Source organism: Pteronotus mesoamericanus, unplaced genomic scaffold (assembly GCF_021234165.1).
Source record: "Pteronotus mesoamericanus isolate MK-2021 breed Mesoamerican mustached bat unplaced genomic scaffold, CSHL_Meso_final contig_53, whole genome shotgun sequence".
In the NCBI taxonomy this organism is placed as follows: domain Eukaryota; kingdom Metazoa; phylum Chordata; class Mammalia; order Chiroptera; family Mormoopidae; genus Pteronotus; species Pteronotus mesoamericanus.
Window position 1 is genome coordinate 7,928,598 of NW_026555195.1, and position 67,075 is coordinate 7,995,672.

The 67,075-nt window shown below is 44.1% G+C and overlaps 1 protein-coding gene across 2 annotated transcripts; it reads left to right on the forward strand.

Moving 5' to 3' along the window:
* The first annotated feature begins 30,231 nt into the window (after window positions 1–30,231).
* LOC129075392 (von Willebrand factor A domain-containing protein 5A-like) lies at window positions 30,232–57,055 on the forward strand. 2 transcript variants are annotated; one of them, XM_054579487.1, is made up of 18 exons: window positions 30,232–30,270; window positions 32,911–32,968; window positions 33,087–33,289; window positions 33,586–33,808; window positions 33,925–34,085; window positions 34,341–34,455; window positions 37,825–37,994; window positions 38,267–38,355; window positions 38,553–38,697; window positions 39,152–39,231; window positions 46,094–46,208; window positions 46,949–47,113; window positions 47,354–47,454; window positions 47,747–48,015; window positions 50,719–50,841; window positions 52,024–52,154; window positions 55,861–55,987; window positions 56,512–57,055. In XM_054579487.1, exons 2-18 carry the CDS (start codon window positions 32,926–32,928, stop codon window positions 56,589–56,591), a joined length of 2,340 nt encoding a protein of 779 aa, XP_054435462.1. In that variant the 5' UTR covers window positions 30,232–30,270; window positions 32,911–32,925; the 3' UTR covers window positions 56,592–57,055. The 2 variants fall into 2 exon arrangements, with proteins under 2 accessions (XP_054435462.1, XP_054435463.1); XM_054579488.1 differs by lacking the exon at window positions 30,232–30,270 and adding an exon at window positions 31,176–31,285.
* Window positions 57,056–67,075: the final 10,020 nt, after the last annotated feature.

Consider the following 67,075-nt stretch of genomic DNA (forward strand, 5'->3'; position numbering starts at 1 on the left):
AATTGAATTATTGGGGTGACATTGGTTCACAGAGCCATACGGGTTTAAAGCACACAACTCAGCAAACGTCCTTTGCACATTGTGTCGTGTGCCCATCTGCCCAAGCAAATCTCTTTCCTTCCCCATTTTCCCCTCTTTGTACACTTCTACCTATCCCCAACCTCCTTTCCCTCAGGCTATCCCTACTAATGTGTGTGTGTGTGTGTGTGTGTGTGTGTACACACACTATATATATGTAATGGTTTTTTTTTTTTTTTTTTTTGCTTAATCCCTTCACCTTCTTTCATCCAGTTCCCTAACCCCTCTTCTCTCTGGCAGCTTGTCAGTCTGTTCCATGTATCCATGTTTCTGTTTCTGTTTTGTTTATCAGTTTATTTTGTTCATTAGATTCTACATGTAAGAGAAACTATATAATGTTTGTCTTTCTCTGTCTGGCTTATTTCTCTTAGCATAATACTCTTCCAAGGTCCATCCATGTTGCCACAAAAGGTAAGATTTTTTTTCTTTTTCTTTTTGTTTTTCTTTTTCTTGACGGCTGAGTAGTATTCTATTGTGTAACTGTACCACTGCTTTTTTATCCACTTATCTACCTATGGGCACTTGGGCTGTTTCCACATCTTGGCTATGTTAATAATGCTGCAGTGAACATAGGGATGCATATATTCTTTCAAATTAATGTTTCAAGATTCTAAGGATATATTTCCAGAAGTGCAATTGTTGGGTCATAAGGCAGTTCCATTTTTAATTTCTTGAGGAAACTCCACACTGTTTTCCATCGTGGCTGCACCAGTCTGCATTCCCACCCACAGTGCATGAAGGTTCCATTTTCTCCAATCCTCGCCAGTACTTGTTTGTTGATTTATTCATTAATACCATTCTGACAAGTGGTGGTGGTATCTCATTGTGGTTTTAATTTGCATTTTTTCTGATAATTAGTGATGTTGAGCATTTTTTCATACATCTATTAGCCATCTGTATGTTCTCCTTGGAGAAGAGTCTATTCAAGTCTTTTTCCCATTTTTAGTTGGATTGTTTGTTTTCTCAATGTTGAGTTGTATGAGTTCTTTATACATTTTGGATATTAACACTTCATCATATGAGTTCATTGGCTAATATTCTCCCATTAGGTGGGCTGTCTTTTTTTTTAAATTGATATTTTTCTTTATTGTGCAAAAACTTCTTAGTCTGATGTAGTCCCACCTCTTTATTTATTTTGAGTGCTTCCTTACCCAAGGAGATACAACAGAAAACACATATTGCTAAGAGAAATGTCAGAGATTTTCTTGTCTACAGTTATTTTTTTCCTAGGGGTTTTATGGTTTTGAATTTTAAATTTAAATCTAATCCATTTTGATTTTATTCTTATGTGTGGTGTAAGAAGGTGTCTTAGTTTTATTTTTTGCATGTATCTGTCCAATTTTCACAATACCATTTATTGAGTAGATTGTCCTTACCCCATTGTATGCTCTTGCCTCCTCTGTCAAATATTAATTGACCGTGTGAGTTTATTTCAGAGCTCTTAATTCTGTTCCTTTGATCTATATGTCTATTATCATGCAAGTACCATGCTGTTTTGAGTACCATAGTTTGTAGTATAGTTTGATATCAGGTAGTTTGATACCTCCAAATTTGTTCTTTTTTTTTTTCCAAAAATATTTCCAAGATTGGTATGGCTATTTGAGGACTTTTGTGTTTCCATGTAAATTTTTGGATTATTTGTTACACTTCTTTGAACAACATCATTGGTATTTTGATAGGAATTGTGTTGAAATATTGATTGCTTTGGGTAGTATGGACATTTTAATGATGTTAATTCTTTCTATACATGATCGTGGTATATACTTTTATTTATTTGTAACCTCTTCAATTTCTTTTTTTCAGGGTATTGTACTTTTTTGAGTACAGGTTCTTTCTCTCTTTGGTTAAATTTATTCCTATTTATTTATTTGAGGCAATTATAAATAAAATTATTTTTCTAGAGTTTTCCTTTCTGTAGTGCATTATTGATGTATAAAAATCCTACTCGTTTCTAAATATTTTGTATCCTGCTAATTTCATGAATTTATTTATTAGTTCTAGCAGTTTTTTGGTGGAATCTTTAGGGTTCTCTATATATATGTAGTATGATGTCATATGCAAATGATGACAGTTTCACTTCTTCCTTTTTAATTTGGTTGCCTTTTTTTCTTCTTGTCCGATTGCTGTGGTTAAGACTTTCAGCTATGCTGAATGAGAATGGTGAAAGTTGACATGTCTGTCTTCTTTCCGCTTTTAAGGGAAAGTTTTTCCCCATTGAATATGATGCTACTTGTGATTGTATCAAAAATGACCTTTATTATGTCTAGTTGCACTTTGCTGGGAGTTTTTAAAAAAATTATAAATGAGTGCTGGATTTTGTCACATGCTTTTCTGCATCTCTTGATATGATCAGATGATTTTTATACTTCATTGTGCTCATGTGGTATATGACATTAATTAATTTGTGAATATTTTACCAAACTTGCATCTCAGGATTAAATCCCACTTGCTGATGGAGTTTTATCTTTTTAATGTATTGCTAAATTTGTTTTGCTAATATTATGTTGAGGATTTTTAATCTACCCTCATCAAGGATATTGGCCTAAAATTTTCTTTATTTGTACTGTCTTTATCTGGTTTTGTAATTAGGATAATGCTGGCCTTGTAAAATGAGCTTAGTGTCATCCCTCCTCTTAAATTTTTTTGGAAATATTTGGAAGGAGAGGTATTAGTTTTTCTTTGATTGTTTAGTAAAATTTAACTGTGTAGCCATCCAGTCTAAGACTTTTGTTGGAAGTTTTTTGATTACTGTTCTGATTTTGTTAGCTGTAACCAGTCTGTTCATATTCTGTGTGTCTTAAGTTTTGAAAGATTGCCTATTTCTAGGAATTCATTAATTTCTTCTAGTTTGTCCAATTTTTTGTCTTATAGCTATTGATGATATTTTTATAATCCTTCATATTTCTGTGGTGTCAGTTATTAATCCTCTTTCACTTCTGATTTTATTTGTGTTCTCACTCTTTTTTCTTGATGAGTCTGGCTCAAGGTTTATTAATGTTGTTTAATTTTTGAAAACATCAGCTCTTGATTTTATTATTATTTTTTAATTTTTATAGATTATTTTATTTTCACTCTAATCTTTATTATTTCCTTCCTCCCACTATCTTTTGACTTTGTTTTTCTTTTTCTAGTTCCTTTATGGGTAAAGTTAGATGTTTATGTGAGATATTTCTTGTTTTTGGAAGTAAGCCTGAATTTCTATGAATTTCTCCCTTAGGACTGCTTTAGCTGTACCCATAACTTTTTGGTTTTTGTGTTTTTATTTTTATTTGTCTCAAAGTATCTTTTACTCTTTTCCTTGATCTCCTTGTTAATCCATGCATTCTTTAGTAACATGTTATTTAGCCTCCATGTCTTTATATGTTTTTCAAGTTTTTTTCTTATAATTGATTTCTAGTTTCACACTATTATGATCAAATAAGATGCTTGAGATGATTTCAGTTTTCCTAAATTTATTGAGATATGTCCTGTGGGCTAACATGTGGTCTGTTCTAGAAAATGTTCCTTGCGAGCTTGAAAAGAATGTATATTCTGCTGCTTTTGGCTGAAGTGCTCTGAGAATATTAATTAAATCCATCTGGTCTACTGTGTCATTTAAAATCTTGTGATTTTCCACCTGCAAGATTTATTTTGATATAAATGGGATGTTAAAGTCACCTGATGTGCCTATAATCTCTTCCTTTATGTCTATCAAGATTTGCTTTATATGTTTAGGTGCTCCTATATTGAGTGCATACAAGTTTACAAAGGTTATATCCTCTTGATGGATTGATCACTTTATCATTATGTAATATCATTCTTTTTTTCTCTTATTATTGCCTTGGTTTTAAAGTTTATTTTGCCTGATATTGCTACTCTAGATTTTTCTTTCATTTCCATTTGTATCAGATATTTTTTCCATCCCTTTAATTTCAGTCTGTGTGTATCTTTTGTTCTGAATTGGGTCTTTGTTCTAAATTGGGTCTTTGTAAACAGCATATAATTGGGTTTTGTGTTCTTATCCATTTAGTTACCCTATGTGTTTTGATTGGATCATTTAATCTATTTACATTAAAAGTGATTATTGATAGGTACATATTTATTATCATTTTATTTTTTATAATGATGTTTCTCTTATCTTTTTTTTCTTTTTAAAGAAGCCCCTTTAACATTTCTTGTAATACAAGTTTGGAGGTAATGAACTTCTTTAACTTTTTTTTTGTTTTTGTTTTTCTGGGGAGCTCTTTATTTCTTCTTCAAATTTAAATGATAATCATGCTGGGTAGAATAGTCTCAGATGTAGGTCCTTGCTTTTTATCACTTTAAATATTTGTGGCAATCTCTTCTTGCCTGACATGTTTGTTTTAAAAAAATCAGCTGACAGTCTTATGAGAGCTCCCTTATAGGAAACTATCTTTTTCTGCTTCTAGGAGTTTTGCCATTTTCCTTAGGATGTGTCTCGCCTTGGCCTTTTTTGGGTTCATCTTGTTTAGGACTTTCTGTGCTACCTGGACTTGTGTGACTTTTTCTTTCACCAGGTTAGGATTTTTCAATTATCATTTCTTCCAACTTGTTCTCAACTTCTTATTCTCTCTCTTCTCCTTGTGGAACACCTATGTTGCAGATCTTTTCATGCTTATACAACTTAACACCAGGAAGACAAACAATCCAATTAAAAAATGGGTAAAGGAACTGAATAGACACTTCTCTAAGGAGGACATACAGATGGCCCACAGACATACAAAAAATGGTCAACATCACTAATCATCAGAGACATAAAAATTAAAACCATGATGAGACATCACCTCACACCTACCGAAATGGCTATCATTAAAAAGTCAACAAACAACAAGTGCTGGTGAGATGTGGAGAACAGGGAACCCTAGTGCACTGTTGATGGGAATGCAGCCTGGTGCAGCCACTGTGGAAAACAGCATAGAATATCCTCAAAAATCCAGAAATGGAACTGCCTCTTAATCCGGGAATTCCACTGCTGGGAATGTACCCCAAGAATCCCGATTCAAAAGAACTTATGTACCCCTACATTCATTGCAGTGTTATTTACTATAGCCAAGTGCTGGGAACAGCCTGAATGCCCATCAGTAAATGAGTGGATCAAAAAACTGTGATACATTTACCCAATGGAATACTGCACAGCAGAAAAAAGGAAGGAATTCCTACCTTTTGCGACAGCATAGATGGAACGTGAGACTATCATGCTAAATGAAATAAGCCAGTTGGTGAAAGGCAAACACCATATGATCTCACTTAGAAGTGGAATCAAATGAACAAAATAAACTAGTGAGCAGAACAGAACCAGAGGTACAGAATCATGGAACAGACTAACAGCTGCAAGAGGCAGGGAGGGTGGTGGGGACTGATTGAGGAAAGGTGAAAGGATTAGTCAAAGAACATATGAAAAAGACCCGTGGATGTAGACAACGGTGTCAAGGTTAACTATGGAAGCAGGGGGCTTGGAGGACCGGGAGGGGAAAATTGGTGCAGCCATAGTAGCATAAACAACAAACAAAAGAAACAGTAAAACTATTTTGGGTGATTTTCAGAGCTAAATCTTCTGTTTAGCAATCTGTTATTCTTAGTCTTTTATTCAGTTATATATCATATTGAATTTTTAAATTCAATATTTTTATGACTTTTATTGGTGTCTTTTTATAACTTTTCTTGCTATTGTTTCAGTATTTCCTATTCTTATTTCATAATAAAATCTCTTTAAATACCATTTTATTTTATTGGGGGAGGGGGTTGACAAGCTTTTTATTAAAGGACCAGATAGTAAATATTTTAAGCTTGAGGGCCCATAGATTTGCTGTTTCAACTACTTAATTCTTCTTCTGTGATAGCTCAGAAAACAGCCATAGACAGAATGTAAACAACTGGGTATGTCTGTGCTTCAATAAAACATATTAACAAAAACAAAACCAGCCGGCCCTTGGGCTTTCATTTGCAAACCCCTGGTATACTGAATAGATGAAGTGCATTTTAAATATAAAGATGCATGTAGATTAAAAGTAAAATGTACCATGCAAACACAGATAATCAGAAAACTGAAGTGGCTGGATTAATATTAAAAAACCTAAATATTTGGACAAGCAGAAAGAAATATTTACCAAAAATAAAGAGGAAACTTCATAATAATAAAAAGACAACTGGTTAAGAGGATATACTGTCCTAACCGTGTATGAACCTAACAAAGATCTTAAAAATATATGAAGGAAGAAGAAATAGAGTTTAAAGGAAAAATAGAAGAATGCATGGTTATAATACATTATTTCAACTTTCCTTTCTGAACAACTGTTAGAAAATGTAGACAGAAATCAGGAAGTAAACGAACCTTGACGACTATAAAATCCAGCCTGCCCTAACTGACAACTGCAGAACATACTCTCAGTAACAGCAGAATGTACATTCCTCACCACTATGAGTGGGACATTCTCCACGAGGGACCCTGTGCTGGGCCATAACACAAGCCTCAGTGAAGTGTAAAAGGCTGGACTCATTCTGAGGACGTTCTCCGGGAAAAACAGAATTGTTTCAAACTAATAACAAAAATGTATGAAAAATTCCCAAAGACTTGGTAATTAAGCACCACATTCCTAACTCACTTGAGTCAAGAAGGAATCTTAAGAGACATTAGAAAATATTGTGAACTGAGTGGTGAAACACAACGTATCATCATCTGTGGAATGTGCCCTAAGCAGTGCTTAGAGGGAAATGTATCATTTAAAGAGAAGGAAAGGCAAATGAAATCCATTCGTAAGTAAAAACAAGGAAATAATATGAAAGCAGAAATCAGCGTTTAGGAAATGCACAAAATAGAGAAAGTCAGTGAAAGCAAAAGGTGGTTGTTTGAAAATATCAATAAAATGGATCAATCTCTTTCCAGACCGATCAAGGGGAGAAAGGTGAGCTGGGCGGTGGGGAGGGTTGGCGACCACAGCCTTCGCCTCCTCGAGTCACGTGAGTGCGGTATGGCCCGCGGCTGTCCTCGTCCCGGTGGAACGGATATCATTCTGGGGTCTCTCTTCCTCTGGCATGGGATTCCCTCTTTCTGTTTCCTGCGTTGAAGCTGCTGCTGCTTAAACCTTTTCTAAGCTTTGCTCTCTCATTTCTGCGGAGCCAGTCCATTTTCACACTTACATTTTAAATGCATTTAGGTGCCCTAGCATTTTTATTTCCTAAGCTACAAGTTCTTCTGATTTTTCAGTTTCGTGTATGCCTTTTAAAGATGTTGGATTCCTTCCCGGTCTAGAACAGTTCTCAGCTGCGAGCCCCTCCGTGTGGGGAGGATGTGCAACTTCAAGCTGGCCCTTCGAGAGGGCGCCCCCGCCTGGAGCGCGCGCGATTGTGCAGCTCGGCCTGCCCCCTTGGCCCAGGGCTGCCCCGCTGAGCAGCCTCGGGTGAAGGCGACGCACGCCGCCGGGACTCAGCGTTTCCTGTTTCTTGCTCCCAGAGAAATCCTTAGAAACCTTGCCGGCAAGAAGGGGCTGGAAAGAAGTAGTCAAAGTCATGAAAGGCAAGGACCTACATCCAAGAGTACTCTCTCCAGCAAAGTTATGCTTTAAAACGGAAGGCAGATAAAGTGCTTCCCAGATAAAATGAAGTTAAAGGAGTTCATCATCACCAACACCTTATTATATGAAATGTTAAAGGGACTTATCTGGGAAAAAGAAGATAAAGACTCTGAACTTTAAAAAGACAACAAACTCGCCACTGTCAACAACTGAAACTAAAAACCAAAAGCATAAACAAAATAAGCAAACAACTAGAACAGGAACAGAATCACAGAAATGGAGATCCCATGGAAGATTATCAGCAGGGAGGGGGAGGAGGGAGAATGGGGGAAAAGGTACAGGGAGTAAGAAGCATAAATGGTAAGTACAAAATAGACAGGGGGAGGTTAAGAATAGTATAGAAAATGGAGAAACCAAGGAAATTGTGTGTACGACCCATGAACATGAACTAAGGCGGGGGCAGGGAATGCTGGTGGGAGGGAGATGCAGGGCAAAGGAGGCATAAAGGAGAGGAAAAAATGGAGCAACAGTAATAGCACAATAAATAAAATATACTTAAAAAATTTTAAAAAAGAAATCTTTTTTCTTTGTTTTCATCTGTAGTTCTATATTTCATACAGTTTTTTTCCTGTAATTTCTCTGTGTTTAAGTAAGGAGATCAAAGTTTCAAGATGCATTTTCTCTTTCCTCTAGAATTAGAAACTCAAGGTTTTATTTATTTTATAGTTTGCATTATAGCTTCATGAGGTTTCACACTCTTGCTTTCCCATCGCCCTGCAATGGCCAGAGGTCAAACCTTTGGGCTTAAAAGGAAGTAGAGGAAATGTCTGACGGCCGCATGAAGACACTGAGGCATTTGTTCCTGTTCACACTCTGCCCAGAGAGAACCTGTCCTACATGGGAAAAGCAAACAGCGAGAGTTGGAATAAAAGGACACCACAGGCTAATTCCATTGGGCTTTTTCTTTTCTTTTTCTTTTTGATTTTCTATATGTTTATTTTTCTATTTCATTGATGTCTGATCTGAAAATTGGAGAAGTGACTACTTCTCTTTTTATTAGGACAACATTACTTTTCTACCACAAGACAAAGACATTACAAGAAAATTACAAGGAAATTCATTAACAAAACAATATAATTTTAGCAAATCAGATCTAAGAACGTGTAAGAAGGGTTAAACAATCTTTCAAATAAAGTTTACCTCAGGAAGGCAAGGTTGTTTTAACATTCACGGATACATCAATGTAATTCACCATATTAACAGGCTAAAAAGAAAAACTATGTGATCATCTCAATAGATGAAGAAAGAGCAGTTTTCAAAAACAACATCCAGTTTTTGTTAAAAAAATTTTTTTGTACAATAGAAAGAGAAGGGACAGCCTCATGTGGCAGAAAGAGGAAAAAAAAAAAAAAAAACAGAGAGTGAAGCCATACTGATTGGAAAGAAAAAAGTAAAACTCTCAGGTGACCTAATCATATATGTAGAAAATCCTATGGGATTTACATGAAGCTTTAAAACTAGTAAGTACTATATAAGATTAGTATACTAAAATAATTGTATTTTTACATACTAACAGTGAATAATTAGAAACCGAAATAAAATATCATTTAAATATAACCAAAATATCAATGTATAAGCTACTTAGGGAAACTATGATAACACATGTACAAAACTTGGTCACTGAAAACTATAAAACTAAAAAATTAATGAGAACTTTGGGTAAATTGAGAAATATTCCATGTTTATTAATTGAAAGACTCAGTATTATTAAGATACTCTTTCCTTTCAAACTTAATCTATAGATTAATTCAATCCCATTCAAAATCTCAGTAGGCTTTTTTTTTGGTAGAAATCAACAAGTTTATTCTAAAATTCATATGGGATTGCAAAGGACCTAAAATAGCTAAAGCAACTTTGGAAATATACAAAATTACAGGACTTAATATTACCTGACTTCAAGACTTATACAAAGTTATAGTAAATAGAACAAAATATCAGGATAAACAAATAGGTTAATGAACAAAAGAAGAACTAAGAGATAAATGCAAACAAATATGGCCAGCTGATTTTTAACAAAAATGTAAAAGCAATTAATTCAGTAGGGAAAAGATAATCTGGAACAATTGACTATCCATATAGTTCTCTTTGTGCTCCACTCCTGCAAAAAAAACTTTGAAAATTTCATTGCACAAAAATTAACTTATAGAAGAAAACAGGACAAAATCTTTGTCTTCTAGGGGTAGGCAAAGATTTCTTAGATATGAAACCAAAATCAAGATCCATAAAATTACAAAACAATTGATTACAGATATCTACTGCTTTTAGAAAGTGGCATAACCCAAACTTTTAGAAAGTGGGGGATACTCTTCGCTTTACGCCATTTTGGCTTTTATAGTAATGTTCAATTACCAGGTAGTAGTGGGAAATTGCAATTAGATTTTTTTATCTTATTCAATTGTTTTTAAATTTATAAATCCTGTTTATTCTATTACAGTTGTCTCAATTTTTACCCCTTGACCCCCCTCACCCATCCCACACCAACCCCCCACTCCCACAGTCAATTCCCACTCTGTTGTCCGTGTCCATGGGTCATTCACACATGTTCTTAGTCTAGTCCTTTCCCCTTCTTTCCACCATTGGAAAATGGTGGAAAGTCCTCTTTCCCCATCCCCTCTGGTCACTATCAGTCTGCTCCATGTTTCCATGTCTGTGGTTTATTTTGTTTGTTAGTTTATTTTGTTGAATAGAGTCCACTTACAGGTGAGATCAAATGGTATTTGTCTTTCATCAACTGGCTTATTTCACTTAGCATAATCGCAAAGGTAGGAGATCCATCTCTCTTTCTTTCTTTCTTTCTTTTTTCTTTCTTTCCTTCTTTCTTTCTTTAATGCAGATTGATTTTATTTATTTTTTAAAATGTCAAAGTTAATTATAAAATATTAAAAACTTTAAAACCATTATAAAGTCTCAGCAATTAAACCAACATGACATCAGCACAGAAATAACCAAGTAGATCAGTGAAAAATAATGAGCATTCTAGAGACAAACGCATATATCTGTCTAACAATGTAATATATTTCAAATCAATGGGTAAAATAAGGTTTATTCAACAAATAAGGTGCATGGACCACTATTTAAAATAAAACAAATATAAGAGCCCTATTTCACACATTATACAAAAATTTTCAGGTGAGTTAAAAAATCAATACTTAGAATCTAAGGAATTTTAGGAGAAAATACAAACTAATATTTTTCTTACCCTAAAGTAAAATATTCAAGCCCAGGAGCTATAAAGAAAAATATTGACAATATAACTCTATTAAATATTTAAGACTGCACAGTAATATACATATAAAAAAGTTAAAGGACAAGTAATAGAATAGGAAAGTATTTGCAACACATCTAAAAAAGGGTTAATGATTTGTTTTGTTTTATATTTTATTGGGGGGGAATTCTATAAACATTTAATCAAAAATGGAAAAGGATTACCAGTCATTTAAAGTTTTTTAAAAATAATAGAAATAGGCAAGAAATATAGAAAAACAGGTTTAGTTTCAACAAATAATAAAGGAACAAATGAAAGAAAACATCATTGTCACAATCAGATTAATACATATTAAAAAATATTGGTAATATCAAGTATTTGCAACTGTGAAAGGAACTGGGTATTCATAGACTCTTTTTCTTCATCTTCAAGCAGTCCCTTTAGCATATTTTGCAGTGCTGGTTTGAAGGAAGTGTATACTTTTAGCCTTCTTTTGTCTGGGAAACTCTTTACTTCATCTTCCATTTAAATTGAGAACCTTGCTGGGTAGAGCAGTCTTGGTTGCAGGCCTTTGCTTTTCATGGCTTGGAATATTTCTTGCCACTCCCTTCTGGTTTGCAGTGTTTCTGTTGAGAAGTCAGCAGCTAGCCGTATCGGGGCTCCCTTATACGTTACTACCTTTTCTCCCTTGCTGCCTTTAGGATTCTCTGTTTGTCTTTGCTATTTGCCATTTTAAATATGATGTGTCTTGAAGTGGGTTTCATTGGGATCCTCTTGAATGGGATACTCTGTGCTTCCTGGACTTGTGTGACTTTTTCTCTCCTCCAGTGAGGGTAGTTTTCCATCATTACTTTTATAAACAGGTTCTCTATCCCTTCCTCATCTTCTTCTCCTTCTGGTATCCCAATTGTTATGTTTCAGGTTGTCCTGCATTTCCCTAAATGCCCCTTCATTCTTTTGGAGTCTTTTTTCATTTGCTTGCTCTTTCCAGGAGCTTTTTTCTACTTTGTCCTCCAGCTCACTGATTTGATCTTTGATGTCATCGAGCCTGCTTTTGATTCCTTCTACTGTGTTCTTCAATTCAGAAATTGTATTCTTCATTTCCTCTTGTCTTGTATTGATAGTTTCTATGTCCTTTTTCATGCTGATATAGTTCGCAGTACGTTCCTTGTAGTTTCCCTGTAATTTTTTGTAATTCTCTCTGAGCTCACTGAGCTCATTGAGCTTCCTTAGAACAGTTGTTTGGAACTCAGTATCTCATAGTGTCCTTGCCTCTACTTCGTTTAGTTCTCTTTCTGGGGATTCCTCCTTTCCCTTTGAGTCAGGGGTATTTCTTTGTCTTCCCATTATTTCTGAGACTCTTCTTTCTTTACTTCTGCTTTTTAAGTGGATCTGTCTTGATTTCCTGACTTTGTGGTATGAACTTCTATGATAGGAGATCGCTGTTTTTACTTTCTGGATCTGCCTCTGATGATGTCAGATGTCATCCCTGTCTGACCTTAGGCAGTCTGTTTGAGACTTCCAGGAATCTACTGTTTGTGGCTGTCTCCTTCAGCTGTTAATCTAGTCACTCTGCACTCAGCAGGCTGCCTTAGACAGGTCAGGGTGGGGCAGAGTCCCTCCTGGGGGTGGGGTTATTGGGTCTCATGCTGCTGCTGTATGGGGGAGGAGTCTGCAGTGGGATCCCGCTGGCTACTCTCTCCGTTCTCTCCCCTAGCCTCTGTCCCCAGTCTCTCCTCAAGTGTCTCCAGACCCCTCTGTGCCCCCTTTAGTCAGGGACCTACTGTCTGTGGCTGCCACTCTGCACTCAGCAGGTGGCTTAGACAGCACAGGGTGGGGTGGAATCCTACCTGGGGGCTGGGCTATTGGGTCCTCTCATGCTGCTGCTCAGGGGAGTGGTCTCTGCCTGAGCAAGATGGTGCTGCTGCATGGAGCATGAGTCAGCATTGAGATCTGGCTGGCTATTCTCTCAGTTCTCTCACCAAAGCCTCCTTCCCCAGTCTGTCGTCAAGCATCTCTAGCCCACTCTGTCCCCACCTTTGCTGGAGACCAGGGTAAGTGGCTGCAAATAAAAATGTATGTATTGGCCCTTTAAACAGTTCTGTGTGTCTCTAGCTGCCTGTGTCTAGCATAGAGCAATCCTGCCGCTTTTCACAGCTGGCTGTTTTCTGTGTACTTTTTGGGCTCTGGTGCTGTAGGTTAGAGATCCCTGCTTTTGGTTTAGACCCCGCTCTTCTCAGGGGGATCCAACGGGCCATTTCAATTTCCTTCTGGTTTTGCTGCCCGTGGGCACCCAGCCCACCTTCTGGAGTCTCTACCACACTCCTGACCAGTTAGATTGAGCTAAAGTCGATTCTTCTGTCTCCAAGGTTACAAGGCTCCTCTCTCGCTATTGTTCAGTTATTTGTCCCAGGTGATTTCTCCACAATATAGTTGTAATTCCAGGTTGGTTGTGAGTGGACGTCAGTGTGACTTCCACTCCCTCCTCTGCCATCTTGATCCTCTCCCATTGGACTTTTAAACAATTTTATTTGAAAGGGTGTGGAGCCAGCGAGGTCAGGATCAAGGAGTGGCCACAGGCAGTGCCCATGAACTGGAGGCCAATGTGTGTCCCTAAGAGTAGATCATTGGGAACGCAGCATTATCAGGCAACTGTAAGAAAATCGCGGGTCCATCTTACTGAGAGGAGAGGAGCTGACCCACATTTCAATTCAACTTTTGCTATTTGACCAGGTATCTCACTCCCCATGTTATTACCAATTATCTCTGAGGACCTTGAGTTCCCTTAATGACAGTTATGATTAGGGAATTTTATTTCTGACCCTGTCTCTGGCCTTTTTGTTACTATTTAGCTGCCTCTGCTACAATATTTAAGAGTTCCTGGGCGAATTCCTACTGCTGATCCCATAACTGTCATGAAGAGGACCTGACTTTGGCTCACGTTACAAAAAGTAAGTTTTCCTTTGAGGGCAAATGACAGGCATGTATAATTCTCCTGTCTCATATTATCCTCTTCTGATGAAAGAATGCGGCTCTACATGAGCTCATACATTGAAGGCTGCACTGTTCAGGTGCCTTGTTTTTCCTGAGTCAGTTTTGATGTTATGATTTATCCAGAAAATTGGACATTCATTCAATTACGTGGCTCATTGGGACACACTTCCTGATAGTACTGTCTTATTACTTTCTGTCTAGGCTGCATCTGCAAATATGACCCCACTTTTTGTTTTCTTACTTCCACCTTTGTTTTTAATTTCTTTTTCACCCTTCCTTCAGCGCAGACAGCCTAGTTTCCACTGAGAAACTCTGCTAAGACCCTCCTGGGAAGTCGAAGCTTGAAGCTCCTCTGCTGGAGGCAGCTCCGCGCTCCTGGGCCACAGCGTCCCCGCAGCCTCTGCTCTGACTCCTTGGGCCCCACTCCCCAGGGCGCCCTGGCAAAGGACAGCCGTCCCCAGCACCGTGCGTCCTCCCGGCGGCTCTGAGCTCTGCTGTGGCCTCCGATCATCTCCACAGCTGGAGCTCCAGGGCCGGGGTCCCTCCAGGGCCTTTCTCCTCCAACCTGGCGTCGGTGGAGGGGAAGGCGCGAAGGGCCGACTGCCGCCAGCCGAGCTGCCGGGACATCTCGGTTTTAAGGACGCGCAGGACACTGTTGCTGGGAAGCCTCTCTCTTCCAGCCTCACGGGCGACGCCCAGGGGACGGCACAGCCCGCAGGGCGTGCACTTTTCACCTGAAAACACGTGAAAACGAGGAGCCCCGCCCGGCTTCCAGGCCCCGCCCCTGCTGTGGGGGTGGGGCCAATGCCCTGGGACCCCTGGGCACAGGGAGGCCGGCCCCCTGGTCACTCACGCCATCCTTCACGGGTGCGACCCGCCCTCTCTCTTCCTGCAGGGGGTCCCATGAACTGTATTAAACCACAGAGGATCTGGCTGCCCTGAGAAGGTCACCGAGACTCCGGCAACAGGGAAACCTGCCTCTCTAGGCTCAGGGCCGCCTGTGAGCATGGCGACCACCTTCACCCCTGGGCCTGGAGCGAGCCGGGCGCTGCGGCTCCTCCTGCCAGGGGGACTGTCCACACTTCCCTGAACGGCCGTTACTGCTGTTTTGTTCATAATATTCCCCACGGCGTGGTAACGCTATCCCAGATCTCTTGATGGCTGGGCTGGAGGGATTTAGGACACCAAATATGCACTTGAATATGAGTGTTTTCACGGCACAAGGAAAATTCATCCAAGAAGTTAAGTCCTTGGCCCGTCAGTCGCTGCCCTTCGGACGCCCCAGTCCTTCCCCTCGCCCCATCCCCTGAGGCGCGCGCCTTTCTGGGCAGCGCAGCCCTGGAACTGGTAACCACGGTGCCGCAGCCTCAGCCCTGCCCTTCGGGAGGCGCCCTTCTCCCGGTTCGTCCCCCTGCGCCCGCAGCACTGTCTCCCGCCAGTTTGCTTCGCCGCGTCTTCTCTCTTTATCTTCACGTCTGTCAGCTCGTGGTTGGACTGGAGCCTGACAGGTCTCCCCAAACATGAATTTTCAGGATCAGCATAGTCTGCATTGAGAAGGAGCAAGATTGTCTCTCACACATCGAAGCCAGTATTTTGCATTATTAGGACATTTGAATTGTATACCCTACGCTCTCCCTGTTAATTCTGTCTTTATTGTGCATGAAAGGAAGCCGCAGACGTGGCAGCGAGCTGGACACCCTCCCGTGATCTCAAACTGCCCGCTCTGAACGCGTGGACCGAATCCTCAGCCGCCGGCGGCCAACGCACTTCAGCAACGGAGTCGGCACACATACAGAGACCATTTTCTTTAAAGAATATTCTTTGAGTTTTGCTCTTTTTAACACATAAGGTCCAAATAGAAGATAATTTAACGTAATTTTCACACATACAAGCACAAAGAGATGCTGTCCCATTTTGTCAGTTGATGTGAAAACCGTAAGAGAACCGGTGCTCTAAGGGGCGGGATGCGTGCTGCTCGGGGAATGTGGGGAATGTTTCGCGATGCCGTGGGCTTCCTCCCTGTGCTTTGTCCACAGAAATACGAACAGATGTTTAGTATGGGGGTAATCAAATGATAAATAGCAATTGAATATCTGCTGTTCACCGAAGAAACTCTACCGGCTTGTAAAGCATGAGTGCTAGCAAATATTCACAGTGGGGTATAGAATTTAAGAAAGAAGGGAAAGGTATAGTGCTAATTAAAGCACAATTCCTTGAAAGCTGGTAAGAAAAGAATAATGAGGATTTCTCTCTGGTGTACTTTATATCCTCATGACTCCTTTCATAGCTTGCACTTTATACTTCTTAATCCCTTTTCTTGTTTTCACCCATCCCCTTCAACCTCCTACAGTCAATAATATTGTAATATTATTGATGGGTACCAGGCTGATCAGGATGATCACTTCATACGTTATAGAAATGTGTAATCACTATGTTCTACACCTGAAACTGATATAATATTGCTGACTGTAATTGAATAATAAAGAGGATTCCTCTAGAAATTCTAAGTTTTGACATTTATTGTATAAGGAGAATGAGGAAAGAAGAGACAGAGAAAAGGCCGGCCCGGGCAGGACCCACCCTCTGCGTTTGCGCAGGTCGCGGGCCGACGTCGGGAACGGTACCGCGGTCAGGGCTCCGCGCGGGGGCAGTGGATTAGGGCGACTGCGAGGGGCAGAGCCGGGACGCGGCCACGTGACCCGCCTTCTGCCCAGGCCCCGGCGACGAGCCCGGGGGAGGGGCCGCGCCCCCCACCGCAGGCCGCGGGCGAAGAGCGTCGGTGCGGCCGGGAGGCCGGCGGGGCCGGGGCCGCGGCTGCCGTTTCAGTCGGGAGGCCGGCGGGTGCGCAGGCCGTCGGAAGGGCTGGTGGCAGCTCCGAATGGCGGAGGGCGATGACGAGGAAAGCACAGCGGAGAAATAAGGCTCAGAACGTGGGGATGGTCCGCTGAGGGTCCGTGCGAGAAAGTGAAGTGCTCTCAGCGTCCGCCTGGGGCACTTAGGCGTGTCCTAGTGTCCCGGCTGCAAGGACCGAAGGGAGGAGGGGAAGGGCGTGCTCGTCTGGGGCAGAGGAGCAGCCCCTGAAAAAGGCTCCGATGTGTGATATAAAAGTAATCTTCTGTGCTCAGTAGAAATAATAGCTTGGCATACACTGGGAGAATATTTGTAATGCTTCCTTATCCAGGTTAGGCTGAGGTGATGAAGAACTGTAACCCGTTATCGCGTTACGCTGCGGACGTCCGTACCTTTGTCTATAAGCAGCCTGGGCTGGCTAAGGGGGCACAGCACCCCGAGGACAGACGATGGAGCCATGGGTACTGAGGGGGCCTAGTCCTTCTGCCCACTTCCTCTTCTCTAGGGACAAAGTTAGTGAATAAATTTCAAAATACGATTGGGGGCTAAAAGAACGTGTTGGTTCCATTACTACTAAAGCTGGACGAAGAACACGAGAGAAGAATCTGTCTTCCTCCTTCCAAGGCCTTAGAACCAGCCTTGTCTTGATTTGCCCTGGCCCTTCCATGGGTGGGAAGCAAGACATTGAGCTCAGCCCACTGGTTGCCAGGCAACCCAGGGAGCTCGGCCTGGATCAGCCGGCAGATGCCTGCTGCTCTCTCTTCAGAACAGAACATAAATTGATTTAGTACCATGACACACTGCACCCCCAGCCAAAAATTCATTTTTTCTTCCTATAAATTCCATCTAGCCACTTTTTTCAATATAGCTCAACAGAAGAAGACATAAAAAGGAGCACCCTCAACAGTGTGAAAATTGCTAAACAATATACCAGCACAACAAAACTGCATATGAACAGCAATACTGAAAACAAAATTTGTGACTGTTGAAGATTTAGAAAAAATTAATGTGTACATATGAAGTATGATTTTGTTATATATTTAAGTCCAAGAATTAAAAGTTCAAATCCACAATTTCATACTGATCTAATTCAGAGGGTCCTTATCTGGGGTCATGGTTCCTTGTGTGTGTGTGTGTGTGTGTGTGTGTGTGTGTGTGTGTCAAATTTCTGGCCTCTTATCGGATGAAATGACTTGAGGCTCCTTTAATAGTTCACACTTTGAATTGCTCTCATACAAGGGTTTTAAAATAATTTCCACTTTCCCAAATAGAAAATGTCATTTTCACAAAACCAGCCTGATCCCTAAAATATTAAAAACAAAAGGAAGTTCTTTGGCATGCGGTAACATTCCAAACAGAATAATACAAAGTGGGATTCCCCAAAACACCAAAAATTATGTTCTGGATGGAAGGTCCCTTGTAGCTCAGACTTCTCTCGCTGGGCGGGTGTTCTGGGAACCCATGTGTATCAGGGAACCAGCTGGCGTTGTTGTGAGAGGCTGCGTTCTGCTTCAGTGATTATTTTTGAAGACTCTTTCAACGCATTTGCCCATTTCATGATGGGTGACTTACGGAGAACACCTGCCCACACCGTGCTGAGTGTTCAGCAGCTTTTGACTAAAACCAGCAGGACCCCCATGCCCCACCCTCCCTATTCACCTGATCTCACCGGGAGCAACTTCTTTTGTTTTCCTGGATGCAAAAAGTCCTCAAAGAAAGGAGGTGAAAACAAAGGTGGAAGAGGTGAAACAAGCAAACAAACAAACAAACAAAAGCAGAAGCACTAAAAGTGATCAAAATTGGTGAGTTCAAAAACTGTTTTGAGCAGTGGAAAAAAATTCTCAGCAGGTGTATTGCGTCAAATGGAGAGTACTTTGAAGGTGACTAAAGTTTCAACATGTAAGAATAAACACAATTAAAAAAAAATTCTGTTTTTATTGGGGTTCCCCATCGTATTCTCAGTACATGACATCATTGTGGCCTAAGTGCTATTCCAACCCAGAACTACGGGGACGGCCTGGTCACTCTGGGCCGAGGGGCACAGGCAGAGAGAAGTGAGAGAGAGGAGACCCCCCTGACGGCCAGGAGGCTGCTGAGAACCCACCCGCCGTGGACTGAGATTTAAAGTTCGATTGTGAGAACACGCCTATGGAGGGGTTGATTACGGCATTAGGCGGCCACATCCTGGGGAAGAATTCGCTTATTCCCTTTAAGAGAGCAATTCGAGATATTCCAGATTTTGGCAATACTCAGAACTGTACACTGGTGACACTAATTTCCCTTTCATGTGATATTTTGTTTTTCCCCACGTTATTGAATTTATTGGGAGTGACAGTGGTTAACAAAACGATACAGGTTTCAGGTGCACAATTCCACGACACATCACCTGTATATTGTGCGGTGTGTTCGCCACCCCGAGTCGAGTTTCCATCCATCACCATTGATCCCCCCAGGCCCTCCCCCACCTCCACACCTCCCCCCCACCCTCACATCTCCCACCGTCCCACCTCCTCCACCTCCCCCACCTCCCTCAGCCTCCCACGGCCCCTCTGTCTGGCAGTCACCTCACTACTGTCTGTTTCCATGATTGAAACTAAATGCCGAAGGGAGATGAACGAAGGAATTCTTGACGAAATTTTGGGACACAATTCCTTTTCCGATCCTGCTGCACCTCGCTCAGGAACGTGCTCCCAGGAGACTCCATGGGTGTCAGGGTCTGAGCACAGTAGCTGAAGACCCTGTAATGACTTCAGTTTACTGTGACTTCTGTCCTGTAATTGTATCGTGTACACATTCAGTACTGAGACTGAGAAGGTGGATCTGTCCCCGGCTGAGGTACTTGGCAGGACGTATATGCAGGAGCGGCCTAGCCTTAGGCTCTAGTCCCCACTCGTTTGGGTCTGAAGGTGATCAGAGGTTTTTCTAGAGGTAAACTTACTTAGTCCCCTATCATGGCAAACATCCCTGTGTTCAATGGTGGATTTAGGTCCAAGAAACTTGTATCTTTTGTCTTGAAAATATCACTGTTGTCTCTACAATGTATCTTGACTGTTCCCATTGCCTTTTATATCCTTATGATAAATAAATCCTGTTATTTGGTTGACTGGTGTCTTTGCCTAGTTTTTCATATCTAGTATTTGCAGCTAGCTGTCCCCAAGCAAGTGAAAGAGGAATAGTTTTTATTTGGTGGGTAATGTAACAAGAATTGCATGCCAAGAAAAGAATGTTTCTCCTACTTGCCTGCCTTGCTCGACCCCTAAGGCCGTCTCCTCAGCCAGGTGTGCTGGCCCACGGCTATGGGACAGCCCACGGAGCGCACGGCTGGTTTTCCGAGTTGGAATGGAACTAAGAAATCACCTAGTCCAGGGGATGAATCTTCTTTTGAGATCTTTTCCACTTTCTGTCCTAAAAAGGGCCGTTCCTCCCCACAGTGACGTAAGGTCCTAGTGTGACCATCTTTCCCCATGATTCCAGCAGACAGCTTTTGCCATATTCTTTTCTAGATACGTATCATGGGCTTTACTCAGGTTTTTAAAATGCCATTTGAGATAAATAAATAGAAGCAAAAGTAAAACTTTTCCTTAGAGTAGAAAGCCAATTCGTAGCTTTCGTAGGAATGATTAACTTGCAAAATAATCACTTGACAACTTTACAATAATGGATTCAGGCAACCATCATCCATGAGATAAAACTAGCAGGTAAAGATATGTGAGGAGTAACAGGTATTTACACAATCACCAAGTACCCCTGCTCCTAAAAATGTCACGATTAATTGGGAAGGTGAAAACTAACTTTGTACTGGTGTAATTCAGCAGAGCACCAAGTGGTCAACATGAACCTCACTAGTAATGGGATAAATCCATAAATATATATATATTTATATATAAAATAAATATAATTTATTTATATTTTACTTAGCAAACCCATGCATTCTGTCTTCTATTTTCTTCAGTGGATGAGCACATTAAAAAAGTAATGGTGATGTCTGACCCGTGTGGCTCCGTTGGTCGGCATCATACTGCAAAGTGAAAGGTCACCCATTCAATTCCAAGGGTCTCCTGATATGATTCACGGGGAAGAGGAAAACATTTTTTGTGAGTGAGCCCTTCCCCAAATCGTAGCCTGAATCTAATGTGGAGGAAACATCACCCAAACTGAAACCGATGGATGTTCTAAAAAACCAGGCCTAAAACCTTCAAAAACATTAATGTTCTGGAAAACAGAGCATGACTCAGGAACTGTTCTACATAAAAAGAAACCAAGGAGAGACAACTTGATGGAATATATAATCCTGGGTTTTGGGGTTTTTGTTTGTTCTTTGTTTGATTGATTGTTTTTGGCTAAGCAGGCATTGCTGCAGGAACGGGAAAGCCGTCTGTGGCGAACGACGCGGAACCCCCGGCGCGGCGCCCAGTCAGCAGCGCCTAATCGCTCCCTCCACGCTCAGCGTCCTGCTTGCAGTTGTCACCTGTGGGACTTCTTTTCAGTCACTTGTGTTGATAGACAGGGAGGCAAGAAGAGGAAGATAGTCATTCTACTATTTAAAAAATGCAGTTTTACCTCTATAATAGAGCTTTTGGGGGTTTTGTTTATCATGCATTATTTACTCTGTTTCTTTCTAAAATGGACTTAAGGACTAAGGTGGTTTACCAAAAAAAGGCATATACAACTGGTACATAAGATATACACAGAAAAAAATGCCCCCGAATCTGGGGGGAAAGCTAAGAATGAGATAAATTGATGACAACATAGCTTGTGGGAGGGTGGGTCTCAGCAGACCCAGGGGCCTGGGCAGTGTGACCCTGGGCAGCCACCGGGCGTGGCTCAAGACGAGGCCACAGCAGGAGTCAGCCTCTGCCGCCTTTGCTCCCGTGGGCCTCAGCTCCAGATGCTTCTGTGATCTCGTCGGCTGGGTCGCACGGCAACCTCTGTGGCCAGGACACAGGGCACAGTGGAAGGGAGATGGGCAGCTCTCCAAGGAGTAGGGCAAGGGCCTATTGCCAGGAGAAAGGAGGAGGCAGAAACACATTGAGAAGCCAAAAGTAGTCTTAAGCTATCACTTCGAGTATCTGCCTTGTGCTACTTGGCATCTTAAAACTCTTCACTTAAATGCCTTGCCTACTCAGTAAATACTTTGGGGGGAACAGCCACATTTCTCATGGAATACATTTATTTGTGTTTGCTATTTACGCATAGATGGATGTATTTATTCCGGTGAATGCTGAGGACCAGTCGCGTGGGCAGGGCAGTGATTACTTACCAGGGGAGCCAGCGAGGTTGGGTTGGGGGTTAGATGCAGTCCCTCTGCTAAAAACACTCCGTGTCTGTGAAAGGGGAGGAGTTGTATCTAAACCTCATAAATCTCATAAACTGTTCTTCAGCAGAGGAGGAAAGTTAGCATCAAAGAACCTAAACGATTTGTCCCAAATCATGGAGTCTGGACGGAGAAGAACCGGAATTGGGTCCTGCCTTAGGACTTTTGGCCACACGGTTGTCAAGGTTCAGGGCTTCAGGAGTGTTTAGGTGGCGGTATTATTCCAGCGCCTCTGGAATTTTGCCTTTAAAAGCAAACTTAATGTTCTCATTGCATGTTGAACTAGTGATAAAAGGATATAAAAGTTAGTAATTTAAAAGAATTTTCATTTATTTATTGTTAGACAGAAGAGAAGGGAGGGAAAAAGGGAGGGAGAGAAACATCAGTGCCTCTTGCTCAACCCCCACTGGTGACTTGACCTACAACCCAGGCATGTGCCCTTACGGGAATCGAACCAGTGACCCTTTGGTTCCCAGGTTGGCACTCAGTCCACTGAGCCACACCAGACAGGGCTTGAATATATTAGTATTTATATTTACAAAAATATAAATGTTTTAATTAATACGTTACTTATAGTTTACTTAGCAAAGCCATGCATTCTGTCTTCTATTTTCTTCAGTGGATGAGCACATTAAAAAAGTAATGGTGATGTCTGACCTGTGTGGCTCCGTTGGTTGGCGTCATCCTGCAAAGTGAAAGGTTACCCGTTCAATTCGAGGCAGGGCACAGCCGTGGGTTGCAGGTCAAGTCCCCAGTGGGGGTTGGGGAAGGGGTTTTATCCTGGGTTGGGGTGCGTATGACTGGCAACCAATTGATATGGCTCTTCCACATTAGTGTGTTTCTCTTTCTCTGTCCCTTGTCCTCTCTCTATAAATAAATAAATGAATAAATAAATAAATAAATGTTTTTAAAAAGTCATGGTATATTGTACACACAGTACAATATACAGATGATGTACTACATAATTATATAGCTATATAATTTTATTAACCAATGTCACCCCAATAACTTCAATAAAAAATAACATAACATAATATAATCATACAAAAAAGGCATTTCATCTTTTAGGAAATTTAACTTATTAAAGAATAACATTTATTGAAAAAGGCTTTGAAAGGATGTACAAACACTATGCTTTGTAGTAAAGGTCATCAGGCAACTCAGTGATAGAAGAGTGTGCTTGATCATGGTTCTTCTCAGCGTGGGCCAGAGAAAGGGCGAGCGGTCAGGGCACGGGAGGGAGAAGAGGCCCACCTCCCCTTCTCCCCTGGTTTCAGCTCTTCCCCCTGTGACTGGAGGGTGGCCAAGCAGCTCCTGCCCTGCAGGCCCTGCTGCCTCCATCTCAGCTGGGAAGGAGGAAGAGTCTTTGCTGGGGCTCAGGTTAAGCCACATTTTCCACCCCATTTACCAGAGAACCCCTGGTGATGACCTCTGAGACCTTGCTCATCTTTAGTTCTCGGTTTGCTGTTGAATCCCATTTTTGTTCTCATAAGTTAGAAACCAGGAGTTGAGTAGAAGTCTTAGGTCTCAATCCCTCATTAGCAGTCAATCCAATGGGGGCGTGAAAGCAATCGCAATGAAAAAAACTAATAGGATTGCCTTCGAGGTAGGTATTCAAGAATTTATAGCTTTGCTAAGCTGCCTGGCTCCTGCTTTTCTCTGAGGCAGCCTAACAGGATGGATGGAGGAATGGAGGAGGCCGGTGGGTTCACTGAAGAGTGGGCAGGGAGATAGGATGAAAGGTAAGATTTGAAAAATTTGGAATTAGCTATAACAACAATGAAAATATCAACACAAGGCAAGAGCTACAAAGAGTTTCCAAGAGAAGAGGAAGTGATGTGAACAAATAAGTGTTAATGAAGTCAATTAATTCATTCTTCCAACACCTACAGAATCGAGATGGTGGAGCCATAAACTCGGACAGAGCAGAAGAATCAGCTTTTGCTCAACCTAACTGGTAAGGAGTGTGGTAGAGACTCCAGAAGGTGGCCTGGGTGCCCACTGGCGGCAGCACCAGAAGGCTACGGAAACGGCCAGTTGGATCCCCCTGAAAAGAACGGGGTCGAAACCGTAGCGGGAATCTCCAGCCTAACACTAGAGCCCCAAAAGTACACAGAAAAGAGCCAGCTGCGAAAAGCAGCAGGGTTGCTCTTTGCCAGGGACGGGCGGCTGGAGACACAAAGAGCCATTCCAAGGGCCAATGCATAAGTGTTTATTTGTAGCTATTTACCCTGGTCTGTGGCAAAGGCGGGGGCAGAGTGGGCTAGAGACGCCTCAGGAGAGACTGGGGAAGGAGGCTTTGGGGAGGGAACTGAGAGACTGGCCAGTGGGATCCCAGTGCTGACTCATCCTCCATACGGCAGCAGCTATTGTGCTCGGGCAGATCACTCTCCTGAGTGGCAGCAGCGTGAGAGGACATGATAGCTCTACCCCCAGGAGCGACTTGGCCCTGGCCTGGTGGTGCTAAAGCATGGCTGCTAAGTGCAGAGTGAATAGATTAAGAACTGAAGGAGACAACCACAGAGAGTAGATTCCTGGAAGTCTTGAACAGACTGCCTAAGATCAGACAGGGTCAGTATCTGGCATCATCAGAGGCAGATCCAGAAAGAAAAAACAGTGGTCTCCTACCATAGAAGTTCACACCACAATGTCAGGAAATCAAGACAGATCAATTTAAGAAGCAGAAGCAGAAAAGAAGAGTCTTGCAGATAATGGGAAAAGAAAGAAACACCCTCCAATCAAAGGGAAAGAAGGAATTCCTGGAAAGAGAACCAAATGAAATACAGGCAAGTAAAATATCAGATACTGAGTTCAATACAATGGTTCTCAGGGAGCTCAGGGAGCTCAAAGAGAATTACTAAAAACTACAGGGAAACTATGAGGAACTTACTGCAAACTCTATCAGCATGAAAAAGGACATAGAAACTATCAATAAGAGACAGGAGGAAATGAAGAATACAATTTCTGAATTTAAGAACACAATAGAAGGAATCAAAAGCAGGTTAGATGAAGCCGAGCATCAAATCTGTGAGCTGGAGGACAAGGTAGAAAAAATTTCCCAGAAAGAGCAAGAAAATGAAAAAAGATTCCCAAAGAATAAAGAACATTTAGGAACATGCAGGGCAACTGAAACGCAATAATATCTGTATAATAGAGATACCAGAAGGGGAAGAAGAGGAACAAGGTAGAGAGAACCTGTTTTAAAAAGTAATGATGGGAAACTGTCCTAATTGGAGGAGAGAAAATGTCACACAAGTCCAGGAAGCACAGAGTATCCCATTCAAGAGGTTCTCAATGAAACCCACTTCAAGACACATTATATTTAAAATGGCAAATAGCAAAGACAAACAGAGAATCCTAAAGGCAGCAAGGGAGAAAGAGGTAGTAACATGTAAGGGAACCCTTGTACGTCTAGCAGCTGACTTCTCAACAGAAACACCACAAGCCAGAAGGGACTGGCAAGACATATTCCAGGTCATGGAAAGCAATGGCCTGCAACCAAGACTGCTCTACCCAGCAAGGCTCTCAAGTAAAATGGAAGGTGAAGTAAGGGTTTTCCCAGACAAACGAAGGCTAAAAGAATACACCTCTACCAAACCAGCATTGCAAGATATGCTAAAGGGACTGCTTGAAGAAGATGAAGAAAAAGAGTCTATGAATACCCAGTTCCTTTCACAGTCGCCAGTACTTGATATTACCAATATTATTAATACTTATTAAGCTGTGACAATGATGTGTTATTTTGTTACTTTATTAGTTGTTGAAACTAACCTTTTTTAAATATTTTAAAATATTTTATCAACCTTTTTTTGTATATTTCTTGCCTATTTCTTATATTTTTAAAAAGCTTTAAATGACTTTTTGGTACTCTTTAACCATATTGTGATTAAATGTAGAATTTTTTCCCTAAAAAACAAGATGAAACAAACCATTAACACTTTTTTAGATGTGTTGCAAATAGTTTCCTATTCTATTACTTGTCCTTTAACTTTTTTATATGTATATTACTGTACAGTCTGAAATGTTTAATAGAGTCATATTGTCAATACTTTGTTATACATTCTGGGTTTGAATATTTTACTTCAGGGTAAGACAAATATTAGCTTGCATTTTCTCCTAAAACTCCTTAAATTCTACATACTGATTTTTAACTCACCTGAATATTTCTTGTGTAATGTGTGAAATCAGTCTCCATATTTGTTTTATTTCAAGTAATACTGGTCCATGCACCTTATTTGTTGAATAAGCCTTATTTTACCCATTCATATGCAATATTAACTTAATCATATATTACATTGTTAGACAGAAATATACGTTTGTCTCTAGAATGCTCATTTTGTTTCATTGATCTACTCTATTATTTCTGTGCTGGTGTCATGTTGGTTTAATTGCTGAGACTTTATAATGGTTTTAAATGTTTTAATATTTTATAATTAACTTTGACATGTAAAAAGGAAATAAAAGCAATCTGCATTTAAGAAAAGAAGGAAGAAGAAAGAAAGAAAGAAAAAAGAAAGAAAGAAAGGAAATGGAACTCCTACTTTTTGCAACAACACGGATGGAACTGGAGAATATTAAGCTGAGTGAAATAAGCCAGTTGATGAAAGACAACTACCATATGATCTCACCTATCAGGGGACTCTATTCAACAAAATAAACTAACAAACAAAATTAACCACAGACATGGAATCATGGAGCAGATTGAAAGTGACCAGAGGGGATGGGGAAAGAGGACGATGGTGGAAAGAAGGGACTAAACAAAGAGCATGTGTGAATGACCCCTGGACATGGACCACAGTGTGGGAATTGACTGTGGGAGCGGGGTGTTGGTGTGGAGTGAGTAGAGGGGGGTAAAAAGGGAAAAATTGAGACAACTGTAATAGAATAAACAGGATTTATAAATTTCAATTAAAAAAAAAAAGAATGCTGTCTTCCCCATGCCTCAGTTCGTTCCATGTTACTGCTGATTTCAGCAGCTTGGGTCCAGCGACCCCATTTCTCCTCCTCCCTGTCTTCACTCTTTCCTCCGTGATGGCCGGCAGTATTTCTGTCTGAAATAAAGCTGTTTGTCTTTCCATGTAAACTAGATGGCACTGGTTTCTAAAAGTACTTAAATGTAGGGTAGATTTTTTTCAGTCCATCTTACCTATTATTCATCCATCTATGATAAGATTCTGCTGGGCTCTGTTTTCATATCTCTTTAAACAAAATTTGCAACTTACCAGTGAGCATATGAAAATGATAACTATTAATGGTAATTGCTATCTCCAGTAGGATAGGCAAAAAAATTGCTTATAAGACTTGGGTACATTTATAACATTTGTTCGTTTTGATATCTGTCTTAAAATATCTCTAGCAAATAGCAATCATAAGGCCTATGAGTATGTATAACTATCAAGACTTATATGCATTTATTATTAATCAAATAATTTTAGATACTTGAGCATATTTTACTTAAAGGTTTATAAGTGTTAGGAGTACATGAAGGGCTCAAGTATGAAAACAATACTTGGAAATCTTAGATGAATTGCTATGGAAACATCAGAGGAGAGACAAAGAGCAGAGCAGAAGAATTAAGCGAAACTCCATGTTGATAGAGAAGGGCAGTAAATGAGAAGACGAGGAAACAACTCATTAAAAGCCTGTTCCAAACCAGAGCCACATATTCTGTGTGGTACCACGACTAGCGTTTATTTCAGGAAGGGACGTCTCGCAGAAGACCTGGGCGAAAAGAGACAGCCTTCTGTGCTCGGTGTCCGCTGGCGTAGCCTAGGGCACATGAGCTACATGGCTGGGGGCCGAAGCAAGTTGGGGACTGTTCCCGTAATGCACAGATCTTTCTCCCTGTTATGCAAATATGCTTCTCATATTCAACGGGAGGTAGTTTCCTTAAACTTTCATACTTTTTATTGAGTATAATCAGGTAGGATAAGGATTGTGTGGCACTGAGCCCAGTAACAGTCACAAATCATAGAAAATACTTCTTCTTCTTTGTAAAGGTCTATGCTAATACAGCAGTTCTACTCCAGCTAAGTCTCAGGGACTGAGGGCCCTTTTATCTTGTTTCTTCTCCATTCCTGGGGTATCATCATAGTGCTCATGGCCCGAAAAGGCTCAGAAGACGTTGGCAGTCTCTCCAGTGAGTGGGAAGAGGGCACGTGGAGCGGAGGCCGCGCTCTTTTCTCTGGAAGTGTGATGACCTGCTGCGCACACGGCTTCTTGGGCCCTGTGGGCCGGGAGGTAGGAGAAGGTCACACCCAACTGTAAGGAAGATGAGGACATGTCTTTATTCCGAATGACCATAAGCTTGTTTCAACTTCGCTGAACTTGAGAATCAGTTTTGGAGAATACTTAGCAACATTAAGTTGCACGGGCAGGTTTTTGGGTGGCGATACCTAATCTAAAGTAGCCTCTATTCTCTATTATACCACATGTTGTATTCTCTTTAAGCACTTGGACTACTGCACATTTTCTTGTTTCTTTATTTCCTTATTTGTTTATTGAATATTTCCATCTCCTGCAATGTAAGCTCCAGGTCAATGAAAATTTTTGTCTTGTTAGTACCATAGTACCAATGTCTAGAACAATGCCTTGCATATAGTAGAAGCCTGGTAAGTACATGTTGACTAGGAAAAGGAATTATTATATGTGCTTCTCTTTTAAAAGTTTGATCATTGGGTTCATTAAATAGTTTATACAAAAAGGGTAAAATTATTTATCATGTTTAAACAAAATATGTATAAATAGTTAAAATGCATTCATATTTTAATAGCTATAAATGTTTAGTTGTATGTGTGTATATATGTGTGTGTGTGTATATATATATATATATATGCTTCAGAGACTTTACATATAAATGCCCTTCCAAAAACCAGCATCGCATACATGTTTCCTGATCCATACATACGTGTTCTTTCCAACCAAGCTGCCATGTCTGATCGGTGGCAGGCTTCTAGTTGTCACCTCAGCAGTCGAGCTGGATCAGATGACAAACTCTGCCTACTTTTCCAGCTTCTCTCTGTTGTGGCCCAGAATCTTCAGCCAACAGAAAGCAGTTGCAAGCAGAAGAAACAATGCTGGATATGGTCTCTATCAAGAGAAAAGGATTGTTCCCTTTCACAATGAGCTTGATACATGTAAAGAACATGGTTCCAGGGCCTAGTACTAATAAAACAGAACTTGGGCTTGTAGTGTGCTTTAGTGTGTGTGTGCGCGGAGTGGGTTACTTTCACATCTGTTGAGATCCGCTGGATTTTAAAAAACAGCTCAGGGAGGTGTAGGTGTGTCCTTATCCCCATTTCACAGAAAGAGAACAAACTCAAAGACAGCAAATGTGTCACAATGAGTGAATTGCAGAGACCGAAATCAACCTGAGTCATCAATACATACATTCTTTCCCCTTCACAGATTCTCAGCAGTGCTGTGACTTTCTTTAAGCCTCCGATTTAATCAGTCATCTTCAAATTGAAAAGACATAGGGAACTTCATCTCTAGAGTCCCTGAGCCAGGAAAATAAGCACAGAAATTCTCTCAATTACCTACATTATTTGCCCCCTGTCCCCTTCCCCCACCACAAGGTTTAAGATTCTGATGAAAACCCGTGATGAAAAACCCCTAAGTGGGGGAAAAGTTGTGACAACTGTAACTGAATAACAATAAAAAAAAAAAAACAAAAACAAAAACGTAAGAGACTCATGACTCAAGACTTGATCCCTGTGCACAATGTCCTGGCTCCTCACCTGCCCCTCCCCTCCCGCCACCCATGCCCTAGAGAGGATACGATCTTGGGAAAAGTGACTCAGATCAGAGATAAAACAATGATACAGAGCCCATAAAGTTCAGGACCCACACACAGTATTTCTAGGAGCGCCTAGAACACAGCCCCTTGGTAATGAGGTCTATTACAGAAACGTAGTGTGTGATGTCATTGTTGATGATACTATTACAGCATTATCACTTGGAAAATAATCCATTCCGTTTGCTTGTCCTCTGATTGTCCCTTGGCCTAGACCAGGCAAAGGAAAAAGAAAACCTTCCCAGTCTTGAAAAATTTTCCTTTGACCCAGAGGAAAGCGAAAGCTAGAATATTTGCTTAGGAACTTCCCCTCGATCCCTTAGTCATGCCGTCGCACTTTATCACCGGTCCCTAAAAGTGGGCAGGCTGTCCCGGAGCTTTGGACTGCAGTTTTTTTCTCTTCACTGCGACTCAGCTGGAAGCTCAGACTCTCACAAGCTCCGGACCAGGACGGACACGGAAGGTAGGTGCCCAGCGGCAGCGCCGGGGCTGGATCCCGTCTCGTCCCTGACGCCCCGGACCCGCCCCTCCTAACCCCCCTCTCCAGCTGCAGATCTGCGAGGCAGGGTTGTGCCGGCCGGCCCTCGGGGCACAGAATTGAGTCCCTCGTGCGAGCCCGCCCCGCCGGGGGCTTCGGCGGGTGTGGCAGGTTGGGGGAAGCTGGTGGGGGGCTGGAGGTGGGATTTAGGCATCGCCTATAATGCCAAGGCCCCTTTTCCCACTCCTCTTTTCGTTCTGTCTCACTCGTCTTCTCTTTTTGTCCCTCTTTCCTGTGGACAATCGGTGTTTCCTCAGTTTTATTTAATTTTGTTCTGTGGAAATGGAGCTCCACGCCGCCCCCCCCACCCCCATCTAATCGGAGTGCAGCCCCCACACCCTTATGTATAGAAATTCAGGGGAACAGCTCAGACCCCTTCTGTCGATACCTGGATGCTGAAACTCTAGGACGGAAAGGGTGAAAGTTAAGTCACTCCCGGGTCTTACGGAAGCGGCACTCGGCGCCCAGCTGGCCTCCGGCGTCGCATCCCGGGTTCTGCTTCGGTCGGGCCCGCGGGCTGCAGGGTGTGGCCGCTGTGCCTCCGGCGCCCCCGCGGGAGGACCCCGGGGCCGGGCCCCGGAACCGGAGGGTCCCGCCTGGCGCAGGCCTTGGGTTCGCGGATCCGCCCCTGTTCTCCCAGCGGCCTGGGGTTCAAGACTCCGCTGCTGTGGCCGGTCTGCCTACGCGAGGCCACGTTCGTTTCCGAAATGCTACCCTGACCCGGGAGGACTAACTCAGAGCCAGCAGAGGGTGCACTGGGAAGAGTGGGGGAGCCGGCGCAGGAAGGCACGATTCCCCCTTGAGGGATGTGTTCGGTTGGAATCGGAAAGGAAGCCTATTTCTTTGCAGGACACACACCCCTTGCTCAGTCTGTTCACCTGAAGCCACCCGTGGCCAGTGCTGCCCAGAGACAGATCTGGTGGCTCGGCAGTTTCTTCAGGTCCGCACCCCTCTCTCCTTGTCTTCCCCTGCTTGGAGCTCCCCGCTGGGGTTCCTAGGGTTTCTTCCCTCCCCCAGGCACAGCAGGTGTTACCAGGGGACATACCTGGTCAAGTGTGTGCAGGGAAACCCTGTGCCTGAGCCCGCCTTCCTCTCCCCACAGCCAGGGCGGCCCTCCCTGTGTCGATTCCGTAGGAGCCCTGCTGCCCAGTCCATCTTTACCCAGTTCCTCAGAATAGAAACAGACACAACACAAAAAGCCTGATTTACTGGCGCTGACCTGTAGATATGGGGCGTGGTGTACAAGACACACCATTGCTGCCAGATGGGTGAGCGCGGGGCCTTTGCTCCGGGCTGATTGAGTAGGGCCCACATTTTATGGTGGTTGGGGTGTGCACAGAGGGCCTGAGATAGTCCTGCCACAAGCTTAGGAGCCCCTTAGGGGGCTGGGGGGTGCGGGGTGGTTGCTCAGGGAAGGAAAGTTACCTTTCTCAAGAGCCGGCCTGCTTTTCTGGCCTGTGGGCTCCTGAATGATAATTTGGGTCCCCAGTGGGACCCTGGGGCTCCAGGTAAGTGCATTAGATTCACTTCCGCATTCTCTCTGTTCCTGGCAATTACATGTTGGTTCCCTAATGTTTATTTTCAGTAAAAATCCCCCCCTGATGGGTGCTGGAGGTTGCAGCTGAGGTCAGCCTGCGACAGGCAGGGAGAGGCAGCTCCCTGATGACTCAGTTCAGAATGGTTTGGAGGGCGGCTTCCTGTGACTTCAGGGCCAGAGACTAGGACCAGAGCCACCTGTTGATTGTTTGGATTCAAAGGTTATAAAGTCAGTTGTAACCCATGTGCATACATTTTGTGGTGCTATATCACATGAAATGGTTGTCTAAGAGAATAATAAAATTTGGAAGGTATGTGTAGGATGGCCTGACATAAAATAGAGGACATGTTGAATATATGCTATATTAATATCTTGGACAGAAAACAAACAGTGCTTTCAATTATAAACCACAAAGGAAAAGGTATGAGGTAAGTTATCTAAGTTGCATGGGGCCCTTTGGTATCAGGCAACTTCTTAAGCGCAGGTCTCTGAATAGCATGATGCAAAGGAACAGCCAAGTTCTATTCGCAATAGTAAGAAGAACGATATTAATGTGCATTGTCATTGATTAAAATGCTTCCTATAGGCCAGGCCCCATTCTAAAACTTCATACGTATTAGTTCACAGATGCATATATGATGTGCAGGTTATTAGGATTTTCATTTTCGAAAGAATACTGAGGTTCAGAGGGGATTAAGTTAATCACCTACTGAATACACCTACGGACTGGTATCGTCAGTGCACTTCCGAAAGGCGGACCTGGTGTCTGAACCAGCCTTAGGGTGTTTCAGAGATTTCCTGTTTAGCAGGCACTTGGCGACTTTGACAGCTTTCAACCTGGGCCGGGCATTGAAAACGAGCCTTACTAGTGGCACTTTGTCCCCTTCTTTTCAGCTACTTTCTCCTTCCTAGTTCCATCATTAGCCCTCTGAATAGAGTTTTTCGCCCGAGAGAAGCACACAAGGTACTGGTGTTTGAATAGATAACCCCCACCATGGCCCTCTGTTCACGATGTGTCTCTTCCACAGCAACGCTGTGCCACCATGGTGTGCGCCTGTGGTCTAATAACGCGCCAAAATGAGCCAGGTGAGTCTGATTTGTGAGTCGTCCTTGCCATTGTAGCTATGGCACCCAACACGATGCTGGCCCGCAGGAGACGTTGTATTAAATGCTGTTGAACTCTTGAACTCCGGTCTGTCTCCAGTGCCCCTGAAGAGCATCTCTGTGACCGTGTCCATTCGTGAGTTTGTGGCTGGTGTGTCTGCTACCTTAAACTATGAGAACGAGGAGAACGTTCCTTTGGAGGCCTTCTTTGTTTTCCCCATGGACGAAGACTCGGCCGTCTTCGGCTTTGAGGCCCTGGTGGACGGGAAGAAAATAGTGGCGGAATTACAGGAGAGGATGAAGGTACCAGGGATGAGTACATTATCGCTTCCCTTTTTTCCCTGTGTTGCGTACCCTTCAGGATCCGTATCGGACGGGCTTTACGAAAGCGCTGATACCGAGTGCTTTGTCCGGCACTGCCCTCCGACTGACGCTCCCCTAAAACCATCGGAGGGAAGAGTCACTCAGAGGCCCTCGAAGTGCAGCTGTGAACTTGGCCAGACCGGACGTCTCACCCACCAGGCTTCATTTCTGTGCCCCTCATCTCCTCATCAAACACGTCACCTGTGATACCGCCTTTCTCCCCTTGGTCTCCTTAGGCCCACGCCAATTATGCGGAGGCCCTCAGCCAGGGCCACCAAGCCTTCCTCTTGGAGGAGGACAGGGACTCCAGGGACATCTTCTCTTGTAACGTGGGGAACCTGCCCCCTGGGTCGAAGGCGGCGGTCACCCTGAAGTACGTGCAGGAGCTGCCCCTGGACGCAGACGGGGCTCTGCGCTACGTGCTCCCGGCCATCCTGAATCCCCGGTACCAGCTCTCCAGTGAGTGCCCTCCTCCTCAGAGGGTCGCGGGGGTGGCGCCCTGGGAAAGCCCCTGAAGGGCGTAGGGGTGCCAGAAAGGGTGGGAAGGGAAACCACAGTACGGTAACTTCCTGTAGGACGGCCGCAGGAGAGGGGGATTCCTGTAGTCCCTCTGGGGGACCTGCCCTACACGCTCAGCCTGGTCGCCACCGTCAGTTCCCAGCACGGCATCGAGAGGATCCAGTGCAACTGCCCCTTGAGTCCCATGGAGTACCTCGGAGATAAGACTTCTGCTCAGGTGATTAGTAAGAGAAAAGTGTTGTTGCCAGCACCCTGTTCTTGGGTCCTGATCTTCTTCCTCGCTCAGGCTTTCCTCACTGTTCCGCGCTTTCCCCCAGGAACCCAAGGGGATCACCCTGTGTTCCTTGTCCTCCACCGCCCTCTGACTGACCCTCCCCTAATTTTCCTATCTGCATTAATCTCCAGAGCCTCCTCTCCATCCTTGCAGGCATCCATAGTGCTAACGTGGCTTCTTTGCCTGTCCCCATCCCAGGTTTCCTTGGCTGATGGGCACAAATTTGATCGAGATGTGGAACTTCTGATTTACTACAGCGAGGTGCACGCCCCCAGTGTAGCTGTGGAGATGGGGAGCCCCACAGCAAAGCCAGGTGTTTTCTTCCGTCCTTGGTAGTTACCTCCTATGGGGGAACCCTTGTCTTTAAGTTACCCTCAGATTAACCTCACTTTCTTTTTCTTCCTTCTATCCAGTAGTGGGTAAAAAACTGAAATAGCTTACACTGAGGGATGCAAAAATGGTTCAGGTCAATGAATATCATGTCCATGTGACTATGTCGTACAGGCAAATTGAAGTGAGTTAGTAGATAATTGGACAAAGGACATGAAATAGAATGCACAGGGAAACACGGCTAAGTTATGAGCATGTGACAATAATCAATCTCTACAAGTATAAATGAAAATACAATAAAAATAATGATGTAACCTTTTTACTTTTCCAATGATCAAAGATTTCCAAATCTGGTAAAGGCTCGCGCTCTAAAAGATGAGGTGAATTTGGTGCCCTCATAGATTGCTTTAAGCAAAATACTTTGGTATCAAGCTTTTGCGAAGGAATTTGGCCACATGTGTCAAAATAAATGTTCATTTTGGTAATTCCAATTTTAAGAATGTCACCTAAGGAAACAAATTTAAATGTAAGTAAAGGTATTCACTAAATGTCCTCAAAATATCTTAGAGGAGCTAAATTCAGCATGCTAGGATTACTTGATGAGTTATTTCGCAGCAACCAAAATAATGTATTTTCACAGGTTGAAATAATATGGAATAAAAGGCTTCCAGAGTTTGTTAAATAAAAGTAAACAGACAGATTACTAAAAGAATCCAACCTATGGATTAAGAAAAACATTTAAAACCACATGAGATATGCAAGTATTAATTGTGATTAGATTAAGACCCAGCTTATTTTCTTAATTTGTTTTATCTAATAAATAACTTATGTATTGATTTATCAAACCAACAAGTATTGTTACCCAGAATTCTCTTTTTGTGGTAAAATTTATGACATAAATTTTAAGTATATGAAAACTAGTAATTTGGCCTAAATGTGTAAAATTTAAAATTAATAAAATTTATATAACCGGTGTTTTACCATTATAATAATTTTACACATCTAGTTCTGTTGCCTGACACACGTTCACCTTGTGGTGTATTTGTCACCACCATCTGTCTTGAGAGCTTTCTAATCTTATCCTGGGGTCTTACTTTCTAAGTCTCAATTTAGTTTCCTAATAGGCTCAGTGTTCACATTTCTTTAATTTTTCTGGTGGTCTAGATTTTCCTTAGTGTGTATGCACTTTTGATTATAACTGGTAGAGCACATGTCAGTCAGTTGCGCCCTTGGGGCTTCCTGGGCTTCCTCTTCCTGCTTGCAGAGACCCTGAGGCGTAACCGGGGCGGGGGACACTGCCCCTTCTGAAGCGTGGTCCACGTTGGTGGCACGGACGCGTGCTTGGGCAACATCACGGCCAAATACTACGTCTTGGGCTAGGCTCGTATTTCTGTAACTACTGCTGCTCTGAAGACAATTAGCTATAGTTGGTCTTCCATAGGCTGTTCTTCTATGTCCTTGGGACCCTTCGGCCGAGCTAGCCTCAGCCCCGAGCTGAGAGGTTGGAACTCCTTAGCCTGCCCTCACTCGTTGCCCCGTCGTTTCCCGGGCAAGCTGTCCCCGCTAAACCTGTTGGAGGCGGTCCCGGCCTCAGCCGGTGTGCTTCGCTCCCGTCCCATGGAGCTCCCCGCTCTGTCTTCTTCGCACATCAGTTGCCTGGCTTTCCCCTCCTCTAGCGAGCTCCCCTTGTGTGCCCCTGAAAGGCTCCCAGAACAGTGACCCAGGTTTTCGTCAGGATTATTTGAATCCGCCAGAGAGAGTTTTAAAATGTTGCATCTTACAAGGTAAGGATTGAGGTCTCAGTGCCTGTCCCTCCAAGAAGGTCTGTCGGCCGCTTTGCAGATTGCGCCTTTGGTCCCCAGTGAGCAGCTGTGTAGACCAGGGGACGTCGGGGGCAGCCTTGAGGAGCCTCGTGAGTCCCCTGCAGCTGGGCCACTCAAGGCTTGCTTTCCAGATCGTGTGTGTGTGGCCAAGACGGCTTGCTGCTCCCACCTCTACTCAGAAGTGCAGAGTAGCTGGCAGCGCCTCAGCCATTTAGCGCTTTGCCAATGGGGACGTTCGTCTCCGTGATGAAAATGCAAAGTAGACTTCTTAAACTTAGAATGTACTCACCATACTAAGAACATGATTTTTTTTAAAAAAATTATGTTTACAATCTAAAACCAATAATTGTATCAAAAACTTTAATTTTATGAAATTATAAGCTTACTCTGAATCGAGCCCTAGATTGAGTTCCTTAAGTGAATTATGCCACTTAATTCTAAATGTACACTTGACGTAGGTAATTACTACCTTGACGAAGCAAGGATACTCAGCTACCTTATATCCAGAGACCTGGGTTATGTAAAAGTCATTCTTGAACCGATGTGCTGTCAAATATTTGCTGAGCCTCGCCCTTGTAGTCGGAAGCAGTTGGGCTAATGCAGTACTTTGTGTGTAAGCGAGTGGACTCGGTCAGCCCTGTAGTCACGGTGAGTCCCGGGCCCCTGAGAAGCTAAGCCTGCCGTCCGGGGAAGGCTGCGGCACAGACAGGATGCTGGCGTTCGATTCTTGTCTGCTCCCGTTCTCTGAACTGCGAGGCTAGAGTTTATGTAAATCAGCCATCCCCGTTACACCTGTGTCTTAAAACTAGCATTTCCATTCCTCAGTTTTCACGTGCTCCTCAAAATAAAATCGTAACCATGGCTTTGACAACGTGGTGACACGGGCCCGCTCCCACGGTCTCCTCCATCCTCTGCTCGGGTGATACTATCATGGTTCCAGCACACATCCCGGTGCTTCTCTCGTTCTGGAGGGTATCGGGAAGTGCGCCGTACCCCAAGCAGACGGGCTGTCCTTGGTGTGTGCGACACTCATTTTGCGGTCAGCTCTCATGCATTGTCAACCAAAGAATTGTCCACATGGCCCTCATTTCTTTAAAGCTGTAACTGGAGAGCTAAACAAGAACCCATGTGATAAATTTCCTGTTGATTTGATTTGAGGAGAATGTGTCTCTGCAAATCAGTGAGGTTGATTCTTCTGGCAAATGCTGGAACATTTTAACTTAATGTATTTCACTAATTTGCGTAGCTGCTGGGAAACTTGCACCCAATTATAGTATTTTAATGTTTTCTTGTTCCCGGTAACCTCTAACCTCTTCATTCTCTTTAACATCTGTGCTGCTTCTACCACTTACATGTTTCTAACTCACCTCAGAACCTTTGCTGGAAGTTAGAGTACAAAGGTGAAAGCGTGGTTTATATTCGGGTTTTCTCAGCTTGCTCTGTAAGTCACTACAATCGATTCTTGGTGTCGTTAGTGTGTATGTTTGAGTTCCTTTTCTTCTTACAGTGTCCTTTTCCTTCCCGAGTAGGTTGTCTGATGGGAGATCCATCTGCGATGGTGAGTTTCTACCCAGATATCCCAGAAGCTCAGCCGCCGATGATGTGTGGAGAATTTGTCTTCCTCATGGACCGCTCAGGAAGTATGCAGTGTCCCATGAATAACCAGGACAAGTCTCAGCAGCGCATACAGGCAGCCAAGGTGAAGCTAGTTCTTTCTCTTTCCGGTCATGTGGCCACGTGCTTACGTGCGCCAGTGAGGATGAGACTCAAGGGCTCAGCTAGAGTCCATGTGGAACTTTGGGCCTGTTTCCAGCTGAACTACAGCTAAGGAGACACTGTGAGGCTGGCGTTGGAACACAGGGCCTGGAGGAGGGATGGGGGTGCACGGCCACACCCTCAGGGTTGGGTTGGCATCTGTGCGTCTGAGAGGACCCTCTCTCACGGGCTCCTCCTCCTACTCTCTTCCTTCAGGAAACACTGATTGTGCTGCTAAAGAGTTTGCCTCTAGGCTGTTATTTCAACATTTATGGATTTGGATCTACCTTTGAGGCATTCTTTCCGTAAGTTTCTAGGAAACTCATAGAGTTCAAAAAGGTACTCTAAAGAAAGGGCTCGATTGTTAAAGGGGTTACAGCAGAGTGGACTTTGGCACTGGGGTTTTCAGGTGAGGTTGTTTACCGTGGGGCTCAACTGGACGGAGGAACCGAGTGCTGGACAGTGTGGAGTAGCTTCGTCCCTGAGCGCGCGCTCTTTTCAGGAATAGTGTGCAGTACACGCAGCAGACCATGGCGGAGGCGCTGGAGAGAGTCATGCTCCTGAAGGCTGACCTAGGCGGCACGGAAATCTTGGCGCCACTCAAGAGCATTTACAGCGGCCCTTCCATCCCGGGCCATCCTCTGCAGGTACGAGTCGGAGCGGAGCCGACAGAGGGCGCCAGAGAGAGTGCATTTCTGTTCAAGGACGCTTAGCCCCGAGATTCTCTGTAGGGTTGTCTAACTGTGGCATGCCATTCAGAGTTGTCTGCTGTGTAGTAAGGAGGGGAAGACGAGGGGCATTTAGTGGGATTCCTCTTCCTCAGCAGCGTGCTGCGACGTGTGGGCGATGGACATTCCTCGGTGGCTGCCAGAGCAGCTGTAGGTGAACCTAGCAGTGGAGGGGGCGGGGGGTGATCGAAATGCCCAGGGGCTCAGTACAAACCACATGACACAGTGCAAGTGACAGTGTCCCATTAGAGATTTCACACCTGTCTGAAGAGGCATCAGTGTCTGTGGCGTGGAATAGTTGGGTTTTTGGGGGCAAATTTTGGTATTTTAAAAACAAAGTCCACAGAGATTGATGAATGGCTCTTGTGTTCAGCTTTTTGTTTTCACAGATGGAGAGGTTAACGACACATTTAGTGTCATTAAAGAGGTTAAAAGCAATCGTCTGAAGCACAGGTATGTAGATAAAGTGATTTCTGACTGACCCAAGTAGTGCCACATGTAATCTAGGGCCTCATGAGAGCAGCGTTCCCATTCCTTTTAGAGGACGGAATGCTTCAAGAATTTTAGTGTTGCCAGCTGACAGAATGTTTTCTACATCACCGTTTCCTCTCTACTAAATAATAAAAACAGTTTTCTAAATAACATCAATAACACAGTGCTGTCTTTGTCCCATATTCTATCTAAACTGCAGTGTAAAAAGCATTGAATAGTAAGACTCTTAAGAATAGAAACATTTTTATCAAAGTAGACAGAAGGCCTCACCAATGGGAAGTGTGCAGCTGAGTGAACTACCAGCGTGACCACGCGTGTCGTCATCACGCAGGTCAGGAGCCGGCCTGCCACTGGTGCCTCTCCTTCTCTGTTCTTTTCGGTCGTGTCCCCAGTTTACTGCCTTTTTTACCTCTCCAGAGAAATAGCTTTCCTGAGTGATATCACCATGGATTATTTGTACTTGTTTTTGAATAAGAATAAATATTATACACTATGTTTTTATTCTGTGTATTTAGGTTCTTTCCCTCAGCAGTGTGTTGAGGTTCCCGTATATTTTGCATGAAAATACAGTTAATTTTTGTCGTTTTGTAGTATTCCACAGGATGGTTATACCATAATATGTTTATCGATTCTATGGCTGATGGACATCAGTTTCACTGTTAAAAATAATGCTTTTGTAAATATCTTTGTATTCTTGTACATGTAGTTTTTGCGCGCACACGTGTATGCACATATATAAGCATGTATACATATTATTTTCACATATGTTCACACATTTTTTTGAGTTGGCATAGTTGTGGAATTTATTGTGAATGCCAGTTTTCCAAGTTATGTTAATTTCATTCATGCCAGCATTGTATGAGGGTTACAATCACCCCATTTTCTACATAAAATTTGGCATAGTTTGTTTCTTTAGATTTTAGCGAATTTTGTGGGTTTGTAGTAGAATCTCCGTATGACTGTAATTTGGATTTTTCTGATGACTAATGAAGTTGAGCACCCTTTTATTTTTTTATTGACCACTTGGATGTCCTCTTTTGTGATGTCCATTAAAGTTTTTTTTATATTTTCCTCTTTGCTTTTAGTTCTTTCTGTGGTCTAAATATAAGCACTTTGTTCATGTCACTTGACATGAGTTTTTCTATTCTATAGCTTTCCTTTTCCCTGTCAAAGTATTATCTTTTGATTAATAGTTTTTCTTGGATTTAATATAGTTTAATTTTTTCGTCTTTTTCTTTGCACTTTATGTTTTTTGTGTGCCCTGTTAAAAAGTCTTTATGTACCGAAGATCAAGAAGCTATTTTCCTTTGTTATTTTCTAGAAGTTTTGTTATTTTTTGCTTTACAGTTAGGGCTACAGTTCAGCCGAGATTTATGTTTGTGCCGTGTGTGGAGTGGGGTCAGGCTGTCTTTCCTTTTTTCCACGTGCACATGAAATTGATACTGTGCCGTTTATTGGAAAGCGTTCCCTTCCTTACTGATAGGCAATGCTGCTGTTGTCACAGACCAGCACGGAAGCCTGTGGGTTGTTTCTGGAGCCCCTGTTCCATTTCCGTGATTTATGTGTTAGACGTGTGCTAGAGCCACACCTCGTAAATTAATGTCACGTTCTGAAAAATAAGTAATTTCCATTAAAGTCCTCAACCTCGGTCTTTTTCAAGATTGTCTTAGCTACTCTTGACATTTTGTGTACGTATTTTAGAATTAGCTGGTCAATTTTTACCACAAAAGAAAGTCTTGGGATATTGATTAGAATTGCATTGCCTTTTTGTATCAGTTTTGGGAGAACTTAGTATTAATTCTATTGAGTGTTCCAATTTATTTAAATGGTCTATCTTTCCATTTATTTAGGTCTTCTTGACTCTTCTAAATGTGTGTTTCCAATATTTTCTTTCAAAAACTAAACTTACACAGAAATTGTAAAAATAGAACAATAGACACTCATACCTTTCACTCAAGTCTGCAGTTAGCAACATTAGCACATTTTCTTCACCTGTTATTGTTTTGTTCTGTTTTTTCTTTTTTTGCCACAGGTATCATAATCCTTCACATGCAAATAATTATGCACTGATTGAAAACATTTCAATAAATAACCGGAATAAAACTACTCAATTCATGATATTTAATGTTGAGATAATACCATTTTATTAATACAGGCCATATGGGCCCATTTATCTAGTAATGCTCTTTATAGATTTCTGTTTGTTTACATTTTGTTCCAGGAGCAAATCTCGGCACGTGTTTTATTTTATTGTTAGGCCTCCTTAGTCTTCTCTGGGATAATGTCTCAGCTTTTCATTATCTTTCATGACATTGACATTTTGAGAATTCTGGCTAGTGTTTGTTGTAGAATTTGAATTCATGTTCAGCTGCTTAAAATCATGTTTAAACTAATATGAAATATTTTGGAAGAAATATTCCAAACGTAACTGGGTCTGGTGACCAGTTTGACCACTCAGTTGAAGACGGTATCTGACAGGTCACTCTGCCATTTTGCAAACATCCTGCTCTCAGCAGTTTTTGCATTCACTGATGATTATTGCCCAAGTGTTATTCCTGTCAGTGGATATGAAATGGTGACGTTTAATCTGTCAACTTTTCCATATTTATTGTCATCGTACTATAAAGAAGGACTTTGTCCTCCTCCTCCTCTCCCTTTACTTGTATCAACATACACTTTGAGTTTTCACCAGTTTTCAGTGTTTTCAGATTCATTAGTCTCATTATGCATTTAGATCCTCAAAATTTCCAGATTTGGCCAGTGGGAGCTCCTTTTAACTTGCTCCTATGTGGTTTCACATGTCTCTTTGGTTTATGAATATTTCCTTTTTTTCTTAAAAGAATGATTCAGGCTCACCTGTACATTCCCATTCCCGTAGGCAGTCATTTCTAGAATGACCCCTGTTCCTTTTAGTGCAAACAATAAATAGAAGTCAGTGTTGGAATGTTAGGTGTCACTCTTTGCCACTAGCCTGTTATTTAATGTAGGCATTTTCAGCAGACAGAACTAGCAAAAGGTTAAGAAAAACATATTTTTTACTGATACTCCTATTTCCAAAGTATCAATATAACATCTTTATTTCTCCTATTTTACATTTGTGTCTTCTTTTCTCCATGATGAGAAACTTGATTCCCCCAAAATATACTTATTTCCTTGATCTAACAATACACAAAATGTCTCCGTAATATTTTATAATTCTCTGTATAGAGGTCTTCATGAACTTTTCCTTAGATTTTTTTCCTAGGTGTTTGATGCTAATTTAAAAAATTGAAATATATATGTGTATATATTATCCTTACCTGAGGACATGCTTACTGATTTTAGAGTGAGGAAGGGAGGGAGAGAGAGAGGGAGAGAAGCATTGACGTAAAAGAGAAACATCGATCAGTTGCCTCTCGCATGCACCCCAACCGGGATGGAACCCACCACGTAGGCAGGGATCCTCACCAAAAATTGAACCCGCAACTTTGGTTTACAGGATGACGCTGCAACCAACTGAGCCACACTGGCCAGGGCTAAATCGTATTTTTAAAAGCATTTTATATACTGGATGATTATTTCTACATAGAAATTATTTATGATGGTTTTTTAAATTTATGTTGACCTTGCCTAAGGGAGGTATTAATTCTAATAGTATATTTGTAGATTCTTTTAGATTTTCTGCGGATAATTATGTTTGCAAATGATGTCAGTTTTTCCTTCCTAATCCTTGTATTTTAAATTTTCTTCCCTCCTGTATTGCCCTGGAAAGAAGCTCTAATAGCAACCTGAGTAAGAGTGGTCATAGCTCACAGCCTTGCCTTATGTTGCATTTCAGGAGGAGCATGATTAACGTTGCTTTAATAGTGTGCGTGTTTGTTCTAGGTCCTTCTGTAGATGTCCTGTGTCAGGTTAAGGAAATTTCCTTCTATTTGTGTTATGAGAATTCGTTTTCTCTTTCCTGACATTTAAAACGATAATTAATGGTTGCTGAAGTACATCAAAAGTGTTTTATGTATCTGGTGAGATGAGTGCATGATTTTATCCTTTATTCTTTAGCATGTGAATTACAATGACTATTGGTATCTGTTAGACCAACCTTGCATTCCTGAAATAAACCCAAGTTAGTTGTGATCTATTAACATTTTTCATATATTTTAACTCAGTTGGCTCATAATCACTCAGGATTTTCAAATCTGTTTTCATGAGAAATACTGACTTTCTTTGTCATTCCTGTTGTGTTTTACTGTCAGTGTTACAGTGGCTTCCCGCAGTGGACTGAGAATAATCGCCTGTTTTTTGATTGTCTGAGAGGTTTTCTTTCGTGTTTCCTAGATGTTGCCGGGAGAATTTTTCTGTGGAAAGGTTTTCAAATCTCTTTTTTTGAAATAAAACTGTTTTTATTTTTATCAATGTTGTTGATTCTTATGGGTGTTGGTATACTTTATGTAAATTTTCAAATCTCTTTGCACGAAATTGCCTCTGATGTTGCCAGACGCTGTGACTGACGGAAACATTGGCAGACACAGAGGTGGTATTTCCTTTTCATTTGTCAAGTTGGTTGTGTGCGTCTTCTCTGTTTGTTTTTCTTGCCCTCGTGTTTGTCAATTTTAATAATCTTTTTAAAAAACCAGCGTTTTTGAGTGTATGGATCCCCTCTGTTCTATGATTGGTTCTGTATTAATGTTTGCTTCTATCTTTGTTATTCTCTTTCCTTTGACTTTTGTGGGTATACTGGGTGTTCTTTTCCTAAGATCTGGAGATGGATGCTCAGGTGGTTGAATTTCAAACTTTTTTTCTAATATATGTATTTAGAATGAGAAATTTAAACATATATGTAGCTGAATCCTAAATTTGGATATGTCATTTTCTGTTTGTGGTCACTTGAGAACATTTTCCAACTATCATTATGATTTCTTTTAAAACCTATGTTATTTAGAAGTATAGTATATAATTTCCTAATCATTTGTTTTTTTAAATTTTATTGTTAGCAGTCAGATATGGTATATATAAAATTCTGGAAATATTTTGGGCCTCTAGATGCTGCTGTCTGTCCACTAGGAAGATTCGCTCTTTGCTTCTGGCAGGTTGCTAGACAAGAAGCAGGTAATCCTGCTTCTTAGTCCAGTTAGAGTCTAAGGAGTATCAGTCATTCAATGGCTGGTTTCTTTTAGAGTCACCTCTCTAGAGTATAGTTCTCCGGGCTTCTGTTAAAACACCTGAGTGTCTCCCAGGGCACTCTCTCTTTGGGAAGCCTCAAACTGAAGCTGCTTCGCTTTCTAACCCCTTCGTTATCAGTGTGGACTGGGCACCTGCTTCAAGGTGTGAAGGGATAGCAGATACCAGGCTCATCGCTCTTCGCTTCCCGCCTCTCCCTCTTCTCAGCCCACAGTCTTGGCAGCCGTCTGAGGTTTTCAAGGAGATGATTAAAAGTATTGTTTAGCTTCCTGGTTTTCCACTGTCTTGGAACAACTTGGTGTGGCATGGCTGTGAGCAGAACTCTCCCGGGCTGTTCTACTTTTAGTCGGAAGCCATATATTTAGGTTCCAGGTCTCCTGCTTGTCAGCTGTTTGGACAGATCAGTTGAGCTCTGTAAGCCTCAGGTGCCTCCCTTGAGAATGGAGGTAAAACTGTACTCATCAGTTGACCATGAGGGTTAGAAAGGAGCGCGCCCAGGGAGAGCGTCAGGAGCCCGGCTTGACCCAAAGGGCGCGCTCCGCAGAGCTGTGCCGTTAATGCAGTTACTGCTCTTAGCATCGTCTCATGGAGCAGTTAGGCTGTAGACATCTCGTGAGCCATCAAGAAATATTGTTATTGTTGATAAAACTAAAGCCAGTTTTCATTTTATACATAACAACACTTAAACATCCACTTTATAAGCCTTAATAAAGAACCCAGCCTTCAGGTCAAAAGCTTGTTGGAAATTTAAAGATAATGAGATCAAGACGCTGGCGGGCTGTGATCTGTAGGGAAAATTGTCGCAGTTAAGTGTCAGTAATTAGCGGTCTGGCTTGGCCTTCCAGGTTCAGAGCATTAGTCCTGGTGCCGGTGTCCCTAGACACGGGGGTGACGATTCGCACGACCCAGGTTCAAAAGGGGCCGATACATGTGCCAGAAGAGCGCGGTATTTGTTTGCAGGAGAACTACCCTCGTCCTGCCGTCTAGAATTGCTGGGATTACTGGTACTGCCCGCACCTTCTCTGTGTACAGACAGGTGTATTTGGGGCGCCACACTGAGATTAACGAGCTACTTGGTGCCCGTGGCGAGGGCAGGGAGGGGCTGTCCAGTGAGAGGAGCGGCAGGCGCTGTTCCCGTCCTGCGAGGAGCCTCCCGCCGCCCCGGGCGGATGTGGTCCCAGATCAGTGTCAGTCCTGCGCTGAGGGGGAGCATCTCTGACTTCCTAACTCTCCCGCTTTCTTGGGACTGGTTATTAAAAGAATTGATGAGGATATAATCCTATCGCATGGTTTTCTGTGCTGCTAGAATCGGTATAATAGGTAAGGGTTTGCAGAGGGCCAAGGAGTCAAGCAGATCAGCACTCCAATGCCTTCTGTGCCAGCGGGTCTGTGGTCTCGGACAGAGTTCTAAAATCCTTTGGGCCTCAGGTGAGCTGCAAAATGAAACAGTAGCCTGCCTCTTCGGAGTCCCGGGGTGATGAAACTGCATCATTAATTTAAGGCATGTGGCCTTCTGCAAGGTAGAGTATGCTCAATGAGCGGTAGCTCTTACGCTTTTGGTCAAGGAAGTAGACTATTCCTGTCTGTATTTTTGACCGCTATGTATGATTTCATGATTTTGCCCTCGAGTGTCCGTCTGTGACATCCACCTGTTTTACACGTGCAGGTGTTTCTCCTTTGGTATTGGAGAAGGAGCCTCGACCAGCCTAATAAAAGGCATCGCCCGGGCAGCGGCGGGCACGGCGGAATTCATCACGGGCAAGGAGCGGATGCAGCCGAAGGTGCGGCCGTGGGCGGGGCCCCAGAGCGGGCGCGGCAGGGCCACCCGCCGGGAGAGCGGAGGCAGCGCAGCGCCTCTGGGGTGCGCGGCCTCTGTCCCCAAGCCTTGGGCTGTGTGCCTGCTGGGCTCCTTTTGGCTTCGTGTTGAAGGGCCCACTGTAGTTTCTGGGGGAATGGCATTTAGTCCCAGGCCTTGGCAGCCCAGAAACAAAATGGTTGACGAGGTCAGGGCTGTGTGTTTAAGACAAGAAACAGAAACTAAGAATTTGACTGTCACGACTGGCGTTCCAGGTGTGCACCGTAGGATCTGGGTGGGTCCTGTGCTCTATCCTCCATGCAAATGATGTGCGGAAAATAAGGGCAATTGTAGTATGCCTGGCAGGGGGAAGAGGTGGGTAATCGATAGTCTGTTTGATTCCTATGCACAGGGGAGGGCACCTTCCCCCGCTGGTGGTACTTCTAAGTTCTGCTTTCCCAGCTGGTGCTGTTTCTTATGTAATGCCTAGTTCTCTAGGGTCTCTTTCCCCAGACATTGCCTTCCTTCACATTTATTCAATTCCTCTGCTTTACCTTCCTCATGTGTAAAGCAAAAGTAATAACGCCCATCTCCTGATGCAGTTTAAGGAATAGGTATAACATATATCATGCTGCATAGCACCTGTGCGTAATGAACATTCCGTCAGTTGGAGTATTTGTTGCCATTATTAGTATTGGTTATTATTCTGTTCTCTTTCTCCCTCAGGTTCTTAGGGCCCTGAAACGTTGTCTACAGCCTGTAGCAGAGGACGTTTCTCTGAGCTGGGAGTTGCCGCCTGGTCTGTCTGCTAAAATGCTTTCCTCAGAACAGACTGTCATCTTCAGGGGTCAGAGGTCGATCGCCTATGCCCAGTTGACTGGGAGGATGCCGGTGAGAGTCCATTCTTGTTTGTTTCTCCATTGAGAGTAGCTGCTGCCCTGCACTCTGCTCTGGGCACTCGCCGGACAGACTCGGGCTGCCCCCTCCTCCGGCAGGTCGAGCCTCCGGTTTCCTGCGCGGCCTGGTCTCCGGTCAGAAGTGTCAGCGTGTGGGGTTGGGGAGCTGCCCCAGCTCTGACGTTTCCCGAGGTGCATCTCCCTTCCGTCATTTCTACTCTTCTGTAATTTCTAGGCAGCAGAGGCAACAGGAGAAGTTTGCCTCAAGTACACCCTCCAGGGCAAGAGCTTTGAGAATAAAGTGACATTCTCCCTACAACCCAAGTCTGATGCCAAGTGAGAATTCAGTTTTCCTTCTGCATTTTCTTTTTCCACTTCCTACCTCCATTGCTCCCTCCCTTCCTTCTTTCCCTCCTTCCTGCCCCTCCCTCTCCTCTCTCCTCCCCTCCCCTTCCCTCTTGTCTTTCCTATTTTGGTCTCGATTATTTCCCTAAAGTAACGTTTCCTTTTTAAGCCCCTCGGTTTCCTCTCTCCCCACGTGGTTTCCTCCGGCCGACCCTGCCCGGCGAGGCTCCTGGGAGCCGGCGCGCAGGCTTTCCCCTGCGTCACAGGGGTGGTTCTCTTTCAGCCTCACCGTCCACCGCCTGGCCGCCAAGTCCTTCCTCCAGACCAAGGACATGGGCTACGGGGAGACTCCAGCAAATGATAAGAAAGACGTGCTGGCAGTGAGCCTCGAGTGCGGAGTGATCAGCTCCCAGACAGCTTTCATTGCCATCAACAAGGATCTCAACAAGCCGGTTCAGGGACCCGTGGTCCAGCGTGACGTTCCAAGGCCAATGCTGTTTGGTTCTCCTGCGATGTGTTGCTCTCCTGCAATGGTGCCCTTCTCTGGAGCTCGTGAGTTTTTTTCTATTTCAACTCACATAAAACAAGGGGCCCTGGATGTCTGGATACATGAATTAAAGTAAATGCCTGTGACTGGTCCTCTTGTCCCCCTTGTCTCTGCACATCTAGGATTTCGGACTGGTATCAAACTTTTCTGTCCTAGAAACCTAGAAAATATCCCTTTAGCAAGAAAATTTAGAGCAATCCAAGGGGATAAACATGAGGAAAAGTAAACAAAAGCATACATAAACACTGAGTATTTATCCTGTCTAAGTGGTCAGTTGTGCCGATAGATGACTCAGGACCACACAGACGGCCGAGGGGCAGCCTGGCCACGTCGGGACAGGCCGGTGACATGGGCCTGCCTCCGCCGCCCGCCGTCTCGGTGAGAGCTCCCGACAAAGGCTGGCGCGGCTGTTCAGAGGGCAGGCACAGGGCGAGGTGAGAGCGGACGGGAGTGGAACGCGGAAGGGTATCTAGGGATGGACGCGCCGAACCACGGGAGAAAGGAATAAAGTAGCAAGAAAAGAAGTGGGTGCAGAGGAGTGAAAGTAAAACTGAAAAGGCTGGGGAGGAGGGATCGAGACACAAAAGAGGGAGGAAGAACTCACAGACACAGACAACAGTGTGGGGATTGTCGCGGGGGGTGGGGTGGGCGGAGGTGGCAGAGGTCATAGGAGACATACATGGTAATGGGGAAATAAAATTTAAAAAAAAAGGGCATATTGTGTTAATATGAAAGGAATGCTTGCAACTCAAACCAAGGACAGTTCCGTGGGCATAGAGGAAGAAAGCATCTACATTCCAATGTTAAAGAGCAAATGAGAGGTGGGAAATGAGACGCGGCCTGTGCCTGAGCTTTTTATAATTGTTGCAAAGGGGAAGGAGCAGAGAGCGGTATCTCTGAGAGAACCGTCAGGGCTGCTGTGCTGTGGTGTGTGTGTGAGTCTCTGTGTGATTGCAGGACAGAGGGACCTGAGGGCGGGGTGCTGCTGACGGGGCAGTGCCCCTGCAGAGGGTCAGCGTGGGCAGGGCAGCCGGGGGAGGGGGCGCGAGCGAGGAAGCGGGGCAGGATGCGACCCCGGACAGCAGGGGAGGCTTAGCCTTTCACAGGACAGGACAGGCGCTGGGACATTCTTCCCTTACTGCCAGCGTGTGGAAGGAAAGGGGTGGAAGTAGACTTCAGTTCAGAGGCGGTGAGGCAAGCTTTGGACTTTCTGTCTGATCATTTTCTGTTGTTTTAGTGAGAGACAGCAAGATTCGCGAATGGGCGTGAGAGCAGAGGTGCAGAGCAAGCGTTTGAGCTGAGGGTTGGAAAAGGCCCTGCGGCCATGTGCAGAGCGCACTGCTCAGGGAGACATGGAGCATTGGTCAAGGAATGTGGACGGTCCAGTTTCATTGTGATATGTTGACTTTGAAATGTTTCATTTCGATATGTTTTCGTAGCGGCACAAACTACGAAAGGGAATCGGTTCATGTGACTGAGTTCAGCAGTGCGGAACAGCTTCGGTCTAAGAAAGATCGAAGAGAGGAGAGCGTTGGCTTAATTCTGAGGTTGGGTTTTGTCAACAGAGGTGGTGAAAAGGAAGCGAGGGACGCGGAACTGCAGATGGCAGTAAAGGAGTTGTGGAGTGTTGAACCTGAGATTTCGGCTGAATGGAAAAGAGACTAAAGATGCCAGGAAGGTTTTCTGTAGGAAAAAACAAAGGAGACAAAGACTTAAAGGTCCAGATGAAGTGGAAGTCCAGGTACAAGGAGAATCTGAGTTAGAAAGCTGGGAAAATTGGGTATTGTATTTTAAAAGTAGATTTCTTTTAATTAATTTTTTTTCAGTGGGAGCAATTCTGCGTGGTAGCCAGAGCCTGGCTGGGGAGGGAGCGGCTGGGGTAGAACGGAGCGGAAGCCCTTGGACTTGAGCCTGACAAGCAGCTTTGAATCCGGGCGTCAGATGGGTCACCTCCGTGGGCCCTTCTCCTCTCGGGGCGATGGCAGGCTTTGGCCTGAAGGGAAAGTCTTTGATCTGGTTTTCAGATACCTCCGTGAACGGTGGACAGGGACAGAGAGGGCGGAGGTGGACAGCAGTGAGGGCCTGAGGAAGGTAGCCCGGTGAGGATGAAGGGGAGCGATGTGGGTGTGGCAGTGGGGACAGAAGAGGTCGCCAGCCGCACCGACCCCACCTCGCAAACCTGGGTGCCTGGAGCAGCCGCCATGCGAGGAGCAGAGAGGGAGCGAAGATTGTTAGAAGGAGAGCGGAGATTGAAGTGACGTCGTTGGGGGAAGCCTGCTGTACTGACACTAAAGATGCACAAGAGGCCGCTGTGGTGTGTCAGAGTGGGCGGGTGTGTGCGGGATCTGGGCTCGTGGGAGAGGAAAAAGTGCCCAGGGAAGAAGGTGACTGAGGCCGACAGGGATGGGCCACCCCGCGCGTGTCTCCAATTCCCAGGGCCCTTCGCCCCCAGAGGGCAGCACGGGGAGGGGCGGGGCAGGTGTCAGTGTCTGTGCTGGACTTTCTCTGCTCTTACAACGGCCCCGACCTCCCGCTGTCCACCGGCGCCTCCGCCCTCAGGAGCCCTTTTTCCTGCGTGAGCGCCTCGTACCGGAAGAACGGTTACGACCCCCATAGGCCCACGACTAACACAAGCCGGGACCCCCTAGGTGCGCATCTTTCTAGGGACTTTTCTCACCAGTGCTTGTCTGTCACACATATATGTCTAGGCCTGTGTCGATCTCCTGGTGCTGCAGTAAGGAAGAAAGGCATGCTTCTCGTAGCGGCCGACGCCGAGCCGCCAAGGGCTGATTCTTACTCCGAGAGCACCAGCGTGGGAAGCCACTGCACAGGTGAGGTGGGCCTCGGGTCTCCCTGCTGATCCATGGGGACTGCAGCACTCATCTTTGTTGCTCTGCTACCTTGTGGCTCCCTCTCCCCGGGAGGTAAGCTCTTTGAAAGATGTCAAGGAGAGGGTAAAATGTCCCCGTGTGTGCCAGGGTCTGCCCAGCTTCAGTGGTCTGCGACGAAGGTCACGGACCCCTCCCCCGGAGCCCCTCGAGCTGAGCCTGCCTTAGACTCACCTCCTCTGCCATCGCAGCTCGCACCTCGCCTGCAGGTGCGCCCCCCTTGGGCCCCAGCTATATCATCACCCTTTAAGAAGCTGGGTTTGGAGACAGACCTCTGATGCTGCCCAATGCCTTTCTCTCACCAGAAAACGTTCCTCGGTCCTTCCCTTTCCTTGTGTTCCGAGCAGCTGGGCTTTTGTGACTTAGTTGGCAACTGCTGTGGACAGGGAGCCATGTGTGGGCCCTCCAGGCACTTTCCCTTTTTTCTCATGGGTCAGGCTTCATTGGCTCCAGTGCAGAGAGAAGGCTGAGACTCCTGCCGATTAACTGACTGTTAGATTGTGCATGTTCGCCAAGCTGTGATTCAGACTCGGACTTTTGAAACTCAGAGCCGTAGATTTGTTTCCCATTGGAGCAGATCTGTTTTTCTGGCGGACTACCTTTTAAGTTGCTCTATGTATATCATCCCATGTGATAAACAGCGAGATGTGAGATACTTTCTATGAATATTCTGTGATCTTTAAGCAAGTTCCATACCACTAGCCTCAGACACTAGACTGCTCTTAGGGGTGAACTGCTAACGGCTTCCTTTGTATCTGCTTTTTTTGATAATTAAACTTGAAGCTGTACTTGCTTAGACTTTTCTTCATATCCCTAATGTGTAAAGGGTCATTTAGCAGGACTGGAGAAGACTTTAAGCAGCACCTCCGTGTGGGTCCTGGGGTTCCCCCTACCTCTCTCTTGTTCCTGAGTTTCCAAGTGCAGCGCAGCCCTGGGGCGACCCTGCCCTGTCAGAGAGAGGACGCGTGTCCCCCAGGGATGGACCAAGTGGGACCTTGGTGGGATCTGCTGAGCTCTGCACCCTTTCTGCAGCCTGTCTCTGTATTCAGACCTCTCTCGCTCAAGTATGCCGAGGGCCAGAAGCTTCTCAACTCCTCATCCTCTTTTTTTTCTTTCTCCCCAAAGACTCTGAAGATAATAAACTTGTGCAGCTGATTTCCCTCCAAAGGGCAGATGGTTCCTGGGATCTGAATGAAGGTCTGGCCAAGGTCCTCGGGATGAGTGTGGAGGATGCGGCGGCCGCACTCCCTGGCGAGGTGAGAGTCAGAGAGGAGGAGTGTGTATGCGTTTGCGTGGCTGGAGTCCATAAGGAGAAGTGCGGGGAATCGTGCGTCGCCTGAGGAAGGAGAGTGTAGGGGGACACGGACTAAGTAAGTTTCCAGTGAGTAGAGGTCGAAGGTTTTTTTCCGGGTAGGTTAGAACAGAAAGTACAAGGGACTAACTTACTGCCTGGCTCGCGGGAGTGATGGATGACAAAGGGGAAGCAAAGATGCTCTCCTGCTTTACCTGATCCCCTGCCAAGCATCTTCGTTATGATCACAGCCGTTCACTGAGCGACCACTCTGTGCCCAGCGCTGCGCTAAGCACTTACCATTCCCAATCTTAGTTATTCATCACAATGAAGTAAAATAAATCCTGTTCATGTTGCTGTTTGTCGATGAAGACACTGAAGCCCGGAGGAGTATAATAATGTGTCTGAGTTGTCTCACCAGTTAGTGGCAGAGTTGGATTCAATGCTAGGACTGTCTTCAGAACCCCCATTATTGCTCCTCTTCTTCCTAAAGGAAGTGGTCCAGAAATTAGCAAAATTTTACGGAAGCTTGGGAGGGCGAAGTATTAGTGGGGGTGGCCAAAATATTTCAAGTGTGTTCAGGTCTGCTGATGAAAACAAATTACGTTCCAGAATTTCAAGGTAACTTACTAAATGTTCTAACTGAGACATTGTTAAATATAAGACAAATGCCAAAATCCTGAAAAGGAGAAATGTCATTTTGAATTTACAAAATGTGGAAGGCGATTAGAAAACTTCAGATATCCAATACTACAACACCAATGCAGCATCTACTGGTCAGATGTGGCTATTAAGTTGTTAGAATATGGCACATGCAAATGAGGAATACATTTTTAATTGGATTGAGATGTGGTATACTTGTGAAATACATGATCATTTTAGAGACTTAACGTGAGAAAGAATGTAAGATATTTCACAATTATTTTTATATTTATTATATGTTAAAATGATATTGTAAGCCCTGTCTGGGTAGCTCAGTTGGGTAGAGCGCCGTCCCTGTATGCCGCGGAAGCAGGTCTGATTCCTGGTCAGGGCACATACAAGAATGAAACAAAAATGCACGAATAACGGAAACAGCAGGTTGATGTCTCCCTCTTTCCCTCCCTCTCCTCTCTGGAAAAAAATTCAATCAATCCAAATATTTTAAGTATATTGTTAACTCAAATAATATTAATAAAGGAATTGTGCCTTCCTTTATACTTTTACATATGGCTACCAGCATACTTCAAATTATATGTGCATCTAGCACTCTATTTCTATTAAAAATACTCTTCTAAAAGAGATAATTAAAAAGAGTCATTTTAAACCATTATACATTGGTTAATAAGATTAATGTATAAAACGTTAATTGAAGATATTGAGCATCATGAAGTTCTAACTTGGTTTCACTGAGAACAAAACATGGTAGACTAACGTTTCCTTTGGGCCGGCGACTCGGCCAAGAAATCAGAGGAATCGGGAGCCCTGGCCCCGACCGGTGGCACTCTGTTTTGGGCATCGTCCCACATAGTGGAAGGTTGCAGGTTCGATTCCCTGGGAGGACACATGCCTGTGTTGGGGCTTTGATCTCCAGTCGGGGTGCATTTGAGAGGCAACCAAAGGATGTTTCTCTCTCACATCAGTGTTTTTCTTGCTCTTCTTTCTCCCTCCCTTCCCCCATCTCTAAAAATAAATAAGGAAAATCTTTAAAACCCTAAAAGAGCCCTGGTGTATCTGAATTTCAGTAAGGAATGTGAATTTTTCTTTTTTAGAAAAATTTTAACTGATTATATTTATCTTTTATTATTTTTTACTTTCTTACATTTATTTACTATGTTATTATTAAAAGATAATATGCGTATCTTCATGAATTGGTACCCTTCTTTCTGCAAATTACATTTCTTTTTTTATATTATATTTTATTTCTTGTTTATTCTGACAGTTGTCCCAGTTGTTCCCCCCTTTGGGCCCCCGCCCCCGCCCCCGCGCCCGCCCCCACAGCCAATCCCCTCACTGTCGCCCATGTCCCTGGGTCATTCCTACCTGTTCTTTGAGTCCTCCCTCCCCCCTTTCCTCTGGCAGCTGTCAGTCTGTTCCATGTTTCCATGTCTCTGGTTCTCTTTTGGTCATTAGTTTATTTTGTTCATTAGAATCCTCATATCACGGAGATCGTATGTTATTTGTCTTTCCCCGACAGGCTTATTTCGCTTGGCATAATCCATACTGTCGCAAAGGGTAGGAAGTCCTTAACGATGAGTATATGGACTGATTACAAACTAGTTCAACAGCCATCGTACTGAATAATGAATTTGTTTAACTTGAAACCGATGTTTAGAGCCACCGGGCTCTGAATTCCCTGGAGGTGCAGATATTCGATGGACATGTCGGTGCAGATGTCCGACAATCCTTTCCTATTTGTGTGTGACAAAACGGGGAGGTAGAGTGTTAGACAGGAAAGTCAGGGTCCCAAGAGACGCGAACCATGGCTTGAATGAAAAGGAAATGAGCAGGAACCAACATACTGGTTTTCATTCTACATTCTCAATCCTACAGGTAGAGAATAGCTACCAAGTGACTTAGGAGCCGTTGCACGTGAAACTAGACGTTTTTCATGACCACGAACATGGTTGTTGAGGGCAAAGGATGTCAGAAAAGGTCTGTGTGTTACAGAGTGTGGGGCTGGGGCCACAGAAAGTTACAAGTGCATGTCCCTCCTGATGCACCCTTGAAAGAGGTAGATTGTAGACACCGCTGTGCTTGTTTCCAGACCAGGAGAGCCAGCACGGGGACTCCTACTGCTTTGATACAGATCCTCACAGGGAGAAGGAAAGGGACTGAGGATCTGGATATGGAACAAGGCTACTCAGAGGACAGGAAAGCTGCTTCCAAATTGTAAAGGTCACGATAAAAGGGGACCTGTTGTCTCTAAACACTGGAATTGCGGGTCGTGGCTGAAAACTCACAGGAGCCTGTTTTCTGTTTTTACGCATGAGGCTTTCTGTTGAGCTACATGAGCACGATGACTTAAACCAGAATATTTGCTGTCCGGCCCCACTTCGTTCACGTGCTAAAAGGCTGACTTGGGCAAATCGTTTTCCTTTTGTAAGCATCAGTTTTCTCTCCTAAAAATGTGGCTGTTGATAATCTCTCTCTCTCTCTTTCCTTTTTTTTTTTTGTGTGAGGGTTCAAATACCAAAACACCATCAAGATGCTTTAGAAGATAAAAGGCAACTGTACTCCTGTGTTTCTTTCTGTAGTTTGTTAAATTTTACTGCTCACCTAAGACATAGTCATTGATTTTAGAGAGGAGGGAGGAGAGACACGTCCATCAGCTGCCTCCCGTACGCACCCTGTCTGGGGATGGAACCTGCAGCCTTCTGGTGTACGGGATGATGCTCCAGCCAACCGAGCCACCCAGCCAGGGCCGCATGCGTTTCTTTCATCACAGAGGGCTAATTCCTGTTTGGGGTGTTGGGGACTTTCAAGCGCTGTCCAGGGGGTCACACTGGCTTTCAAATTTAAGGCCTTTGCACCCTCGGACGCTGTGGGTCCTCCCCTCGGCTTCCGGGCGGAACTGCCTTGCGACTCATAGTGAGACATAGGGAGGACAGGCAATGTCACTGAGCCGCATGGCGGGGGGCGGGGGAAGTGAGGAGGAGTGGAGGCTTCAGGGGAGCCTCTGCCCGTTGCAGGGTGCGGATCCCTCAGCCTGGGCCACAGTCCTGGCCGTGCTCTGGCTGCATGACAACCACAAGGACCTGAGATGTGAGTGGGAACTTCTGGAGAGGAAAGCTGTGGCCTGGATTCACACCCATGCAGGTAGGAGCTCAACCCTCAGACCCCGCCTCCTTCCCCCCAAGGCCGCTGGGCGCCTCCGCAGACAGGCCACGTCCGGGCCTGCGAGAGGGCGGCCAGGAGAGCGGCGCCGCCGTCCCCTCCCGGGCCATCCTGGGCCTGGCCTGTCCCGGTCGCCCCGCCGCTCGCTCCGGGGCGGCTGAGGGTGCGGTGCGACGCTGGGCCGGGGGGGGGGCGGGACATGACGCGGCAGAGGGCCCTGGACGCGGAGTGTGCGCTGCGCAAAGGACGTGCAGTGGCGTTGGCTCACCGGGCCAGCGCTGTCCTGAGTGTGAGCCTGTCCCCCTGGAGGTGAGTGTCTCGCCGCTGCCCGCTGACTCGGGGCCGGAGGCGAGTGAAGGGAATCTGGGCGGCCTGAAGCCCGCGGCCGGCCGAGAGCTCAGGGCAGGACTCCGGGCGATGCTGGGAGGCGCAGGGGAGCCTGGGAGAGGCACGCGTGCTCTCGTCGTTGGTCCGGAACCCGCATTTTTGTTTTCTCTCCGTCATAGGCTCCGCCGTGCAGGTGCTTGTTGAAGCCGCCATTGCTCTTCTGAAATCGTCCGTGGACCCGGCTGTCTTTGCCCCCTGAGCTCGCTGTCCGGAAGCTCAAGGGCCCCTTTTATGCTGCTGTCCTGGCCTTTCCCCCTTTTTCCTGCGCATGTGTCTGTTCCTTGCCATTAAAGTAAAGGGTGCCCAGCCCTCCTTGCCTGTGTGTCCCAGGTTCTGTACGATGTGATTCTCCTTTGCCCGGCACGTGCCCTCTGAGTGACAGATGGAAAACAGGTGACAGGGACTCCAGACTAAAGGTCGCAGCACTGCTACTAGGAAATGCCTGACCTGGAGAATTGTCCGCTTCATTCCTGTGTGTGCACTTTTGATTTCATGTCCTTTGGCGACCGGACTGGTGAGCGATACAGGTTTCGCTTCTTAGGCAGGATGAAGAGCTGGAGGGAGGCGGGGAGACAACACTGGGATTCCTGCCCTTGGGGAGACTGAGAGAGCCCCAGGGGTCCGCTGTGAGAGTGGGCGCCATTGGCCGCCTTCCGGATGACGGTGCTGGGCGCTACCAGCCTTTCCTGGCGCCTGCCCTCACTGCCTGAGGGTGGAGTGGCCCCTGTGGGAGACAGGTGTTTCGTCCTGTGCAGGGAGCATCTGCGTAGGGGGCGATGACGGCTTGGCGCCCTGGCGCGGACCCATGAGGCCCCCAGGCAGGCTCTGACCCGGTCGCTGAACGAGACCGCAGGCTCAACGGCAGCTTTGCCTGAGCCCTGCAGCCTGGGTCACTCACGCCAGGGGAAAGGAAGCAGCTGACCTCTGCCCACATACCCTGTCCCAGTGGAAGTGACCCTCCTTGATGCGTTGTTTCCGCAAATGCTGTTGTATCAATAATAAAACGATTGTCTCTACACTATACTTTGTTGTATCTGATCTTTTAGAGATTTAGTCGTTGGACCTGCATTGGTTTTGAAATTCTTTCCCTCCCAACGTTTCTGATGCCTCCACAGGTCACATTGTGTCCTGTCCTCATATCTTTGTTGCAGGCTGATTTCCTGTCTCGTAGGAATCAGGAGAAGGGCCCTAGCTAGAAATCCCCTGCTGGAATCCTGACCATGCACTTAAATAGTTACAGGGAAATAAACGAATGATTCCTCCCCTTAGGAGCTTAGTGTCTCCATCTGTAAACCAAGATGATTTAAATCAGAATCTTGTTATGACTTTTCACCCTGAGCACACAGGAACTGTGACGGGGCCTTAGAAACTGTTCCGTGAATCAGAGGATAGCTGAGGTGCGGGCTCCATCAGATTGCGGAGGGAACTGGAATTGGGGAGATTTGCCCGTGTTTCATGTTGGAGACTGATCTCCCAGGACTCTTCCTAGTTTGCTCGCGGCTGAAAGTGTCCTGTGCAGGGCTTGTTTTAAATGCAGGCTTTCAGGCAACCCCGAGAACTCCTGTATTAAAGTCTTCACTTTAGCAAAGTCTCCAGGTAATTTACATGCACATTAAAGTTGAAGTGAGGGCTGAGCCTTTTCATGAGATAGGCTTGTATCCAAGCCTACCATTTTGATAGGCCACACTGATGGAATGACAAGGGACAGTTTCCTAAGGACCATGACATGTGTGGAACTACCCTCTGTCCACAAGGAGAGCCCTTTACATTTATAATTCCGAGTAGGTATTATATTTTTTTATTGATCTCCTCTTTTCTTACCCTTCAGCTTCCAGAATAGGGTTAGGCTTGGGGATTTCTACAGCAAAAAACAAGATGAACAAAAAAAAAAAAAACAAAACAATCTTGATCCTTTTTCTCAGTGCAGATTCAATTAATTTATAAAGTAACGTGGTTTTAGTTTTCCACTTGAGCTCTCCTGCTGCAAATCGACCAACTGTGAATTCCTCAAATCTAAACAAGTGTCAGTCTTCATAATCAACAGACACGTTTATGGAAGGCCACATTCAGTGCTTGTTGCTTCACGTGTCAAGAAAATACGAAGCAACCGCGGTGCTTTCAGGAACCAATGGTCTGGGCCAGGAGACCACAGGAGAAGCTGTGTCGTCCCTCCCATTCCTTGTCCTCCCCTGGCAGGGGTTTCCGGGCTTCCTCAGGCTTGGCTACAAGAAGGACGTCAGGCACATGGCATGGCCTCAAGGGCCACCTGCCCAGACTGAGCCCCGTGCTTCCAGTTCAGGGCATGATGTATGTTCTGCACGCACTGAGGAATGAAACCCATGGCCGCGTTGCCCCAATTCCAACATAGCTGTTCTTCTCCCAACTTGCAGCCATTGCTTCCTGAAAAACAGTCCAGTTTGAAGATTCTGGTGTCCAGAAAACCGAGAAAAAGGCCTCTGCTAGTGCATTAACTCTAGATTCTGTTTTGTTTTTTTTTTTGTTTAGTTTTGTTTGTTTCTGCGTCAGTATGTTTATGTTTTCTTATTAAGGATATACATATTTAAAATTATGGTACCTGAGGCTTCACGGAGGCGGAGGAAGAATGGAAGTCACACTGACCTCCTCCCAGGACCAATCTGGAATTACAACTAATTGTGGAGAAATCACCTGGAACAAACAAGTGAACAATATCAAGAGAGGAGGCTTTGCAAGAGAGGAGCCTTATAACCTCAGACAGAAGAATCGGCTTTAGCACTACCTAACTGGTAAGGAGTACCGTAGAGAATCGAGAAGGAGGGCTAGAGGCCCACAGGCGGCAGCACCAGAAGGATATTGTAACAGCCAGTTGAATCCCCCTGAGAAGACTGGGGCCAAAACCGTCAGCTGGGACCCCAGACTACAGCACCAGAGCCGAAAAAGTACACAGATAAGAGCCAGCTGCGATAATTGGCAGGGTAGCTCTCCGCCAGAGACGATCACCTGGAGACACAAAAAGCCATTTAAAGGGCCAACACACACATTTTAATTTGCAGCCAGTTCCTATGGACTCTGGCAAGAGTGGGGGCAGAGTGGGCTGGAGACGTCAGAGAAGAGACCGGGGAAGGAGGCTTTGGGGACAGACTGAGAGAGTGGCCTGTGGGATCTGGGTGCTGAATCCTTCTTCATATGGCAGCAGCCACCGGGCTCCGGAAGACCACTCCTCTGAGTTTCAGAAGCGTGAGAGCACCCAATAACCCACCCACAGGAGGGACTCAGGCCTGCCCCGGTGGTGCCTAAGCCTGAATGCTGAGTGCAGAGTGACTAGATTAACAACTGAAGGAGACAGCCACAGGCAGTAGATTTCTGAAAGTCTTGAAAAGACTGCCTAGGTCAGACAGGGTGAACAGCTAACATCATTAGAAGCAGATCCAGATAGAAAAAACAGCAGTTTCCTACCATAGAAGTACACACCACCAAGTCAGGAAATCAAGACAGATCAATTTAAGAAGCAGAAACAAAAATGAAGAGTCTCACAAATAATGGGATGTCAAAGAAACAACCCCCGATCAAAGGGAAAGGAGGAATCTCCAGAAAGAGAACTAAATGAAATAGAGGCAAGGGAACTATCAGATATTGAATTCAAAACAACAGTTCTAAGGAAGCTCAGTGAGCTCAGAGAGCTCAAAGTGATTACCGAAAATTACAGGGCAACTTCAAGGAACTTACTGCAAACTATATCAGCATGAAAAAGGCGAAAGATTCATATGATCTGAAGAGAAACCAGAGTATTAAAAAAAAGAAAGGACATAGAAACTATCAAGAAGAGTCGAGAGGAAGTGAAGAATACAATTTCAGAATTGAAGAACAAAGTAGAAGGAATCAAAAGCAGGCTAGATGAAGCCAAGGATCAAATCAGTAAGTTGGAGGACAAGGTAGAATAAAGCTCCCAGAAAGACCAAGAAATTGAAAAAAGACTCCAAAAGAATGAAGAGGCATTTAGGGAAATGCAGGACAACCGGACATGTAATCATATCCGTATAATAGGGATACCAGAAGGAGCAGAGGAACAAGTGATAGAGAACCTGTTCGAAAAAGTAATGATGGAAAACTTCCCACATTGGAGGAGAGAAAAAGTCACAAAGTTAAGAAACACAGAGGGTCCCAGGCAGGCGGAACACAATGAGGCCCACTATAAGACACATCCTCATTAAATAGGCAAATCGCAAAGACAGAGACTCCTCAAGGCAGCAAGGGAGAAAGAGGTAGAAACATAGGAGGGAACGCTGATACGCCTAGCCATTGACTTCGCAACGGAAACACTGCAAGCTAGAGGGGAATGGCAAAAAAATATTACAAGTTAGGAAAAGCTAAGGCCTGCCTCAGGGACTGCTCCACCCAGCAAGGTGCTCAATGAAAACGGAAGGCAAAATAAGGATTTTCCCAGACAAAAGACAGCTAAGAGAATACACCTCCACCAAACCAGCACTACAAGATATGCTAAAGGGACTGCTTTAAGAAGATGAAGAAAAAGAATGAGAAAGAGAAACACAGGTACAAAGGGAAAAAATGAGTAAGTGCCTATCCATAATAGCTTCAAAGGTAAGTATATTACATGCTCCAATCAAAAGACAGCATAGCTGAATGGATAAGAAAACATGACCTGCGCATATGCTGCCTACAAGAGACACACCTCAGAACAAAGGGCCTACACAGACTGAAAGTAAGGGGAAGGAAAAATTATTCCAAGAAGATGGGCAGGAAATAATAGCAGGGGTAGCAAAACTTATATCAGTAAAATAGATTTCCAAACAAAAGCCATAAAAAGAGACCCAGAAGGGCACTTCATAATACTCAAAGGAAGAATCCATCAAGAAGACATAAACATTGTAAACTTATATGCACCCAACATGGGAGTACCCCAATATATATGGAAAATCTTTGAGGACATCAAGAAAGATTAGACAGCAACACACTGTTAGGAGGGGATTTTAACACCCTACAGTCAACAATGGAGAGATCTTTGAAACAAAACATCAACAAGGCTCTTGTGGAACTGAACGACGCATTAGATCGAATGCACTTAACTGACATATATAGAACTTTTCATCCCAAAGAAGCAAAATACATATTATTTTCAAAAGCACGTGGATCATTTTCAAAGATAGACCACACGATAGGACACGAAACAAACCTGAACAAATTCAAGAAAATTGAAATCATAACAAGGATGTTCTTGGACCACAAGGGTTGGAAACTAGAAACCAACCTCAAGGAAAAACTCAAAAACTTTCAAACTCATGGAGACTGAATAGCATGATATTAAACAATGAATGGGTCAATAAGGAGATCAAAGAAGAAATCAAAACGTTTCTGGAAACAGATGAAAATGAACACATAGCATTCCTAAACCTACGGGACACAGCGAAGGCAGCCCCGAGAGGGAAGTTCATAGCGATACAGGCCTACCTGAAAGAGAAACATTTCCAGTAAACTGCCTAACCCGAAGTCTTCAAGAACTGGAGAAATAACAACAAACAAAGCCCAGGGGAAGTAGATGGAAGAAAATAATCAAGATCAGAGTAGAGTTGAATGACATAGAGACTAAAAGAATAATTCAAGGGACCAATAAGTCCAGGAGCTGGTTCTTTGAAAAGATAAACAAAATCGACAAGCCTTTAACAGACTCCTCAAGAAGAAAAGGGAGAGGACCCACTATCAGAAATGAAAGAGGAGAAATACCAACTGATACCACAGAACTACAAAGGATTGTGAGAAATTATTATGAACACTTATAGTGCAAGAAATTTGAAAACCTCAATGAAATGTACAAATTTCTCAAAAAATATAACCTTCCAACACTGAATGAAGAAACAGCAGAAAGCCTGAACAGACCGATAACAGCTGAAGCAATCCTCAAAAAGCTGCTGGCACACAAAAATCCCTGGACCGGATGGTTCATGGGAGAATTTTATAAAACAGTTAAGGAAGAGCTAACCCCTCTCCTGCTCAGACTATTCAAAATATTCCAGTAGCGAGAAGACTCCCAAAATCTTTTCTATGAGGCCAGCATCATCCTAATCCCAAAACCAGATAAGACACGATGCAGAAAGAAAAATACAGGCCCATATCCCTGATGAACATAGACGCTAAAATCCTCAACAAGATATTGGCAACCCCACCCAGCAATACATTGAAAGATCTTACGCCATGATCACATGGGATTCATCCCAGGGATGCAAGGATGGTTCAATAGTCACAAATCGATAAATGTAATACATCACATAAAGAAAAGGAATGACAAAAACCACATGATCATATCAAGAGATGCAGAAAATGCATTTGATAAGGCATAGCATCCATTTATGATAAAAATACTCAGCAAAAGTGGGACTCAAGGGGTCATACCTCAACATAATAAAGGCAAAAAATAGAAAACCCACAGCCAACATCATACTCAATTGAGCAAAAACTAAAGGCTCTCCCAGTAAGGTTGGGAACAAGACAAGGCGGTCTGCTTTCACCACTGGTATTCAATGTAGTATTGGAAGTCTTAGCCACAGCGATCCAACAAGAAAAAGAAATAAAAGGCATTCAAATTGGAAAGAAGGAAGTAAAACTATCATTGTTTGTAGATGACATGATAGTGTCCATAGAAAACACCACAGACTCCACCAAAACTCTCCTTGACCTAATAAGTGAATTTGGCAGAACAGCGGGATAAAACTCAATATTCAGAAATTGAAAGCATTTTTGTACACCAACAATGAAATATAAGAATCAGAACTTGAGTAAAAATAATCCCATTTGCTATTGCAACAAGAACAATAAAGTACCTAGGAATAAACTTAACCAAGGAGGTAAAAGACCTGTACTCAGAATACCAGACAACACTGAAGAAAGAAATTAAATGGAAGCATATACCATGTTGATGGATTGGAAGAATGAACATCATGAAAATGTCCATACCACCCAAAGCAATTTATAAATTCAATGCAATCCCTATTAAAATACCAATGATGATATTTCAGATGTAGAACAAACATTAAAAAAATTATATGGAACCATAAATGCCCCTGAAGAGCTGCAGTAATTTTGAAAAAGAAGAACAAAGTAGAAGGGATTGTAATACCTGACATCAATGTATATTACAAGGCTATGATAAAGAAACAAAGAAAGGAAGGAAGGAAGGAAGGAAGGAAGGAAGGAAGGAAGGAAGGAAGGAAGGAAGGAGGAGAAAGAAAGAGACAGAGGGAGAGAGGGATGAAGGAAGGGAGGAAGGAAGGAAGGAAAGAAAGGGAGAAAGAGAGAAAGAAAGGGAAAAAGAGAGAGAGAAAGAAAGAACTCCTACCTTTTGCGACAACATGGATGGAACTGGAGAATATTATGCTAAGTGAAATAAGCCAGTCGGTGAAAGACAAATACCATATGATCTCACCTGTAAGTGGACTTTATTCCACAAAATAAATTAATGAACAAAATAAACAGCAGGTAGGGAAAGATGGAGCAGACCGAAAGTGACCAGAGGAGATGGAGAAAGAGAACAATGGTGGGAAGAAGGTGTAGGGAATAGGCAAGGAACATGTATGAGTGACCCATGGACATGGACAACAGAGTGGGAATTGACTGTGGGAGTGGGGCGGGGGCAGGTGGGATGGGTGGAGGTGGGGAAAGGGGGGAAAATGGAGACCACTGTAATAGAATAAACGACTTAAAAATTAAAAAAATAAAAATAAAAAACTTAAAAAAAGAAAAAATGTAACCAGCAACTTTGAAAGAAAGAAACAAAGGGGCAGAAGTGAGAGGGCAGGAGGGAGGGCCGTAAAGGGGAAACGAAGGGGACAGGTGGAGCCCCACGTATGCAAGGTTCAGGTATGAAGGACCGCTGCGACCCGCGCGGGGTGGCGGTCCCTGAGTGGGAGCGACGGGAGCTGGAGAAAGGACAAGACAACACGAAGACTCAGCACACGGCAGTTTGGAGAAAAGCGGGGCCAGGTGGAGCTCTGTCCTCTGATGGAGAGACATTGACAATGACCACGGTCTCCGCATGTATTTTATAGGGGTTGGTTAGATAAAGCTCAAGGGAGTTTTGAGACTGAGGGGAGCGCTGTGGGTACGGATTGTTCCGTTCCCGGCTGTCTGCAGGATAACACTTTCTTCTGCAAAGGTTGCAGTTGTCTTCAGTGGGAGGTTGCAGGAACCTACTCCCTTCTCAACCCCCCCCCCCCGACCCCGGGCTCTGGCTGTCACCAGTTGCCAGGTTGCTCTGCCTTGCAGATGACAAGCGGTTCAGCGTGGCCTTGCCAAGCACTTAACCTGGCTTTTGAGGTCAGCCTTCACAGTCTTCCACAAAGGACCCATGGACAAAGCCAAAGTGGGGACGGATGGAGGGTGGGAGATGCGGGTAGATGGGGCAGGGAAAAGTGGTGGCGGGAAAATAGAGACACACGTACGTGAACAATAAAAAAATTAACACATTAAAAACAACAAATTAGTAGCTACAGAATAGTCACAGGATGTAAAGTACAGCATTGGGAATGTAGTCAATAATATAGAAATAACTATGTATGGTGTCAGATGGGTACTGGAAATATTGGGGGGAACACTTTGTAAGATATACGATTGTCTAATCATGATGCTGTCTGCATGAAACTAATAAAAATACCATCGAATGTTAAAAAAATGGAAGAAATGATTACCCTGCTAAATCTAGCCTCCATCTGACACCATATGTAGCTATTATATTGTTATTGGTGGTATTCCCTACACTGGACTTCACATTCCTATGACCATTCAGCAACTATCACTTTGTACTTCTACATCCCTTCCCCTTTTTATCATTCCTCACCAACTCCCTTTCCTCTAGCAACTGTCAGAATGTTTTCCATCTCTATGAGTTTGTTTCTGTACTCCCTTGCTTTTTATTTTGCTGTTTAGATTTCACATTTAAGTAAAATCATCTGGCATGTGTCTTCCTCTGGCTGATTTCACTGAGCACAAGACCCTCTAGCTCCACCCATGGTGTTGCAAATGGCAAGATTTTATTTTTTTCATGGCTGAGTCATGTTGCAGGGTGTATATGCACGACTTCTTTTTTATCCATTCACTTATTGATGGACATTAGGTTGCTTCGATATCTTAGCTATGTTAAGTAACGTAAGTGATGCTGCAATGAACATCAATGTACATGCTGTTTTGATTGAGTGTTTTGGGTGTTCTGGGACACATAACCAGAAGTGGAATTGCTGGTTTCTTTTTTGTCTCGTTATAACCTTTGTTTTAGTCTTCTTTGTATGGTGTAGGTACCTCAACTTGTTTTTTTTTTCTAAACAGTTAATTTATTTATTTCATGAGAGGAAAATGGTGGGAGAGGGAGGGAAACATCAATGTGTGTTTGCTTCTTGTCTGCCGCCTACTGGGGACCTTGCCTGCAAACCAGGCATGTGCCCTGAGTGGGTATCGAACGAGTGACCCTTTGGTTCGCAGGTTGGCACTTGTGTTGTGACCGTTCACGGCTGGACAGGTTCATGGGATTCGTGCCATATTGAAGAATATTCACGGAGCTGTTGGCATGTTGGACACACTTTTATTCAAAGGTGGATGATCCAGGCACGCTGCAAGCTGCGTGTCTACCTGGCCCCTCTGTGTGACACGCAGTGTGGGCCCTTGCGTTGCCCCCTCCATGTCTATGTCTGCGTGCACACTAAGAAGCCCCTACCTTCTTAAGTTCTAGAAGGAACAAAACCAGCCAGAGGCCAAATTCTTATGTAACAGCATGAGCTGCGCTTGCGAGCCAACTTCATGTTATGGGAGCCGTTTATCGGACCCAGACTCCGAGCCGTGAGACCCAGTGTCAAGGCTGGGAGAACACGCCTTTATCAAACCCCTTCAAGATTGCGAGAAACTGCTTCCCTTAGTTACCCAGACACCTGGGTGAGGAAGCCACACTGTCTCCACTTACCCTACACACTCCATCCACTGAGCCACACCAGCCAGGGCTGTTGTTCTGTTTTATTTTTATTTACTGAAATACCTTTTTTCATCCCTCTACTTTCAATTTGTGTGTCTTTCCATGTGGAGTCTCTTGTAGAAAGCACAGTGTAAGGGTCCTGTTCTGTTATCAATTGCGTCACAGTGCACTTGACTGGAGCATTTAATCCATTTGCCCTTTAAGCAATTGTTGACATATGTATTTATTGCCATTTTGTTATTCAAATTTTTTATCCTTTTTTAACCTTCTTCTTCTAAAAGGAATCCCTTGAACATTTCTCGTAATACTGGTTAGATGGTGATGAACTTCATTTTTTCTTGTCTGGGAAGCTGTTTATCTGTCCTTTGATTCTAAATGATAGCTTTCCTGGGTAGACTAGTCATGGTTGTACGTCCTGCTTTTCATTACTTTGAATGTTTCATGCTCCTCCCCTCCGTCTTCACATTTTCTGTTGAGAAATCAGGGGTCAGTTTTCTGGGAGCTCCCTTGTAGGTAACTAACTGCTTTTCTCTTGCTGGTTTTCAGATTTTCCTTTTTTTTTTAACCTTTGGCATTTTAATTATGATGTATCTTTGCTGTGGACTTTGTTTTTTGTTTGTTTGATTTTGTTTTTCTTGGCTGGGGAGATTTCTGTGCTTTCTGGACTTGTATCTCTATTTTCTTCACTAGATTAGGGAAGTTTTTCCATCATTATTTTCCCTAATAGGTTTTTGATT

Excerpts from the sequence above, each read along its gene's own strand:
- LOC129075392 (XM_054579487.1), top strand. The coding sequence starts at position 32,926 with ATGGTGTGCGCCTGTGGTCTAATAACGCGCCAAAATGAGCCAG. Across the intron at positions 38,356-38,552 it reads ACCTTTGAGGCATTCTTTCC|GAATAGTGTGCAGTACACGC; the intron begins GTAAGTTTCTAG and ends CGCTCTTTTCAG. Across the intron at positions 48,016-50,718 it reads GGTGCCCTTCTCTGGAGCTC|GCCTGTGTCGATCTCCTGGT; the intron begins GTGAGTTTTTTT and ends ATATATGTCTAG.